At 49.2% G+C, this 62643-nt stretch overlaps 3 protein-coding genes across 4 annotated transcripts in view; 2 read left to right on the top strand and 1 right to left on the bottom strand.

Annotated features, from left to right (window-relative positions):
• Positions 1–6122: 6122 nt before the first annotated feature.
• Positions 6123–11685, bottom strand: LOC120980389 (zinc finger protein 182-like). 2 transcript variants are annotated; one of them, XM_040409474.1, is made up of 3 exons: positions 11590–11685; positions 10261–10882; positions 6123–7849 (listed from the first exon to the last, which is right to left on the bottom strand). In XM_040409474.1, exons 2-3 carry the CDS (start codon positions 10868–10870, stop codon positions 6171–6173), a joined length of 2289 nt encoding a protein of 762 aa, XP_040265408.1. In that variant the 5' UTR covers positions 10871–10882; positions 11590–11685; the 3' UTR covers positions 6123–6170. The 2 variants fall into 2 exon arrangements, with proteins under 2 accessions (XP_040265408.1, XP_040265409.1); XM_040409475.1 differs by having other exon boundaries at positions 11492–11611.
• Positions 11686–13394: 1709 nt separating this feature from the next.
• LDHD (lactate dehydrogenase D) lies at positions 13395–29877 on the top strand. The gene is made up of 11 exons (XM_040409476.1): positions 13395–13654; positions 13861–13955; positions 16949–17090; positions 18215–18356; positions 18989–19148; positions 20234–20433; positions 21493–21621; positions 24232–24359; positions 27053–27143; positions 29107–29218; positions 29580–29877. Exons 1-11 carry the CDS (start codon positions 13568–13570, stop codon positions 29743–29745), a joined length of 1452 nt encoding a protein of 483 aa, XP_040265410.1. The 5' UTR covers positions 13395–13567; the 3' UTR covers positions 29746–29877.
• A 13625-nt stretch (positions 29878–43502) lies between these two features.
• TCF25 (transcription factor 25) overlaps positions 43503–62643 on the top strand; it is a 20789-nt gene continuing 1648 nt past the window's right edge. Inside the window, exons 1-17 of the mRNA XM_040409561.1 lie at positions 43503–43721; positions 45689–45823; positions 46377–46451; positions 46755–46900; positions 48074–48139; positions 48244–48326; positions 48425–48555; positions 49359–49458; positions 49541–49634; positions 51350–51442; positions 52526–52631; positions 54473–54632; positions 55051–55138; positions 56064–56222; positions 57495–57585; positions 60255–60334; positions 60421–60493. Of these exons, the coding sequence (XP_040265495.1) occupies positions 43545–43721; positions 45689–45823; positions 46377–46451; positions 46755–46900; positions 48074–48139; positions 48244–48326; positions 48425–48555; positions 49359–49458; positions 49541–49634; positions 51350–51442; positions 52526–52631; positions 54473–54632; positions 55051–55138; positions 56064–56222; positions 57495–57585; positions 60255–60334; positions 60421–60493 (1857 nt within the window). The 5' untranslated portion in view covers positions 43503–43544. The remainder of the gene's footprint in view (positions 43722–45688; positions 45824–46376; positions 46452–46754; positions 46901–48073; positions 48140–48243; positions 48327–48424; positions 48556–49358; positions 49459–49540; positions 49635–51349; positions 51443–52525; positions 52632–54472; positions 54633–55050; positions 55139–56063; positions 56223–57494; positions 57586–60254; positions 60335–60420; positions 60494–62643) is intronic.

Here is a 62643-nt window from a genome sequence, read left to right as displayed (position 1 = left end):
GTCAACAATTCTTAATCGTAGGTCTTCTGAGAGCTCTTTTGTGCGAGGCATCATTCACATCAGGCAATGCTTCTTGTGAAAAGCAAACCCAGAACTGGTGTGTGTTTTTTATAGGGCAGCTGTAACCAACACCTCCAATCTCATCTTATTGATTGGACTCCAGTTGGCTGACACCTCACTCCAATTAGCTCTTGGAGATGTCATTAGTCTAGGGGTTCACATACTTTTTCCACCTGCACTGTGAATGTTTACATGGTGTGTTCAATAAAAACATGGTAACATTTAATTCTGTTATTAGTTTAAGCAGACTGTGATTGTCTATTGTTGTGACTTAGATGAAGATCAGATCACATTTTATGACCAATTTGTGCAGAAATCCATAAAATTCCAAAGGGTTCACATACTTTTTCTTGCAACTGTGTATATATATATATATATATATATAAAATCAACCTTAATTCTTTAAGTATAAGAAAATCAATAAGACATATGTATTGTGCTATATTGTTACGCCTTTTAAAGGACATTTATATATCTGCTATCGTATATAGATTTTAGAAACACACATATTCCTACAACATGGACTTTGTTAATGAGTATCTGTAAAGATGTGGTATTTTACTAAATCAATTAACCATTGGTGTAGCAGAGGAGGCACGAATACCTCTTTGAGAAAACAAGGCTCATTCATATTATTATTGGTCCCATAATTTAATGTGAGAAACATTCAAATGGCGTCTAAAAGTCTGTCCCTAATTGGTAAGAAGTGTCAAAATTAATCAGTTAGCTTTGATTTAAAAACTTTCAGATGTCAGGTGTGTGTAGTGAAGATGAAGTCAGACTTGCATAATTAACTCTTTAGGGTATGATGCTTGTGACTTATACAACAGTGCCAGCTTGGTATGAATAGGTAACACTGCACCAGTAGCAAAAGTGCATTCTGGGTAGTGTTATGACGTCACATTCATTATCAATGTACACACCTATCCGACAATGATTGGAAAGTTCCAAACTAGGAAGGTGTGTTCATCTGATACGTTTTTGGTAATAAGCCAGATACACGGATGAGGAGGAAACCAAGGAACCAAACAACCAGGAGATCAGAAAACCAAAGGGCTAGACACCTACAGAAGTCAGAAGGCAGGCTTAGACACACAAGGACAAGTTGAGCTCTCTAGAGGGGTCTATCAAGATGAAAGCCATGGTGAGATATGCGATGATGGACCACCCAGCTTTCCTAGAAGTGAGATTCCTACTAGGACTTGGTAAGAGACACAAAGAATGATATTTCATTTTATTAAGACTAATTGGATAATGTGGGTGAAATTATACCATCTAGATTGGCGAATAAATAAAGAATTAATTGATTATCTTCATATTGAGATGTAGTCTTAGGATATTGTGAGGCTTAATTCTACCTGCAGAAGAATCTAGACTCATAATCTATCAAAGCATTAAATGAATAGTAATATTCTTCGCCAAGCTAAGTGATAGATTCCCACAGGAAAGACTTGTTCCAAGTTCTTCCCATTTAAGATATAATAATAGCTTTGATCCTAGATCCCTGTTTGTCTTAATACTCTTACCAAAGTCATATATGTGAAAATAGTCCAGGATGGGACGGAAGGATACATTTATCCCTTCTAAGTTATATCCTTGGATGGATTTGCCCATCTTGAAGTCATGTGATGTGTAGTTGGTTGGGGGGGAGGGGGGGGGGGGCGGAATGTATTTAGCATTCTATAATGATGTCTAGGATTAGACATGCCCATCCTGATATCATGAGGTTTTCTCTGAACAGAAGTTAATTTTTATATATATATATAAATATTATGTTCCTATTTTGATATCCTAACCTAATAATAGCTTTGTTATAATGTGACAAGTTATTTCTACTCACATGTATTGTTAAGCTTGTAATGCTTTATATCAACGCTGAATATATTCTTTTTCATGTATCATTGTGTTTATTTACTTATGTTTATAACCTTGTAACAAATAAATCTGCATATTTTTATAATACCCGTGTATTATTGTATAATGCAAAACTACACCTTTAGCATTAACATCATCTCACGTCAAAATAACTTATTGTCTGAGGAAATAGTCGGACTTGTATCGATTAGGTTGTCTACAACTCACCAGATCATGATTTCAAGAATTTATGACAAATGTTATTTTTTCATGGTTAATTATTTTATGACCATAATTAATAATTCTTAATTGAATTATTACCGCCCAACATTGAATATTTACAACTAAAGCACTTCCACTCATCCATGTGTAAATCCCACACATTGACTTACAACATTTGAGCAGATGTGCATCTCCCCCTCGAAACATATCAACCCTATATAATCTGCTGATACATCAAGGCTCCTCGTGCCCTCCGCCATTCTGTCAGGCCTGGGAACAGGACTTGGGTATTCCTTTCACCCCAGTCCAATGGAATAGAAGTTTTCTTCTATCTCACAAAGCACTGATCTCTACTAAAGCCCAAGAAACGAGTTACAAAATTATATCCAGATGGTACAGGGACCTGTGCTGCTCCATAAATGGTTCCCCGCAGTGTCATATCGCTGCTGGAGAGGTCACACCGAGGAGGGCACAATGATCCACGTCTGGTGGCATTGTACTAGTCTACGTCCCTTTTGGACCCTTGTACCCTGGGTTATCAGAGAAGTAACGGGCATCCCCATCCAGAATTCCCCGGAAGCTCTTCTATAGATTATACTTGACCTGAATATCCCTGCCTACAAAAACTCCCTTTTGTAATATATGGTCCAGGCAGCAAAAACAGTAATACCACGTCATTGGAAATCCATTTCTCCCCCATCACCGGAGGAGTGGTTTGAGGAGATTGCCCTATACCAGAGAGGTATAGGAGGACCTTATTAGTGCAACGCCCTTGGATACCTCACGACTAGTGTTGAGCGAACTTGTGTTTGAAGTCCGGCGTCTAAAGTTCGGGTTATCGAAGAATCGCGTTATGGATTCTAAAACCAGTTATGGTCCGTGGTAGCGGAATCCATAATGCGATTCTTCGATAACCCGAACTTTAGACGCCGAACTTAAAACACAAGTTTTCTCAACACTACTCACGACGCGTTCCGTTCCGGAAAAAATACAACTGTAAATTCCGCATATCTAGACATTGTCATCTTCCTACCCCGTCTTATGTCCTCTCTTATGTGTCTTCTCTTAAACAGTTGTTTCTGTATTGATTTAATGTTTGTTTCCACGCTGTCACGTGGATTACTATGTCGAGCACTAAATGTTTTGCGTGCTCCCTCCTAATGCATGTGTGCTTATTTGTACCAAATGACACAGAAAAGAAAATGCTATGTTAAAAACTTCAATAAAACATTAAATGAGAAATCGTTTAAAATTTTTAATCTGCAAAAAAAAAAAGGTGAAATTTTTACATTTCATTCCCATTTTTATTTAATTCTCGTGGGGCACCTAAAGGCTTAATAAAGTTTGTAAAATCAGGTTTGAATAGCTTGAGGGGTGTACTCTCTAGAATGGGGTGGTTTATAATATGTAAGCCCCTGAAAGTGACTTCATAACTGAACTGGTCCTAAAATAAAAATTAGGGTTTGAAAATGTTCTTAAAAACTTTAAGATTTACTTCTAAACTTCTGAGCCTTTTAACGTCCCCAAAAAATAAAATGTAATTCACAAAATGATCCAAAACATGAAGTAGACATATGGGGAATGTAAAGTAATAACTATTTTTGGAGGTATTACTATGTATTATAAAAGTTGAGAAAATGAAATTTGCTAATTTTTGGTAAATTTGGTATTTTTTTTATAAATAAAAATGAAATTTTTTTACTCTATTTTACCCCGGTCATGAAGTACAATATGTGATGAGAAAACAGTCTCAGAACGGCCTGGATAAGTAAAAGCGTTTTAAAGTTATCAGCACATAAAGCGACACTGGTCAGATTTGCTAAAAATGGCCTGGTCCTTAACGAGGACCTGTCATCAGTTTTGACATAGGCTAATTATGGTATTACCTTGTAGGGCAGCCTCCACTGATTCCATGGGTGTTTTTTTTTTTTTCAAAACCCCCCCCCCCTCCCCCCTCACCGTTCATCCGCTGTGGTCCACCAAAATTTTGGCGGGCTGTAAAAAAAAAAAAAACACCCATGGAATCAGTGGGGGCCGCCCTACAAGGTAATACCATAATTAGTCTATGTCAAAACTGATGACAGGTCCTCTTTTAAGAGAAAAATGGCAGGGTCCTTAAGGGGTTAGACCAGACATAATGGTTAAAGCAGACAGGGATATAATGCGGCCGCTCCGAGACTCAGCAGGCGGGGAGATATGCGGCCGCTCCGAGACTCAGCAGGCGGGGAGATATGCGGCCGCTCAGAGACTCAGCAGGCGGGGAGATATGCGGCCGCTCAGAGACTCAGCAGGCGGGGAGATATGCGGCCGCTCAGAGACTCAGCAGGCGGGGAGATATGCGGCCGCTCAGAGACTCAGCAGGCGGGGAGATATGCGGCCGCTCAGAGACTCAGCAGGCGGGGAGATATGCGGCCGCTCAGAGACTCAGCAGGCGGGGAGATATGCGGCCGCTCAGAGACTCAGCAGGCGGGGAGATATGCGGCCGCTCAGAGACTCAGCAGGCGGGGAGATACACTAATCATAACCTCAAAGAGAAAACCTTATCTGAAGTCCAGCGTGGGGAAGACGCTCCGGCCGGCACATTCAAACGAGAGGAACGCAGAGGCTGGGAAGAGATATCTATCGCTTACTTACAGCAGCCTTTGCAAGTAGGCTTTTAATGGTAATATAAGGAGATACCGACATAATACCGACAGTTCTTGCCTAATTATGGCGTTAACCATTATTACGTATAAAATCTTGCAATAAAGGAAAAGACTTGTGTGTGAACTGGCACCTTATATAGCGATTCAGTGTGCAGCAAACTACAGCGCCTGGCAGATATATGCCAAGTAAGAGGATACAGTGAACTGTTTATCCCAGTTATATGCTATAAGAATAAAGCCGTAAGGGTCGTCATCGCGGATATTACATGCGTGAGCTCCGCATGTTATCTTTAAAAGGGACTGTGACAGTATTATATAATTCTAGCAATTTTGTGTTTTAGGATTGCTATAGTATTGTTGAGATGTATTTATGAAATATATTCCTAAACGGTTATTAAATGTCTTCAGGATACTGTGAGCCAGCCATATATAAAGGTGCTTGAATGAAGGTGGAGGGCCGGCTGCGCTCCAGTTGTAAGGTTGTCTGGTGAGCGTCTCTATAATTATATATTTCCAGAACCCTCTTCAGAGACCTTCTTGGTTAGCAGCTCCCAGGGGCGGACTGGAAACTTAAAGTGGCCCTAGAAAAAAATACTGAAAGTGGCCCCGTTTTGTAGGCATGTCCAAATTGATGGAAGACTAGGCCAGCAATACCATATTGTGGCACGTTACACAGCTCCAACAGAGCCAAATACCACAGCCAGCACAAAATACATGCCCAAAAACTTCCACTGGCCGGCTGTGAGGAGGGCCCAGGTGGTCTATGGCCAATCCGCCTACGCTACGTCCACCTTTCCCTTGCTCTAGTTGTCAAACACAATGGGGCAGATTAATCACACCATAGTGACTGACAACCACACTCCTAGTAAAAGGGGTTTGACTAGTCACTTCCCAGATCACCTACATGAGAACGTACCTGCCCCTGTATTTGGTAACTAGTTGCTTCACCTTTAGTAGGAAAAATGGAGCCCAGCCTAAGTGCAGTTAATCCGTCTCTGCTGCGCTCAGGACTGTGACTATAAAGGGGTTTTCTAATACTTATCTCCTATAATGAGTCTGATTGTGGCTGGTCTGACCACCTCCTACAGTGAGGATAAAAGTGGTGGACATGTGTGAGCAATGCTCCATTGATTTCTATGGCGTGGCTCCATCTCCGCCGGTCCCACAGAAGTGAATGGAGTGGTGCTCAAAAGGAGAGTGATGGCATATATGTGACCATGTGCAGCCACGGGACGCCATACCAAACGTGTGGCTCTCAGATGCGGCTACCATAATGTATTGGGCTGACCTCCCCTGATCCACAGAATATGGACAGACATAAGAAGCCACACGAGACACATTATTTCCATTACATTTATGTCTGACACAAATCGGTTCCTCTCACAGGCTTCATTTTGTCCTCTGGGCCTCTTTCCTTTCTTTCTTTAGATGAACGTTTTCATGGGATTTTAGCTTTGTGGACTCGTTGAAAGCTTTTCCACACTTGCTACAGACATACGGTTTTTGTCCCATGTGCAGGCGCTCATGTCTGCGCAGGTTGCAGCTTTGTGTAAACCTCTGGCCGCACTCCTGACACTTGAAGGGTTTCTCGCCATTGTGGATTCTCTGATGACAAGCCAAGGACGAGCGGTCTCGGAATAGCTTCCCGCACACGCGGCATTCATACGGCTTCTCACCACTGTGGATCCGCTGGTGGGACACCAGGGTCGAGTGCTGACTAAAGCTTTTGCCGCACTCTTGGCAGCTGAATGGTTTCTCTCCTGTGTGGATTCTCTGGTGTATAACAAGTGTGGTGTTGTCTGCAAAACACTTGCCGCAATCAGAGCAACGACATGGCTTTGCTTCTTTATGGGTCCTAAGATGCTCTGTAAATAATGCCTTCCTGAAGAACAGGTTCCCGCACTCCATGCACCGATACGGTTTGTTGACTGTGTGCGTCTTCTGATGTAAGAGCAGCAGCGATTGCTGCACAAAGCGCTTCCCGCAGAGAGCACAGAAGAAGAGTTTCTCTTCGACGTGGCTCTTCTGATGAAGATCGAGCAGCGCGCGCTGCAGAAAGCGCTTTCCACACTCGGTGCAGGAATACGCTTCCTTTCCAGATGAGAGCCTTCTGTCGTGGATCATCTTCTTGCATTCGGTACATGTCTTACTATGGCTGGTACCACATGAACGTACAAGCCATCGTGACACTTCTGCTCCGCGGCGACGTCTGCTTTTGATAACCACTACAGAGAATTTTTTTCTGCATTTTTTGCACTCTTGAAACCTTCTTGAAACCTTTTGAAATAAAGCTCCACCTTTCCGGTTTAAAGATTTTTTGGCCAGCTTGCAGTTACGAGCCCGCTTACTCCCGGACACACGCGAGGTCTTGCATTTATTGCTATTTGCACAATGCTGATCTGTGCCAGGCAGTGACCTGATCATACTGTACACGGCGGGCACCGCGGCTCCTCCGCACACCTCCGAGCCTGGCTTGTCACTGCTTCGACATTTATTACTTCCCCCAAAAGCGCAGACCGTCTCTGGATGCTGATCCGCAGACCTGTCAGAGACACCATTTGCTCCACCAGCCCCACTGCTGACAGAAGCACAGGTACAAGGTCTCTTTCCAGGATAAGTGACCAATGGTTTCTTGTGGTCCCTGGTGGACACTGATCTTTTCCCACCACTTCGAGCTTTGGATTCTGTGCTTTTTCTAGACGGTCTACAAATGTTCTTGACATTCGTATCAGAAGGACTACCTCGCTGCCCCAGTTTCTCCATACTCTTATCACTTGTTCTGGGATTACTATGCTGTTTGCCAATCTCCTTATCAATTTGTGACGGAGCGGTGGTGACATTATTGTGTGTATGGCTTTCTCTTAATATTAAGATACTTTTTATATCACGGTGCGATGACTCTGATCCAGCCAGAGGACTATCCACTGCTTCATGGCTTCTGGGAGTTTTCTTATCACTTTTTGATTTCTCCAGCACGACTCCCACGGACCCTCCAGTACACCCAACTCGACTCTTCTTATAAGACAGAGAAACGCAGCTCGCCGGGGTCCGCTCCAGGCCTCTCGGATCTGCACAGAAGAGAAAAATGCTCTAAATGTTTGTATTGAAAATCATCAATCAAGTGCTGAAAGGGACAACAAGTATAAGACGAATCAGGGCCGTGGTAATAGTGAAATCTGTGTCCGGGCATCTCCAGACAGTTAGGGTTTATTATTATTAATTTATTTATTTATTTCGGGAAAATAGAAAATATACCTGTGCTACACATGTGTTTTACAATACAGAGGGTAAGCTTTTTACATCTGAGTGAAAATACATGAAATACTAGTCTGAAATCTGTGTCAGAGCATCTCCAGACAGCTCAAAGCTTTTTAGTGGTGCCGATACTGCACTATTTCTAAAGTCAACAGCAGTGTCTTCAGTGCGTTTATGAAAAGGGAAAGACATTTTATTGTGCGTCTGTGTCTTTAAAGGGTTCGTGCAAGAATGAGGGGGGGGGGGGGGGGGGGGGGGGAGGCGGACCGGAGAACAGAATGTGAGTAGTAGTAGCACCAGCTATCCGGCCAGAAGTAGTAAGCCACAGTTCTACCTGGCTTAAGAAAGGCACGTTTTCATTCAGGAGAAAGAGGATGACACTGATGGCTGGATGGCTCAGTCCTCCTCAGTCACAGCAGGATGACATTGAGGTGACTTGAGTCCAACACTGTGCCGTGGAGCCGGGGGTCACAGCGTTCCTCCTCCTTGCAGCCCCGGAGAAGACTTTCAGTGCTGTCCTCTCTATCTTCACTGCCCCTTCCTAGTAGGGTGTGCCTTTCTTTCTTTCTCTCAGACGAGGCAAGAAAACCCCACCACACCCTACGGAAGATAGTCAAGAGAGTCTCCCTGCTGACGACATGTGTAAGAGGAGGAGGTTCAGCAGAAGGCTGCAGACTCCATGCACAGCTGTGGTAATACTGGCACCCGTCGCTACGGTATTGGCAGTGGGGGCAGTCGGGGCAAATAAGCCCACCATGATATCTCACGGTCTGATAAAAGTGCCATGGAGGGTGAGAACTCTGATGATTGTGTGTCGGACAGGACCTGCGAGCCGGATTCGAGTGGTGGCAGCAGCAATAAAGATCGGAGGTGACACTCTCCTGTCCCCAACAGTGCACAGGTTTGCTTGCACTACCCCTTTCTACCACGTGTCAATTCAAGCATGCGGTGTTGGAGCTGATCAGCCACACTGGGAAGTGGTGGTTAAAGTACGTCAAGCAGCAAACATCCCGCGGGCTGTCACCCTGCCAACTTCCAACTGGGCAAGGTGGTCAGCGACAATGGCCGCAACATCCTGGCCTGAACCTGGGGGAAATAACACATGGTGTTTGCATGGCGCACGTCATTAACCTAGTTGTGCAACGCTTTTTGAAAATGTACACTGGCTCGCGCAAAGTGCTGGCAATGTCCAGGAGACCGTGCTCGCTTTTCAGCCACTTAGGTGACGAGGAACGCTCTTGCTGGACTTGCAGCAATCGAAACCGCCTGCCGCTACAGCACTTAACCTGCGACGTGCCAACTTGCTAGAATTCAATATTGTGCCTTATGAGCAGCAGAAAGCCATGAACTATTTTGTCATGCACCAAAAAGCCGAAGCTTGGAGCATGTGCCGTTTCCAGGTCAGGTGCAGAAGCTCTTCGAAAAGGCCACAAAGTTTGTCAGCAGAGACAACTGCAGCATGAACTACGTAATCTCCCTCATATTTATCTTAGAACAGCAGGTGGCGACAGAGAAGGAAGAAAAGCTAACCGCATCTCACAAGGAGAAACTCCCATGGAGGAGGATGACGAGGAGCAGGAGGATGACGAGAACACTGGCCAAGACACCCAATCCTTTCAGTGGGGGATGGAGTTGGATAGAACTAGCTTCTCGGGCCAGTGATCTGTAGATTTGCTTGCTTACACAGTGACAGTCTGAGGATTACTGGATAGCCAACCTTTCAGAATGCAAACATTCATTCAAAAATGTATGTAAAGAGATAACATCTTTTCTAGTCACACATATTACGTCAGCCCACCATCTCCAAACCTGTAGAGGTAACCTTTTTTAAGGATGTGATAAAGTCCTATTGTTTTTTCCAGGAAAACCTGCGACCTTATAATTTGCTATTATAGATTTCACCCACCGACGCCTCCAAGATACATTATTTAGCAGACTATCCTGTGGGTGACGCTCGGGAGGCTAGTCACCGCCATTGGCTGCCCTTCCTCCCCCCCTGGATGTTTTCATCGGCACACTAGGAGAAGCGGCGCAGGGAGCCGGGTAAGTATATTTAATGTGAGGGGCCCGGGTGTATGGGGGGCGTTTAATACTCTCGGATAACATAACCCCTTTAAGTGATGTTGTGGTTTGGAAAGATGTATTAACAGAGGGAGGATCAAATCACTGCCGTTACTAACGGGGGTCAGACAGAAAGACCCCCAGCTGTAGATACACCACCTACCTGGCATAGAGTCTGGATGTGTGCGGAGTGGTCTGCAGGGGCGGGACCTGGACCGATGCGATGTCTCCTGCTGCCTCACCAGGCAGGGATCTCCTCTCCTGGAGCCGCTGCTCGAGCTCCTGAAGTAACGCGATGGAGGCTCCTGCCACCTGTAGACGCGCTTGAGCTGGTAGTCTTCTGTATCCTGGAGGAAGGTCTCCCTTACCTTCTTCTCCACTTCCTTTCGGAAATCGGTCAGATCTTTCTCCATCCCCGCTTTCAGAGACTGCCAGTCCTCTGCAGGCAGACGGGCCGATAACTGGCGCTCTATGGTGCAGACCTTCTCCCTCGTCTCCTTGATGGACTTCTGCAGGTAATCGATGGTCAGAACCATTAAGTCGAAGGAACATTTGTTCAGAATATTCTCAAATTGCTTGCAGTAGGACTCATCCTCCCTAAAGAGCGTGGGCCGTAAACGTGAGCGCAGCGCACGCGGGATCCGGTGCGTACGGCAGTACTCGCCCAACGCCGTACAATGAAGTTCCTGGGAAATCAAATTTCTGGATTCCCGTTCAAAGTCATGTGTGCGCAGCTCCACTGCAGGCGGATGAGGAAACCCGGGTGACGTCATCGGAGATCCAGTCTGCAGGTCAGAGGAGACACGGAGTCAGGAGAGCGCTCAGCCCACAGTCCGGTATACACATCGCCTCACTAGACCGACACAGGGGACGTACTGTCATCTCATGTGCCCCTCCATGGCACGTACCTACTGCTCCACCACTATGTACATCCGTGCCCCCCATGTCACATACTCACTGCTCCACCAATCCTATATATACCAGCCATGCCCCCTCCATGCCATGTACCTACTGCTCCACCACTCCTCTATATCACCTGTGGCCCCAATGTCATGTACCCACTGCTCCACCATATGAACATCTGGGCCCCTCCATGTCACGTACCTACTGCTCCACCACTCCTCTATATATCACCTGTGGCCCCAATGTCATGTACCCACTGCTCCACCATATGAACATCTGGGCCCCCCCCCATGTCACGTACCTACTGCTCCACCACTCCTCTATGTACATCCGTAGCCCCCCATGTCACATTCACTGCTCCACCACTTCTCCGTGTGCCAGCTGTGCCCCCCATTTCACATACCCACTGCTCCAACACCTCTCTGTATCAGCCGTGTCACGTACCCACTACTCCACCAGTACTACTGCCCCCATACCTGCTGCTCCAATACCTCACTGTATCAGCAGTGCTCCCCACGTCATGTACCCACTGCTCCATCATCCGTCCCCCCTCCACGTCATGTACCCACTGCCGCCTCCCTGTAAATACCTGGAGAGTTACCGGAGCCGCTGTCGTTATATCGCCCGCTGACAAGCGCTGTCACCATCACTTCCTGTTACGATGCATGCCGGGACAGCCGCCCACGGTCATGTGATACAGCAACTGGAGACGCAGGTCATGTGACATACTATAGGCGACGTCAGTAGTGTCACGTGTTGAGCACGAGCTCGGGGGGTGGTGTGTGGGGTCTTGTGATAAGGGACTGGTCTCAGTAATGCATCTGTTCAGACTGCGCCTAATCGCAGCATATGTCAGCCTGCAGCTCAAGAGGATTAGATACAGAGCTAAGGAGGCAGTGTCACATCATAGGCTTAGATACAGGAGCGCAGCAGACAGTATCACACAGGATAGGATTAGATACACAGCTCAGCAGAGTATCACACAGGAGAGGATTAGATACACAGCTCAGCAGACAGTATCACACAGGATAGGATTAGATACACAGCTCAGCAGACAGTATCACACAGGATAGGATTAGATACAGAGCTAAGGAGGCAGTGTCACATCATAGGCTTAGATACAGGAGCGCAGCAGGCAGTATCAAACAGGATAGGATTAGATACACAGCTCAGCAGACAGTATCACACAGGATAGGATTAGATACACAGCTCAGCAGACAGTATCACACAGGATAGGATTAGATACACGGCCTCAGCCGTCAGTATCACACAGGACAGGATTAGATACACAGCTCAGCAGACAGTATCACACAGGACAGGATTAGATACACGGCTCAACAGACAGTATCACACAGGATAGGATTAGATACACGGCTCAGCAGTCAGTATCACACAGGATAGGATTAGATACACGGCTCAGCAGGCAGTATCACACGGGATAGGATTAGATACACGGCTCAGCAGGCAGTATCACACAGGACAGGATTAGATACACGGCTCAGCAGACGGTATCACACGGGACAGGATTAGATACACGGCTCAGCAGACGGTATCACACGGGACAGGATTAGATACACGGCTCAGCAGACGGTATCACACGGGATAGGATTAGATACACAGCTCAGCAGTCAGTATCACATAGGATAGGATTAGATACACGGCTCAGCAGTCAGTATCACACAGGACACGATTAGATACACGGCTCAGCAGGCAGTATCGCACATGATAGGATTAGATACACAGCTCAGCAGACAGTATCACACATGATAGGATTAGATACACAGCTCAGCAGACAGTATCAGACAGGACAGGATTAGATACACGGCTCAGCAGACGGTATCACACGGGATAGGATTAGATACACAGCTCAGCAGTCAGTATCACATAGGATAGGATTAGATACACGGCTCAGCAGTCAGTATCACACAGGACACGATTAGATACACGGCTCAGCAGATCGTATCACACAGGATAGGATTAGATACACGGCTCAGCAGTCAGTATCACACAGGACAGGATTAGATACACGGCTCAGCAGATCGTATCACACAGGATAGGATTAGATACACGGCTCAGCAGTCAGTATCACACAGGATAGGATTAGATACACGGCTCAGCAGTCAGTATCACACAGGATAGGATTAGATACACAGCTCAGCAGTCAGTATCACACAGGATAGGATTAGATACACGGCTCAGCAGACAGTATCACACAGGATAGGATTAGATACACGGCTCAGCATGTCTGTTTTCTCTGCAGCTTCTGCTTAAGAATCAGTAACCTCCAGTATCCCTGCTGTTACAAACTACAACTCCCAGCATGCACACTTGCTCTGCTGTTCTCAGACCTTCTCTACATAGGAGTGGAGCATGCTGGGATTTTTAGTTTCCCATTGGCTGGAGGAGCCGTGGTTGATGATTCCCAGGGTCTCCAGTGAGGGCTCCTGTCTCTTTAAGTGGGTGTTGCTGGTGTCGGGTTCCTCCGCCCCGTCATGTCCTTGTGTTATATAAGTGCTGTTTAATGTATAGGCCGGAGCCTGGACCTTGGCAGTGAGGACAGCCGGGTCATGCTGCTGCTAGGAGGGGTACAGCGGGCACTCAGCCTGTGCCGCCCTCACAGCTGGGGCTGCAGATCATACAGCGTCACTGCGCAGGTACGATGGCGGCACACACTGCTCTCTAGCCAGGGCACCTGTGCCATCTGATGGGTGGCATAAGGGTGTATAGAATGTGGGAGGCTGAGACCCCCAAATGTCCCCGCAGCAAGATGTCTGCCCTCTGTACCGTGGCAGTGTGGGGGGCCGGGGGGTGCGTCGCTGGCTTCTCACCATTCACTCTCATTGTGTCCTTCTTTTGGCAGCTGGTAGACGATCTGAGGGCACTGGTTGGAGAGAGCAATGTGTCCACAGCGCAGGTGGTCCGCGAGCAGCATGGCAGGGACGAGTCGATGCACAGGTAACTGCCAGGAATGCCAACTTCTCCCAAAATCACTGACCGCCAACATTATTTTACGGACAAATAGGAAAACCTTAATGAATGATAAAGATTATACGTAACAGGCGTCTGTAGCTCCGAACACGGGGAACAGCTCGTCACCGGCAGTTACTGGGGGCCGGAAAATGATGGGAATCGCCACCAAAATAATAGTCAAATATCACCAGCCTCCAAAAAATCACGGACACAGGAAAAAAGTTGCCTATTTTTACGGACTGTCGAGACATTTCTGGACAGTTGGCAACCCTGGTAACTGCTAAAGACCCCCATCCTCTGACCCCTGTATGCTCCATGCACAGGAAGACCCCCGTCCTCTGACCCCTGTATGCTCTATGCACAGGAAGACCCCCGTCCTCTGACCCCAGTATGCTCCATGCACAGGAAGACCCCCCGTCCTCTGACCCCTGTATGCTCCATGCACAGGAAGACCCCCGTCCTCTGACCCCTGTATTCTCTATGCACAGGAAGACCCCCGTCCTCTGACCCCTGTATTCTCTATGCACAGGAAGACCCTCGTCCTCTGACCCCTGTATGCTTCATGCACAGGAAGACCCCCGTCCTCTGACCCCTGTATGCTCCATGCACAGGAAGACCCCCCGTCCTCTGACCCCTGTATGCTCCATGCACAGGAAGACCCCCGTCCTCTGACCCCTGTATGCTTCATGCACAGGAAGACCCCTGTCCTCTGACCCCTGTATGCTCCATGCACAAGAAGACCCCCGTCCTCTAACTCCTGTATGCTTCATGCACAGGAAGACCCCCGTCCTCTGACCCCTGTATGCTTCATGCACAGGAAGACCCCGTCCTCTGACCCCTGTATGCTCTATGCACAGGAAGACCCCTGTCTTCTGACCCCTGTATGCTTCATGCACAGGAAGACCCCCGTCCTCCGACCCCTGTATGCTCTATGCACAGGAAGACCCCCGTCCTCTGACCCCTGTATGCTCCATGCACAGGAAGACCCCCGTCCTCTGACCCCTGTATGCTCCATGCACAGGAAGACCCCCGTCCTCTGACCCTTGTATGCTCCATGCACAGGAAGACCCCCGTCCTCTGACCCTTGTATGCTCCATGCACAGGAAGACCCCCGTCCTCTGACCCCTGTATGCTCCATGCCCGGGAAACCCCCGTCCTCTGACCCCTGTATGCTCCATGCACAGGAAGACCCCCGTCCTCTGACCCCTGTATGCTCCATGCACAGGAAGACCCCCGTCCTCTGACCCTTGTATGCTCCATGCACAGGAAGACCCCCGTCCTCTAACCCTGTATGCTCCATGCACAGGAAGACCCCCGTCCTCTGACCCCTGTATGCTCTATGCACAGGAAGACCCCCATCCTCTGACCCCTGTATGCTCCATGCACAGGAAGACCCCCGTCCTCTAACCCTGTATGCTCCATGCACAGGAAGACCCCCGTCCTCTGACCCCTGTATTCTCTATGCACAGGAAGACCCCTGTCCTCTGACCCCTGTATGCTTCATGCACAGGAAGACCCCCGTCCTCTGACCCCTGTATGCTCCATGCACAGGAAGACCCCCGTCCTCTGACCCCTGTATGCTCCATGCACAGGAAGACCCCCGTCCTCTGACCCCTGTATGCTCTATGCACAGGAAGACCCCCGTCCTCTGACCCTTGTATGCTCCATGCACAGGAAGACCCCCGTCCTCTGACCCTTGTATGCTCCATGCACAGGAAGCCCCCCGTCCTCTGACCCCTGTATGCTCCATGCACAGGAAGACCCCCGTCCTCTGACCCCTGTATGCTCTATGCACAGGAAGACCCCCGTCCTCTGACCCTTGTATGCTCTATGCACAGGAAGACCCCCGTCCTCTGACCCCTGTATGCTCTATGCACAGGAAGACCCCCGTCCTCTGACCCTTGTATGCTCCATGCACAGGAAGACCCCCGTCCTCTGACCCTTGTATGCTCCATGCACAGGAAGACCCCCGTCCTCTGACCCCTGTATGCTCCATGCACAGGAAGACCCCCGTCCTCTGACCCCTGTATGCTCTATGCACAGGAAGACCCCCGTCCTCTGACCCTTGTATGCTCTATGCACAGGAAGACCCCCGTCCTCTGACCCCTGTATGCTCCATGCACAGGAAGACCCCGGTCCTCTGACACCCTTCTGTCCTGAGGCCTATCAGGTTGTCAGCCAGTGCACTCTGCCGGTGGACTCTCATCAGTGCCACATATCACAATGGAAACATTGAAGTCTTAGATGATGGGATTCCTGAGACGGAGCCGCACACATCCCTACCCTGCTGCAGAATCAGCCCTGTTCACATGAGACCATTTTCAGCTGCAGAAATATGTGAACATATTATCTTCATCTCGGCACGCGGCCGCCATTATTTGGTCACATCCTTCACCAATCTATTACGTAGAAGAAGACGCCAAATCTGCACAGTACTCATTTTGAGCTAAAAATCATATTTTCAATGGATCTTGAAATTTTTGAGCCCCTTTCTCGGTGCACCCTTGAGATTCTCTAGTAGCAGGCTCTGTGTTTCCACGTTCCGTCAGGCAGCTCAGCTGACGGCTCCTTATCTCTGAGTTCATTAACTCTCATTATCTCCCTGATAAGAATGTGAATAAGTGTTTAGGACTTTTTAGTAATTTAGAGATGAGGTTTATTAGATGACCGCCACAACGTGAAACGGAAAGAAGTAGGATTCTCACAGCTTAGGCAGTTAACCCTTCTTGACAGAATGGCTTAATATTTTTTAATAAAGACCCATTGAAAAAATGATTTTTAGCTCAAAATGAGTAAAATGCAATTATAAAAAATTGCCCCCAAAGGTGTGCTACATGTCCCATCTTGAGGTGTTCATGCAGTTGCTGTGTCCATCCTTATGCTTTACACTGCAGCTATGCTTTATTAGGACCCAGCTTCGATTAGTGAATCCAATTCAGCAATCTCCCTGATGATGGTTTCCTCTCTTCTCTGTACAGCTGTCAGCCCCCTGATGTTGTCATTTGGCCGCAGAATGTGGAGCAAGTCAGCAAGGTGGCTGAGCTTTGTTATGCACGCAGTGTCCCCATGATTCCTTTTGGCACAGGGACAGGGCTGGAAGCAGGAGTGGCCGCAATCATGGTATGTGGACCTGCAATTCTCCGCTGATGGTTATACACTACTGGAAAAGCAGAGAAGAGCACCCGGAGAACGTCATGCGAGTGAGCAGAGACTGACACAGTATAAACTGCTAGTGGTGCTTGGTCACTGATCACACAAGGTGGTTCCCTTGTATTTTATGTTCTGCAGCAGAGTGTATGTGGAGGTCACATTAATACCTCCCCTTGATGCCATACAGGCGGCCCTCTTGCATGGTGGCGGTCATACAGATGCTGGATATCTTCCTGTGGTGGCGGTCATACAGATGCTGGATATCCTCCTGTGGTGGCGGTCATACTGAGGCTGGATATCCTCCTGTGGTGGCGGTCATACTGAGGCTGGATATCCTCCTGTGGTGGCGGTCATACAGATGCTGGATATCCTCCTGTGATGGCGGTCATACAGATGCTGGATATCCTCCTGTGGTGGCGGTCATACAGATGCTGGATATCCTCCTGTGGTGGCGGTCATACAGATGCTGGATATCCTCCTGTGGTGGCGGTCATACAGATGCTGGATATCCTCCTGTGGTGGCGGTCATACAGATGCTGGATATCCTCCTGTGGTGGCGGTCATACAGATGCTGGATATCCTCCTGTGGTGGCGGTCATACAGATGCTGGATATCCTCCTGTGGTGGCGGTCATACAGATGCTGGATATCCTCTTGTGGTGGTGGTCATACAGACGCTGGATATCCTCCTGTGGTGGTGAACTACGGCTCAAATATGCAAAAGCTTGGAATGACGACAGGAGGATTCCAGCATCTGTATGACCGCCACCACAGGAGGATATCCAGCGGCTGTATGACCTCCACCATGCCAGAAGGGCAGCCTGTATGGCAGCAGCAGGAGATGCCACCCATTATTAATGTGACCTCCACATACACTCTGCTGCAGAACCCAACATAAAGGGGGCCCCACCTTGTGCTGCCTTTCGGGGGACTGTGCTGTATATCTGAGGAGCTGTACGTTGTTTCTGGTGGCTATGCTGTCTTTTGGGGTGGCTATGCGGTCTTTTGGGGTGGCTATGCGGTCTTTTGGGGTGGCTATGCGGTCTTTTGGGGGGGGGCTATGCGGTCTTTCAGGAGGGCTGTTCTATCTTTCAGGGGGGGCTGTGCCTCAATCTCACACGCATGGACAGGATTCTGAACCTCAGAACTGATGACTTCTATGTAACTGTGGAGCCCGGGGTCACCCGCAAGGCCCTGAATTCATATCTCCGGGGCAGCGGCCTGTGGTTTCCTGTAGGTACGTAGATGTCGCTCTACCTGCCCACCATTATTCCAGACTGAGGAGGCACAGTGCAAATGCAGTAGCACCAGCCAAGTGCTCTTCACGTCCGATCACCTCATGTACCTGAATGCTGGGCTTGGCCAAGCATGCATGTGTGCTCCATGTCTACATAACACGGGAAGGTTCCCTCTCCACCATCACTAGGGCAGGACTCACGGCCTCAGCAAGAAAGTCTGACTTGAGGCCTCTGGTAATGGACTTGGAGGCCCTGCCTGGCCAGCCACAACCGTCTCATCTCTTCCTCTCCCCCCACCCCAGCCTCTGTATTACAGGCTTCAGAGTCCCCCGTAGAGACTAACCCCTTACATACAGTAGATATAGGTGTCCATCCCTGAAAGCCATGGTGCATCCTCAGGGCCCACTCCCTATCCTGTAGCAACGTGGCACCTCAGGGTGCTTGTCCTGCTGCCATGTTATACCTGAAGGGAGGCCAAACAACCACCACTGAAGGTCAAAGTACCACCTGCCCTATAGAAACCCAAGGAGTGGGGTTAGCGCCAGCGTCCGGTGGTATCCCTGGTGCTCCGGGACAGAGGACAGGACAGAAGTGCAAGCTTTACAGCTAATTATCTCTTGGGATTTTCTAGATCCGGGAGCCGATGCTTCTCTCTGTGGCATGGTGGCCACCAGTGCGTCGGGCACCAATGCAGTACGGTACGGCACAATGCGTGAAAACGTCATCAATCTGGAAGTCGTTCTGCCTGATGGTCGCATACTGGACACCGCAGGAAAAGACAGAAGCTTCAGGTGTGAACAAGGGTATGGGCAAACCCTGGGGCCGACGGTGGTATTGGAATAACATCAACCCCCCCCCCCCTCCCCGCACATATATGGACGATCGCTAGCCTTGGGGAGCCAACCGCTCCATCTTAGTGTCCATAATCCTGACCACCTCTGCTGGTGGCTTCATCCAGACGAGAGGTGTCCAGATGCACTAGAGGTAGGTGTGGGGCCCACATCTGGCTCCTTTGTATATGCCATAGATGTCTGAGATGAGAATATCCCTTTAATTGAGGTGGTCCAGGATAGGAGTAGTGCTCCTATCCCCCGTCTTGCCTTCACACGGGAGCCTGACAGCAGTCCTGACCATGTACTTCCACTGATGGTACTCGGAAGGGGCTGGGGAGAGCAGGTCAAACCTTTTATCATCAGAAGTGGTGGGAATATGATGTTTACTGTGCTAGACGCCGCTCCTTCAACTGCCCTCAGTATGAGGTCCTTCCCCTCTGCTGTGAGTGACAGCTGTAGCATCCAACCAGTAGACCATTACAGCCCAAGTGGGAGGGGACACCCTTAGGTCAGAGTGAAGCTCCACCTCCAGGATCAGTGCATGGCAGAATAAATATTCACGCCGCTCCTGATAATAAAAGCTTTGTCTGTCCTGCCCTCCAGGTAGTGCTGTCAGCAGTTTACATGGTCACAATTGCTAACAGACTTTGATAACCCTAGTCCTGAGGAAAATGAATGGGTCTCTCCGTTAATGGCTACTCGGGCACAGCACCCCACATACGGTTGTGGCTGATGCTGGTACTGCAGCTTAGTCCCAATAATATGAAGATGTACCGCAAAAGCCACTGCACCCCCCTTCACCCCCCACCAGTCAAATATGGATGACATATCCCATAGACAGACTTTCCTGAAAAAAAAAACGCTGACGTAAATTCTCTGGAAGTGTCACCACAATGAAGGCTGCGATCACAAGGTTTGATGGGAGCAGACTGTGTGTAAGGGGGCACTTACTTTTTACATGGTGGGGCACATACTCACGTTTTGGGCAACCATGAATGGGGGGGTTAATACTTTCTCACAGCACTGTATAACTCGTTCTACAGGAAGACGTCGGCTGGATACAACCTGACCAGCCTGTTTGTGGGCTCCGAGGGGACATTGGGAATTATAACCAAAGCCACGCTGCGTTTGTATGGAGTGCCAGAGGCCACCATAGCTGCGGTGTGCGCCTTCCCCAGCGTGCAGGCGGCGGTAGACAGCACGGTCCAGATTCTGCAGTCTGGCATCCCCATTGCCAGGATCGGTGAGTTCCCCAATCATAGGTGGTGTGGTGTCACATGATGCCCAATCACATGATCCAGGTGGTATGGTGTCACATGATCCAGGTGGTATGGTGTCACATGATCCAGGTGGTATGGTGTCACATGATGCCCAATCACATGAGCCAGGTGGTATGGTGTCACATGGTGCCCAATCACATGATCCAGGTGGTATGGTGTCACATGGTGCCCAATCACATGATCCAGGTGGTATGGTGTCACATGGTGCCCAATCACATGATCCAGGTGGTATGGTGTCACATAATGCGCAATCACATGTGGTGTCACGATGGTTGGTCAGATGATCCTTGTGATGAGGCGTTACGTGATGCTTACATCACATGATCCATGTAGTACCGTGTCACATGATGTACAGAAAGGGATGCAAATGAGCTCTTAACAAGCTCCGCCTCTGATGCCACCAGATGTAAGGCAGATATCCTACAAGTCAATGTTCGACCCTTTAAATAGGCCTTGAGACATGACTCGGATATTAAATAAGCCAGCACCTCATCTGCAGACAGCTGTTTGGGGGCGATGGCCCCTCATCAGTGCAGAGCAGAGAGTTCAGGATTTGGGGGGTACTGTATGGCCTATAAGTCTCCTCACGCCGATAGTACCCCCCAAATCCTGACTTGGCCTCTCGCCCAGTTCAGCCAGAACTCTCTGCTCTGCACTGATGATGGGCAATCACCTCGAAACAGCCGTCTGCAGATGAGATGCTGGCTTATTTAATATACGAGTCATGTCTCAAGGCCTGTTTAAAGGGTCGAGCATTGACTTATAGGACAGCTGCCTTACATCTGGTGGCATCAGAGGTGGATCTTGTTAAGAGCTCATTTGCACCCCTTCCCTCCCAGAATTCCCAGGAGCATGTACAGCCTGTAAGTCTCCTCATGCCGATGAATGCGCTCTCTCCCCACGGAGATGTACAGACACATGATTCGCTCCCACTTCTGGGGCCGGGCTGACATTGACAGTTCAGATGGACATTGGTCAGACGTGGATAGAGGTGGCTGATTGTCGTCCTGTGTTATTCGTAGAGTTCTTAGACGATGTCATGATCGACGCGTGCAACAAATTCAGTAACCTCCATTACCCCACGCAGCCCACGCTGTTTCTGGAGTTTCACGGTACAGAGACCGGAGTCAAGGAGCAGGTGCAGCAGACAGGTAGGACCCCAATGTCTACACAGCGATATACTGACCTCACCTGTACTGTATGTACAGCACTGTACTGACCTCACCTGTACTGTATATACAGCACTGTACTGACCTCACCTGTACTGTATATACAGCACTATACTGACCTCGCCTGTATATACAGCACTGTACTGACCTCACCTGTACTGTGTATACAGCACTGTACTGACCTCGCCTGTACTGTATATACAGCACTGTACTGACCTCGCCTGTACTGTGTATACAGCACTGTGCTGACCTAGCCTGTACTGTATATACAGCACTGTACTGACCTCGCCTGCACTGTATATACAGCACTGTACTGACCTCGCCTGTACTGTATATACAGCACTGTACTGACCTCGCCTGTACTGTATATACAGCACTGTACTGACCTCACCTGCACTGTATATACAGCACTGTACTGACCTCGCCTGCACTGTATATACAGCACTGTACTGACCTCGCCTGCACTGTATATACAGCACTGTACTGACCTCACCTGTACTGTATATACAGCACTGTACTGACCTCGCCTGCACTGTATATACAGCACTATACTGACCTCGCCTGTATATACAGCACTGTACTGACCTCACCTGCACTGTATATACAGCACTGTACTGACCTCACCTGTACTGTATATACAGCACTGTACTGACCTCGCCTGCACTGTATATACAGCACTATACTGACCTCGCCTGTATATACAGCACTGTACTGACCTCACCTGCACTGTATATACAGCACTGTACTGACCTCACCTGTACTGTATATACAGCACTGTACTGACCTCGCCTGTATATACAGCACTGTACTGACCTCACCTGTACTGTGTATACAGCACTGTACTGACCTCGCCTGTACTGTATATACAGCACTGTACTGACCTCGCCTGCACTGTATATACAGCACTGTACTGACCTCGCCTGTACTGTGTATACAGCACTGTACTGACCTCGCCTGTACTGTGTATACAGCACTGTACTGACCTCGCCTGTACTGTATATACAGCACTGTACTGACCTCGCCTGTACTGTATATACAGCACTGTGCTGACCTCGCCTGTACTGTATATACAGCACTGTACTGACCTCGCCTGTACTGTATATACAGCACTGTACTGACCTCGCCTGCACTGTATATACAGCACTGTACTGACCTCACCTGTACTGTATATACAGCACTGTACTGACCTCGCCTGTACTGTATATACAGCACTGTACTGACCTCACCTGCACTGTATATACAGCACTGTACTGACCTCGCCTGCACTGTATATACAGCACTGTACTGACCTCGCCTGCACTGTATATACAGCACTGTACTGACCTCACCTGTACTGTATATACAGCACTGTACTGACCTCGCCTGCACTGTATATACAGCACTATACTGACCTCGCCTGTATATACAGCACTGTACTGACCTCACCTGCACTGTATATACAGCACTGTACTGACCTCACCTGTACTGTATATACAGCACTGTACTGACCTCGCCTGTATATACAGCACTGTACTGACCTCACCTGTACTGTGTATACAGCACTGTACTGACCTCGCCTGTACTGTATATACAGCACTGTACTGACCTCGCCTGCACTGTATATACAGCACTGTACTGACCTCGCCTGTACTGTATATACAGCACTGTACTGACCTCGCCTGCACTGTATATACAGCACTGTACTGACCTCGCCTGCACTGTATATACAGCACTGTACTGACCTCGCCTGTACTGTATATACAGCACTGTACTGACCTCGCCTGTACTGTGTATACAGCACTGTACTTACCTTACCTGTACCATATACAGAGTGGTGTACTGACCTCGCCTGCACTGTATGTACAGCACTGTACTGACCTCACCTGCACTGTATATACAGCACTGTACTGACCTCACCTGTACTGTATATACAGCACTGTACTGACCTCGCCTGTATATACAGCACTGTACTGACCTCACCTGTACTGTGTATACAGCACTGTACTGACCTCGCCTGTATATACAGCACTGTACTGTGTATACAGCACTGTACTGACCTCGCCTGTACTGTATATACAGCACTGTACTGACCTCGCCTGCACTGTATATACAGCACTGTACTGACCTCGCCTGTACTGTATATACAGCACTGTACTGACCTCGCCTGTACTGTGTATACAGCACTGTACTTACCTTACCTGTACCATATACAGAGTGGTGTACTGACCTCGCCTGCACTGTATGTACAGCACTGTACTGACCTCATCTGCACTGTATATACAGCACTGTACCGACCTCACCTGTACTGTGTATACAGCACTGTACTGACCTCGCCTGTACTGTATATACAGCACTGTACTGACCTCGCCTGCACTGTATATACAGCACTGTACTGACCTCGCCTGCACTGTATATACAGCACTGTACTGACCTCGCCTGTACTGTGTATACAGCACTGTACTTACCTTACCTGTACCATATACAGAGTGGTGTACTGACCTCGCCTGCACTGTATGTACAGCACTGTACTGACCTCACCAGTAATGTATGCCCAGTGCTGTACCAACCTCACATTTACCAGAAACATGACTCTGTACTCTCATCATTTCTCAGAGCTGATAACACAGCTGAATGGAGGATCGGACTTTACTTGGGCACAAGGTCAGGAGGAGAGGAACAAGCTCTGGACCGCCAGACACAATGCATGGTATGCTGCCCTCGCTCTGCGTCCTGGGTGCCAGGTGAGTTATTACACACTGGTGGTTAATACTGCCATGTCTCTCCAGTGCATGAACCCCTTCCTGCACCAAGGTGAAAACGTACAGCATGGCATCTAGTATGTTCATGCACCGTGTTGTACACTTATGGCATAAGGATAGCGCTCCTCAGGAGCTGAGCTGGCACCATTAGCGGCACGTATCAGCTGTAATATAGTGCAGCATTCACGACTGGAGGTAAGACTGATCTCGGGTATTTAACCCCTTAGATCAGGGATACTCAACCTGCGGCCCTCCAGCTGTTGCAAAACTACAACTCTAACGCAGGTTGAGTATCCCTGCCTTAGATGTTGTGGTCAATAGTGACCGCGGAATCTAATTAATTTACAGAAAGAGGGGGCTTCCTTAGTACAAGCCCCCTGCAAGGTGATCACAGGGTCTCGGCTGGTGACCATGGGAACCGGGGGCCTAACAATGGTCTCTATGGTTGCCATGTATAGAAGCCGATTAGACAGGCGACCCGTCTGTATAATCCAGAAGTATTGTAATGTATTCTACCAGGGATCAGAAGATTGCAAGTTCAAGTCCCCTAGTGGGACTAAAAACGAAAATAGCTCTTATTATTTATTTTATGCACTTATATAGCGCTACTATATTCCGCAGCACTTTACAGAAATTAGTATCCAACTGTCTCAAATGGGGCTCACAATCTAACAAGAACATTGGGTCCACTTCAAATATAATCCAAGTTCGGTTATTAGATAGAGGGGGCGACGGGGGGAATCACTACTATAGGAAGCCACCCCATCATCTAAAGAGAAATATAGTATATTGACTGGGAAGAGGATATCCACGGATGCCAACCCCCCCGTAAAAACATCCACTCTATCATCACTAATAGCGGCCATCTTTTCAAAGATAGCCGCTTTATCTATCTTAGTTTTAACTGCTGCAATGGAGAGGGTGGAGAAACTGGGGGCAAATCTCACCCCAATGGGTCTTGCGCCTGGGAGGCCGACTGTAGGGAATGTAGAGCCCAAAAGACCGGGCAAGACAGAGCAGATGGAAGTCCAGAAAGCACACCCAACGGGGCAGGCCCACCAAGTGTGGTACATGGGGCCCACCACCGCACAGAGGTGAAGACTGATGGACAGACACGGGGCAACCTTTCTGGAGGCCCTGAGACATGACTTGGACAGTAATTAAAGGGGTTATCCCATCTTAGACAATGGGGGCATATCGCTAGGATATGCCCCCATTGTCTGATAGGTGCAGGTCCCACCTTTCCGTCGGCCCCATGGAAATAAATGGGAGCGGTGGCCGCGCATGCGGGGAGCTGCGCCTGGTGGTGGATGGACCCCCGGGAAACCCGGTGTCCTCCAGCCACAACTCTCACCGCCTCCGTTCTCCTTGTAGGTGCGGGTCGCAGAGGTGGGACCCGCACCTATCAGACAATGGGGGAATATCCTGGCGATATGCCCCCATTGTCTAAGATGGGATAACCCCTTTAAGCCAGCATCTCGTAGAAACAAACAGATGACTTCCTTGAGGGGTGTCAGGTTTCAAAATCGGTCTTTTGGGGGGTGTTTCTATGTTTCTGCACAGCTGAAATTGTGCGTGAAGAACATGCTAAAAAATGGAAGCCCCAAAATCCACAAGGTGCGGTGTTTGAGTCAAGGGCCACATGCGAGATATTTCTAAAAACTGCAGAATCAGGGCGATAAATGTTACATTTTATTCCTTTTACTGTGTTCCAAAAAACTGGACTGAAATTGAAAATTTTCAATAAAAAAATAAAAGGGGGGCGTTTATCAGTTGTGGTTGTTTTTGTGTCATTTTTAAGTCTGTCTTTGCTTTGTGCGTCTGCGCCAAATGTATTCCGCACCTTAATAAATTATTTGGTGTGACTGCAACATGGTTTACATGGTTTATATGTGTCAAAGGACAGCGGGGGGCCCACAGAGGCCGCAAATGGTAAACGTAAACCCATTCACTATGAAAAGTGGCGTAAAGAGGCAAATGTCGCAAAAATTACAGGAAAAAAATTTGCGTTTATTCTTCTTAAATCGGGCGGATTAATGGGAGGTTTCTAATGTAAAACCACTTCAGAACCTGCGGCTAAACGGATTAGGCTGAGAACATCCGAAAAATACAATGACGTTTACAACATGAAACCAACATACAGTGGGAAATAATGATTATACACTAATTAGTGAAATGAAGAGCGTAGAATTTTTTTACAATTTTTATTATTTATTTTTAGAAATAAACACAAAACACAGCACCCAAAATTTGCCACTAACATAGGGTAAAATATGTCATAAAAAACTGTTTCAGGATCGCTTGGATGAGAAAAAGCGATCACCACAAGAGGGGACATGTCAGATTTGAAAAACAGGCTTGTGTCCTGAAAGGGTTAATTCAGAGATGAAGAGGCCCTCCATATGGGTGCAGAGGCCAGGGCATCCAGGTGGGCTCTCTGAGGGCATATCCGCCTGCTGCCATCTTCTTCTCAGGCCTCCGATCATGGCCCCAGGTCTGACCTCCGGCCTGGAAATAGTTGTGACCGTGCATTTAAAACTAGAGGATACGGTCAGGATAGAGGAGGACGGACGGACTGCTAGAAGAGGAGTCTGGAAAGTGCCATGGAAGCTCCTCGTGATATCGTCTCCCGGGGAATGAAATGAGATTTTCCAGATGTTCCCTTTTTGTTTCAGGGTTACAGCACGGATGTGTGTGTTCCTGTCTCCAAACTTCCCCAAATCATAGTGGACACCAAGGAAGACCTCCTGACGTCACGCCTTACAGGTATGTAGCAGGCCGTAATCCGGTAAACACCAGGGTCAGGCGGGAGAACATGGTCCACAGTCCTGTAATGAGGGGTGACTGCGGGGTGAAGAGCTCTACTCGCCACTCGTTCTATGCATTTGTAAGGGATCTTCATGCTCTCCTCCATAACTGCTCAATTCTTAACAGAAGAATATTGAATTCTTTGACTCTTCCTTCTACATGATCTGGGCCCCGTAGGAATCGTCCTTCCCCTCCTGGCATCCTGTTTCTGAGCGAGTGCCCAAAACTAGATGAGGCCTCAGGAATGGCTTGTAAGACGGGCGCAGCCTCTTATTACATTTACATCAGGGCAAAGGTCAGCACAATGCCAATGTCTGAACCATTTCCCGAACTCGGGTTCGGTTCCGAGGTACCACTTGGAACCGAACCCGAGTTCGGGAAATGTTTTTTTTACAGTAGAAATAAATTTATGAAGTTATTGCGTGAAGTCTCGCGAGACTTCGCGAAGCAATAACTTCGGCTCATCGTAGCCAATACATTCTAATACTGTACGGAGCTCCTGCTCCGTACAGTATTGGAACGAAGCTTAATGCGAATCGACTTCGGATGTTTCATCTGAAGTCGATTCGCTCATCCCTACTCAGAACATAAGTCTTCGGCCCCTTGACTCGGGTATTAGAATTTATTGTCTACGATGAGCCGAAGTTATTGCTTTGCGAAGTCTCGCGAGACTTCACGCAATAACTTCATAAATTTATTTCTACTGTAAAAAAACATTTCCCGAACTCGGGTTCGGTTCCAAGTCTTCGGCCCCTTGACTCGGGACATAGGTCTTCGGCCCCTTGACTCGGGACATAGGTCTTCGGCCCCTTGACTCGGGACATAGATCTTCGGCCCCTTGACTCGGGACATAGGTCTTCGGCCCCTTGACTCGGGACATAGGTCTTCGGCCCCTTGACTCGGGACATAGATCTTCGGCCCCTTGACTCGGGACATAGGTCTTCGGCCCCTTGACTCGGGACATAGGTCTTCGGCCCCTTGACTCGGGACATAGGTCTTCGGCCCCTTGACTCGGGACATAGGTCTTCGGCCCCTTGACTCGGGACATAGGTCTTCGGCCCCTTGACTCGGGACATAGGTCTTCGGCCCCTTGACTAGGGCTGACACCATCTTTTGTGACTGAGGGCATCAAAACAGCACCAAAAACTGTATGTGTGATTGGAGCCTTACTCAGTTGGCACTGCTTTAAAATAATAACATTTATTAAGCTGTCTAAGCGCCACCAATCCAGCGCCGCGCCAATCCCTGTCAGTCTGTTTACTTAAAGGGGTCCTCTCACTTCAGCAAATGGAATTTATCACGTAGAGAAAGTTACTACAAGGAGCTTACTAATGTATTGTGATTCTCCATGTTGCCTCCTTTGCTGGCTTTATACATTTTTCCACGGCTTGTTTCCATGGTTACGACAACCCAGCAATCCGGCAGCACTGGTCGTGCTTGCACGCCATAGAAAAAGAGCTGGCCTATGCGTACCCCTGCAGTCCTAGCCTCAAGGGAGATCGGCACCTTTTCCTACAGTGTGCAAGCACGACCACCGCTGCTGGATTGCAGGGTGGTCGTAACCATGGAAATAAGCAGTGTATAATGTGCTGGAAAAATGAATCAAACCTGCGAAGGAGGCAATATGGAGAATCACAATACATCAGTAAGGGCCTTGTATTAACTTCACCTACATGATACATGCCGTTTGCTGAAGTGAGAGGACCCCTTTAATGGCGGCGGTCTAAGCACGTGACGCTGTGACGAATGATCGGGCTGGAGTGGTGGTGGAGTTCAGCTATGTGAGTGCACAACCTCCTGAGAATGGAGGTCCGCTGCCTGACTGAAGCGTGATAATGGCGGTGTCCTAATGACTACAGATGGGGTGAAGCTCCGACACCGCCGTATAGAAATGACGCTTCTTCTACTGTTTACATGGCAGGTCCTATAGCCGGACACGTTGGCGATGGGAATTTCCACTGCATAATGGTGTTGGACCTCAATGACCAGCACGAAGTGAGGAAAGTGAAGGAATTCACGGATCGGTTGGCCAGGTAAATGCCCCTCCAACACCCTGTCCGTCAGCAAGGGCTGCGTCACCATCTCTGCTTTATGTCAGTGAATAGGAACATTCACTGTTCTGGTCCTGATCTGCTGGCACAGGGAGGGCTTCATACATAGCATAGGTGTAGGCCTACAACTGAGGCCATGGACTCCCCTCCTCCTGGACTCTGACAACCCTTTCACCTTCTGCAATTCCAACCGTGAAATCCACAGCAAATTTCTGGGACAGGACAGCGCCAACATCTGGGTTAGAAAGCCCACTGTGCCAATTACTGTGTGGAGGTAGCCTCTGTGGTCAGTGGCAGCGTGTCCAGCACCACGTCTCCAATCTCTCTTTCCTCTGTCTTTTAGGAGAGCTATGGCCATGAATGGCACCTGCACTGGTGAACACGGCATTGGCATAGGGAAGCGGAGATTACTGCAGGAGGAGGTCGGCCACGTCGGCATCACAGCAATGAGGCAGATTAAAGCCACATTTGATCCAAAGAATCTGATGAACCCAGGAAAAGTGGTTTAAATGGACGGGGAAGGGAATCCTGACGCCCCAAACTGGGAACTGACTCCGGGTGACAAAACTGTACTGGGACAGAAACACTGTCCTCTCATCTTACTGTGTATTCTACCGGCAGCAATAAATGAATGTAATCCATCACAGATACATAACATAGGGGAGGCGGGCACAGATAGCAATCTGTATACCAGATGATACCCAGGTTATACCAGATCTGCATATATAATTATATACAGGAGATACCCAGGTTGTACCAGCTGTACATATATAATTATATACAGGAGATGCCCAGGTTATACCAGCTGTACATATATAATTATATACAGGAAATGCCCAGGTTATACCAGCTGTACATATAATTATATACAGGAGATGCCCAGGTTATACCAGCTGTACATATATAATTATATACAGGAGATACCCGGGTTATACCAGCTGTACATATATAATTATATACAGGAAATGCCCAGGTTATACCAGCTGTACATATAATTATATACAGGAGATGCCCAGGTTATACCAGCTGTACATATATAATTATATACAGGAGATACCCGGGTTATACCAGCTGTACATATATAATTATATACAGGGGATGCCCAGGTTATACCAGCTGTACATATATAATTATATACAGGGGATGCCCAGGTTATACCAGCTGTACATATATAATTATATACAGGAGATGCCCAGGTTATACCAGCTGTACATATATAATAATATACAGGAGATACCCAGGTTATACCAGCTGTACATATATAATTATATACAGGAGATGCCCAGGTTATACCAGCTGTACATATATAATTATATACAGGAGATGCCCAGGTTATACCAGCTGTGCATATATAATTATATACAGGAGATGCCCAGGTTGTACCAGAATGGTCCATATCACTATATACAAGAAGATGCCCAGGTTATACCAGCATTGTTTTATACATATCCATTAATCCTTGATTCTGTTATTGGGGTGAAACTGCAACTTGATACTACAGATTTTGAGGTGTTCACGTTCTTTTATATATAATTCAATCAGTTAATCCTTGATTGTGTAAGTGGTGTGAAATTGAGGCCTGATACTACAAGTTTTGGGGTGTTTATTATATATATATTGTAGGAAGGCGCAGGGGGCCGCCATTGACGGAAGATATGTGTCACTGAGATTCCTGGCCTCGGTGAGGTAAGAGCCGGTAGTTTTAAGTGTCAGCGGCAGCTAGTGCTGACTGACACCATTGGTTATTCAGTATGGCTGTAAAGCCGATCTGTGCCTGTCACGGGTGTATGTGAGCAACAAGAGCATACACAGTACAGAGCTACTGACTGGACCCAGAACTAGGGAGGATAAAGGGTGACCCCTGTCCGACCCTCAACGCTCTCCCTATTCTACTAAAGCACATGCCCGGATCCAAATGGCGGAAAGAGGCATGCCCACGTGCCTAAGACTAATGACCCCTGTAACCCCTACAATAGTGGAAGGGGCACGGCCACCAGTGCCCTACTCAGTATATGGAGGGAACCGTGGCCACCTCAGATCCAGTCAGAAAACAAACAGGAACACAACAATGTCTGCACACTTAGCTGGAGGTGTTGCAGCCGCAGAGAAGACGGATCCAAGGACAGGCTGGCAATATCCGGAGTGCTAGCTGCAGCAGAACACAGGTCCAGTGAACTGATAGCTACAAGTGAAGAAACCAAAGCAAGAGCTACAACTGAAGTGAGAACTATAATCCACATCCTATCATAGGAGGAGGGGTGATATAAAGAGAGGGAAATCAAACACATGAAAAACAGCTGTGGTGAAAGAAACCAGAAGTAAACAGAGTAGTGAGAACTCCTCCCAGCTCTAGTAGTGACATCATCACAGGGGTGGAGAAACAGAGCTGTGAGAACGTCCCAAAGCTCTGGTAGTGACAGTACCCCCCCCTCTACGGGTGGACTCCGGACACCCAGGACCCACCTTCTCAGGATGAGCCCTATGAAATGCCCTGATGAGGCGAGTGGCTTTAATGTCCGACACCGGAACCCACATCCTCTCCTCAGGACCATAACCCTTCCAATGAACGAGGTACTGAAGAGAACCGCGGACCATGCGAGAGTCCACAATTCTGGAAACCTCAAACTCCAGATTGCCATCAACCAAAATCGGAGGAGGAGGCAAAGAGGAGGGTACCGTGGGCTGGACATATGGTTTTAAGAGAGATCTGTGAAATACATTATGTATCTTCCAAACCCGTGGAAGATCAAGACGGAAGGCAACAGGATTGATGACTGACAAGATTTTATAAGGCCCAATAAACTTGGGACCCAATTTCCAGGAGGGAACCTTCAACTTAATGTTTCTAGTAGACAACCACACCAGATCACCCACATTCAGGTCCGGACCAGGCACACGTCTCTTATCAGCCACACGCCTATACCTCTCACTCATCTTTTTAAGATTACTCTGAATCTTTTGCCAAATGGTAGACAAAGACGAGGAAAATCTCTCCTCCTCAGGTAAACCAGAAAGAGCCCCTCCCGAGAATGTCCCAAACTGCGGATGGAACCCATATGCACCAAAGAATGGTGACTTATCAGAAGATTCCTGACGACGGTTGTTCAGAGCAAACTCAGCAAGAGGGAGAAATGAACACCAATCCTCCTGGTTCTCTGCCACAAAACAGCGCAAATATGTCTCCAGATTCTGATTGAGGCGCTCAGTCTGACCATTCGACTGCGGATGAAAAGCAGAAGAGAAGGACAGCCGAACCCCCAGGCGAGAACAGAAAGCCTTCCAGAACCTGGACACAAACTGCGTGCCTCTATCGGAAACAATATCAGAGGGAATGCCGTGCAATTTAACAATATGGTCGACAAAAGCTTGCGCCAACGTTTTAGCATTGGGTAAACCGGGGAAAGGTACGAAATGAGCCATCTTGCTAAAACGGTCCACCACCACCAGGATCACCGACTTCCCCGAGGAACGAGGAAGATCCGTGATAAAGTCCATGGACAAGTGTGTCCAAGGACGGGAAGGTATGGGTAACGGGAGAAGGGAACCTGAAGGCCGTGAACGAGGGACCTTAGCGCGAGCGCACGTCTCACAAGCAGCCACAAAACCCTCCACCGACTTACGAAGAGCCGGCCACCAAAATCTCCGAGCAATGAGATCTACCGTGGCTCTACTCCCGGGTGACCAGCAAGAACCGTATCATGATGCTCCTTAAAGAGTTTGTGACGTAGCTCAGGAGGCACGAACAACTTCCCAGAAGGACAACGGGTAGGTGTCTCAGTCTGGGCAGCCTGGACCTCGGCCTCCAAATCGGAATATAGAGCAGAAACAACTACCCCCTCCGCCAAAATGGGACCCGGGTCCTCTGAGTTTCCTCCTCCCGGAAAACAGCGAGAGAGAGCATCAGCCTTCACATTTTTTATCCCAGGTCGGAATGTAACAACAAAATTGAATCTGGAGAAGAACAGAGACCATCTGGCCTGTCTCGGATTCATACGCCTGGCCGACTCCAAGTATGCCAGATTCTTATGGTCGGTAAAAACGGTGATAGGGTGCCTGGCCCCCTCCAACCAATGGCGCCATTCCTCGAAAGCCAACTTGATGGCCAACAACTCCCTATCTCCCACATCATAGTTTCTCTCTGCCGGGGAGAGTTTTTTAGAGAAAAAGGCACAGGGTCGCCACTTGGCAGGGGAAGGGCCCTGGGACAAAACCGCACCCACACCCACCTCGGAAGCATCCACCTCAACAATAAAAGGTAAGGAAACATCGGGATGCACCAAGACGGGAGCAGACGCAAAATTCTCTTTAATCTTAGAAAAAGCTGCAAGCGCCTCCTCCGACCAAGAGGAAAAATCCGCCCCCTTTTTTGTCATGTCAGTGAGGGGTTTGACAACAGAGGAATAATTCAAAATGAACTTTCTGTAATAGTTCGCAAAACCCAGAAAGCGCATCAATGCCTTCTGATTCTCAGGAAGCTCCCACTCAAGTACAGCACGGACCTTCTCCGGATCCATGGGAAAACCAGAAGCAGAGAGGAGAAAACCCAGAAATTGAATCTCCGATACCATAAAAAGACATTTCTCCAGCTTGGCGTACAATTTATTTTCCCGCAGAATCTGCAGAACCTGAAAAAGATGATCCTGATGGGTCTGAACATCAGGGGAAAAAATCAAAATATCATCAAGATACACCAATACAAATTTCCCCATTAAATGATAGAAAATACTATTAACAAAATGCTGAAAGACGGCCGGAGCATTCATCAGGCCGAAAGGCATAACGAGATTCTCGAAATGCCCGTCAGGGGTATTAAAGGCCGTTTTCCATTCATCCCCCTCTCTGACCCTGACCAGGTTGTACGCGCCTCTCAAATCCAATTTGGAAAACACCTTGGCCCCAACAATTTGATTGAAGAGGTCCGGGATCAGAGGAAGGGGATAGGGATCGCGAATCGTGATACGGTTCAGCTCCCTGAAATCTAGGCAAGGTCTCAGAGAGCCATCTTTCTTTTTAACAAAAAAAAAACCCCGCGGCCACAGGTGACTTTGAGGGACGAATATGCCCCTTCTCGAGACTCTCGGAGATATAAGTTCGCATTGCCATTCTTTCCGGTTGTGAGAGATTGTAGAGGCGTGCTTTTGGCAGCTTGGCGCCGGGAATGAGGTTAATGGGACAGTCAAACTCCCGGTGAGGAGGTAGCTCCTGAACACCGCTCTCGGAAAACACGTCCGAGAAATCAGAGAGAAATGATGGCACAGTTTTAGTAGACACCTCTGCAAAAGTCGCTGTGAGACAATTCTCTCTACAAAAGTCACTCCACTCATTTATTTGCCTTCCTTGCCAATCAATAGTGGGGTTATGTCTAGTGAGCCAGGGTAACCCCAAAACTAGAGGAGACGGCAATCCGTTAAGGACAAAACAAGATATATCCTCCACATGAGTGTCACCTACAGCTAGCCAGATATTGTGAACAATGCCCTTCAGAGATCTCTGTGAGAGTGGAGCAGAGTCAATAGCAAAAACAGGTATATCCTTTTCTAATGTGCAAACCTGAAAACCATGCATGGCTACAAATTGAGTGTCAATAAGATTGACGGCCGCTCCACTATCGACAAAAATCTCACAAGAAATGACTTTGCTCTCTAGCGCCACCCTGGCAGACAGGAGAAAACGGGAACTGCAGGTCAGAGGAAAAGCATCAAATCCTACATCAACTTTGCCCAAAGTAGCAGAACTTGATGATTTACCTTTTGAGATTTTTCTCTTATTATCGCTCTTAGTACGGTTCAAGAATCTCCTAGACGGACAAACATTTGCCAAATGACCTATGCCCCCACAACAAAAACAGACCATACTCTGAGGACTAAATCCTCTTTTATCAGGGGCAAGTCGACCTAGCTGCATGGGCTCCTCCTCAGAGGGGAGCGAGACAGGATGAGGCCCCTGCACACTGAATGAGTCCGCACCACTGCCCCTAGACTGACAATGGCTGGACATAGAGGTCTCGTTTCTTTCTCTTAGACGCCTGTCAAGGCGTACCGCCAATGACATGGCAGACTCTAAGGACGTTGGTCTCTCATGGAAAGCAAACGCATCTTTCAATCTCTCTGAGAGACCATGACAGAACTGACTCCGGAGTGCAGCATCATTCCAACCTGAATCAGCTGCCCATCTCCGAAATTCAGAACAATAAAGCTCCGCAGACAGTTTTGTTCTGGCATAAAAAACGTAAGTTAGATTCGGCCAGAGCAACACGATCCGGGTCATCATATATCTGCCCCAGGGCCACAAAAAAATCTTTCCACGGATCGAAGGGAGGGATCCCCTGATGGCAGCGAAAAAGCCCAAGTCTGAGCATTACCCCTGAGCAGGGAGATGACAATCCTCACCCTCTGCTCCTCATTACCAGAAGAGTGAGGACACAAGCAAAAATGGAGTTTGCATGCCTCTCTGAAACGAACAAAATTCTCACTGCCCCTGGAGAACGTCTCCGGAAGTGAGACCTTTGGCTCGCAACAGACTCCATGAGCCGGAGCAGAGCCCAATGCTTGAAGCTGGGTCATAGATTGACGGAGATCCGCTACTTCCAAAGAAAGACCCTGCATGCGGTCAAACAGGTCAGAAAGCGGATCCATGTCAAAAAAGGACGGTTTTGGTGGATTATAATGTCACGGATGTATGTGCGCAACAAGAGCATACACAGTACAGAGCAACTGACTGGACCCAGAACTAGGGAGGATAAAGGGTGACCCCTGTCCGACCCTCAACGCTCTCCCTATTCTACTAAAGCACATGCCCGGATCCAAATGGCGGAACGAGGCATGCCCACGTGCCTAAGACTAATGACCCCTGTAACCCCTACAATAGTGGAAGGGGCACGGCCACCAGTGCCCTACTCAGTATATGGAGGGAACCGTGGCCACCTCAGATCCAGTCAGAAAACAAACAGGAACACAACAATGTCTGCACACTTAGCTGGAGGTGTTGCAGCCGCAGAGAAGACGGATCCAAGGACAGGCTGGCAAAATCCGGAGTGCTAGCTGCAGCAGAACACAGGTCCAGTGAACTGATAGCTACAAGTGAAGAAACCAAAGCAAGAGCTACAACTGAAGTGAGAACTATAATCCACATCCTATCATAGGAGGAGGGGGTAAATAAAGAGAGGGAAATCAAACACATGAAAAACAGCTGTGGTGAAAGAAACCAAAAGTAAACAGAGTAGTGAGAACTCCTCCCAGCTCTAGTAGTGACATCATCACAGGGGTGGAGAAACAGAGCTGTGAGAACGTCCCAAAGCTCTGGTAGTGACAGTGCCGGCTATTACTGGGAGCAGCCAAAGTGCTGGGTGGGTGGCTGCTCCCCACGCTCCAGGCCGGGTCTTTTTTGGCCTATATAAAACCCAGCCAGCAGTCTCAGCCGTGTGTGGTTTATCCTCCATCTGACAGAGAAGCTGGGAGTCTCTGTGTTTTGGGACCTGTGAATTTGTGCCGTGCTAAAGGGCTGAGAGCCGCATGGCGGGAAACAGACCCTAAAGCTGTATGGACTGCGGGTGGAAAACTGCTGACCAGGTGAAGGTTTTGTTCTATGGACATTGCATGGTGTGAACCAAGACTGTGAACGGTCATTTTGTTTTTCCTTATGTGAATAAACACCGAACTGTTTAAGTTAAAGACTTTGTGGTTGCCTCTGTACTGCGTCCGCAGCCTGCCTATCAGAGCAAAACCCCACAATATATATATATATATACATCCGTTCGTACTTGATTCTGGGGTGAAATTGCGGCCTGATACTACACATTTAGGGTGCTCGCGTTCATCCATTCATCCTTGTTTCGGGGGTGAAATGTGCAGTATGTCTGACAGACAGGTGACGGGCCCTTCTAAGGGAACGGGCAGTGGCCAAAATGTTTCTGGAGCTGGCAGAAGGGTGGGGGGGTGAAGTATTGTATGCCGTTGGTTCACCTCGGCCCTGCGTCAACACATGCAGCGTCACCATAAAGTGGCCTGGGGAAACCGTGACACTATCGTATTGGTACAGCCTGACGCAGCAACCGCTACATCACCCAGTGGCGCACACCCCTTCTCCTGCAGTCAAGGCTCCACCACCTCAGCAGAAGGGAGCTGTTTCCTTCCCATCATCTACTGGTCCTGATTCTCCTTCTCCTCCTCCTCAGTCATTTCTTCAGCAATCGATCACCAAGGCAATTGCAAAAAGACAGCAGTCGGCGTGCACTCACCCAACGGCGCAGAAGCTGAACATGCACCTGTCCAAGTTGCTGGCACTACAGTCCCTCCCTTTCCATGTGGTGGACTCTGCACCTTTCAGAGAACTGATGGCTTCTGCCGAGCCGAGGTGGAGAGTCCCAAGCCGTCATTACTTCTGGTAAGGGATCGCTCTCTCAAACAGGGCGGCGATGACAGATTCCTCCTCAGACAACGGGGTTCAAGGACAAATGGTGCTTTATTTTGGCACTTCAGCACCAGCTCAAACATAAACACCTGCCCGTCTGGGCTCTACCTAATACATAGGTCTTCCAAGTCCTCTCCCTCAGTCATACACAGAGGGTTGGTTTATCCCCCATTGATTACACAGCAGGCCTCACCTGTGATCTCCTCAGGTTAAGGCTACATGCACACGACCGCGCTGTTTTTTGCGGTCCGCAAACCGCGCATCCGCAAAAAATAAAAGCCGCCCGTGTGCCTTCCGCAATTTGTGGAACGGAACGGGCGGCCATTGATATAACTGCCTATTCTTGTCCGTTTTGCGGACAAGAATAGGACATGTTATATTTTTTTTTGCGGGCCCGCGGAACAGAGCAACGGATGCGGACAGCACACGGAGTGCTGTCCGCATCTTTTGCGGCCCCATTGAAGTGAATGGGTCCGCGCCCAAGCCGCACAATGTGCGGATCGGACGCGGACCAAAACAACGGCGGTGTGCATGAGGCCTTAAGGTATTGGTGGACTGAGAGACTCCCACTGCCAGCCTGTCTCCCAGTCCAAAGAAATCCATCCTATACAACTTTAAAGGGGTTCTGCACTTTGTCTTAACTGATGATCTATCCTCTGGATAGATCATCAGCATCTGATCGGCGAGGGTCTGACACCCGGGCCCCCCGCCGATCAGCTGTTTGAGAAGGCAGCAGCGCTCCAGTAGCGCAGCGGCCTTCTCACTGCTTACCGCCGGCCCACTGACGTCACGACTAGCATCACTAGCGTGGACGGGGCTAAGCTCTGTTCACTTGTCACCTAAAGCCAGTCTCCTGCCCCCCTTAATCATACCCTGTCACCTTTACCCAGTCCCCTGCCCCCTCAATTAGACCCTGCCATCCTTAAATTAAGGGTGACAGACACTGGGTATGATTAAAGGGGCAGGAAACTGGCTATGGGTGACACTGGGTATGATTAAGGGGGGCAAGGGACTGGATAAGGGTGACACTGGGTATGATTAAGGGTGGCAGGAGACTGGATAAGGGTGACACTGGGTATGATTAAGGGTGGCAGGAGACTGGATAAGGGTGACACTGGGTATGATTAAGGGGGGCAGGAGACTGGCTATGGGTGACACTGGGTATGATTAAGGGGGGCAGGGGACTGGCTATGGGTGACACTGGGTATGATTAAGGGGGGCAGGAGACTGGCTATGGGTGACACTGGGTATGATTAAGGGCCTTATAATGTGCCAGTAAAAAGGGACCCCCATAATGCCCCCCCAATAATGTACCAGTAAGTGTCCCCATAGATGCCCCCCCAACATGTGCCAGTATCAGGTGCCTCTCTCCTCCCCCCCACATGTCCCGGTATCATAGCCATCTCGCCCCCCCCCCCCCAAGTGCCAGTATCATCGTGCCAAACCCCCCCCCCCCCCATGTGCCAGTATCAAGTGCCTCCCCCCCATGTCCCAGTATCATAGTGCCATCTCGCCCCCCCCCATGTGCCAGTATCAAGTGCCAAACCCCCCCAAGTGCCAGTATCATAGTGCCATCTCCCCCCCCCAATGTGCCAGTATCAAGTGCCTCTCTCCTTCCCCCCATGTGCCAGTATCATAGTGCCATCTCCACCCCCCCATGTGCCAGTATCAAGTGCCAAACCCCCCCATGTGCCAGTATCATAGTGCCATCTCCACCCCCCCATGTGCCAGTATCAAGTGCCAAACCCCCCCATGTGCCAGTATCATAGTGCCATCTCCCCCCCCCCAATGTGCCAGTATCAAGTGCCTCTCTCCTTCTCCCCCCCCCATGTGCCAGTATCATAGTGCCAACCCCCCCATATGCCAGTATCAGGTGCCTCCCGCTCCCCCCATGTGGCAGTAACAGTCGGGTATTTAAAAAAAAAAAAAACACTTCTACTTACCTCCATGTCACAAAACCTAGAAAAAATGCCAGGCCGCTTATAATGAATTAATGCTTTATTACAAAATCACATCAATTTTACAAACATGATTAAAAGGAAATATGATAAATGAGAGAGACGACATCGCTGGAGGAAACATACAGCGGATACATGTCCATACATCAGTCCATTAATGCAATACATGGGAAGGTAAAGTGCAAATGCAAACAAATCATCTGTAATCAGAAGGACATCGGACAATTAACCATACTGCGCCTCCTCCAGGATGGCGCCAACCCCAACGCGCGTTTCGGCGTACCTTCGTCTGGGGGTCAGCCATGTCAGCAATGCGATGCAGCCGCCTCCTGTGTCCCGCGCTGTATGTCCATATATTGAGTCCGTGCTTCTGTATTCTAATTTAGCCTGTGCGCCGCACAGACCTGTGACGAGTTACAAGAAGAAGAAGGAGCGCCCGGCGGGCACAGGGATATATAACCCTTACTCTCCCTAATACCCAAACTACACAAGATACATATCCCTACCCAGGGCTTTTTTTCTCAGAGAAAAGGTGGTGGAACTCACCCCCCCTCCCCTGGCCACGCCCCTACCCAACCCTAGGACCGCCCCCACCTGCCCCCTAAGACCGCCCCCTACCCACCCCTAGGACCGCCCCCTCTACCCAACCCTAGGACCGCAAGTAAAATTTGGGGGGGGAGGGGGGGCTATAAAAGTCCAGCCCAGCAAAGAAACCCCCCAGATCGGGATGGCACTGGATCTGGGGATGGCACTGTTATGGGGTGGAGGATCTGGGGATGGCATCCACAGATCCCCCATCCTATAACAGTGCCATCCACAGACCCCCCCCCCCCCCATCCTATAACAGTGCCATCCACAGACCCCCCCACCCCATAACAGTGCCATCCACAGACCCCCCACCCCATAACAGTGCCATCCACAGACCCCCCCCCCCCCACCCCATAACAGTGCCATCCACACACCCCCCCACACCCCATAACAGTGCCATCCACACACCCCCCCACACCCCATAACAGTGCCATCCACACACCCCCCCACACCCCATAACAGTGCCATCCACAGACCCCCCCACCCCATAACATTGCCATCCACAGACCCCCCCACCCCATAACAGTGCCATCCACAACCCCCCCCCACCCCATAACAGTGCCATCCACAGACCCCCCCCCCATCCTATAACAGTGCCATCCACAGACCCCCCCCCACCCCATAACAGTGCCATCCACAGACCCCCCACCCCATAACAGTGCCATCCACAGACCCCCCCACCCCATAACAGTGCCATCCACACACCCCCCCACACCCCATAACAGTGCCATCCACACCCCCCCCCACACCCCATAACAGTGCCATCCACACCCCCCCCACCCCATAACAGTGCCATCCACAGACCCCCCCACCCCATAACAGTGCCATCCACAAACCCCCCCACCCCATAACAGTGCCATCCAGAGACCCCCCCCACCCCATAACAGTGCCATCCAGAGACCCCCCCCACCCCATAACAGTGCCATCCACAAACCCCCCCACCCCATAACAGTGCCATCCACAGACACCCCCACCCCATAACAGTGCCATCCACAGACCCCCCCACCCCATAACAGTGCCATCCACAAACCCCCCCACCCCATAACAGTGCCATCCACAGACACCCCCACCCCATAACAGTGCCATCCACAAACCCCCCCACCCCATAACAGTGCCATCCACAGACACCCCCACCCCATAACAGTGCCATCCACAGACCCCCCCACCCCATAACAGTGCCATCCACAAACCCCCCCACCCCATAACAGTGCCATCCACAGACACCCCCACCCCATAACAGTGCCATCCACAGACCCCCCCACCCCATAACAGTGCCATCCACAGACCCCCCCACCCCATAACAGTGCCATCCACAGACCCCCCCACCCCATAACAGTGCCATCCACAGACACCCCCACCCCATAACAGTGCCATCCACAGACCCCCCCACCCCATAACAGTGCCATCCACAGACCCCCCCACCCCATAACAGTGCCATCCAGAGACCCCCCCCCACCCCATAACAGTGCCATCCACAAACCCCCCCACCCCATAACAGTGCCATCCACAGACCCCCCCACCCCATAACAGTGCCATCCAGAGACCCCCCCACCCCATAACAGTGCCATCCACAAACCCCCCCACCCCATAACAGTGCCATCCACAGACACCCCCACCCCATAACAGTGCCATCCATAGACCCCCCCACCCCATAACAGTGCCATCCATAGACCCCCCCCACCCCATAACAGTGCCATCCACAGACCCCCCCCCCACCCCATAACAGTGCCATCCACAGACCCCCCCCCCACCCCATAACAGTGCCATTCACAGACCCCCCCACCCCATAACAGTGCAATCCATATACCCCCCCCCACCCCATAACAGTGCCATCCAGAGACCCCCCCACCCCATAACAGTGCCATTCACAGACCCCCCCACCCCATAACAGTGCAATCCATATACCCCCCCCCCACCCCATAACAGTGTCATCCACAGACCCCCCCATTGCCGCTCCAGTACAGTTATACAATGTGTAATGAAATGAATAATGATTCCTGCTGCCCCTCAGTAGTATAACATTCAATGTATTGTACTCACAGCCGGCTACTGACATCGTAATCCAGGCCGGCCGGGCAGACGAGCGGCAGCGTCACTGACTGACGTCACGTGAGTGCGCCGCCTACTTTATGAATGAAGCAGGCGGCCCAGGCAGGTGACGTCAGTCAGTGACGCTGCCGCTCGTCTACCCGGCCGGCCTGGATTACGATGTCAGTAGCCGGCTGTGAGTACAAATACATTGAATGTTATACTACTGAGGGGCAGCAGGAATCATTATTCATTTAATTAAACATTTTATAAGTCTCTACTGGAGCTGCGGGGCCGGAGCACAGTGAACGCACCGGCCCCCAGCTCCTCCTCCCAGTCCCTCCCCGCTGATACATCGCAGCTTGCGATGTCAAAAGGTGGCGGAACTCCGTTCCGGTGCGTTCCGCCAGAAAAAAAGCCCTGTCCCTACCTTCTGTCTAATACACATACACACCCCACGATATGTACTTTCCCCTTCTGGTGTTACAGACCCCTGTACAATTTAACAATCTTCTTTAATACACAGACATTTAGATTCATACATTTCCTACACTGACACAAATGCGTTGCCAGTGACCAACTGTCTGTGCTCAGTCCAACGCGTAACCGTCAGTGCATGAGGAGCTGCGGATGTGGCGGCGAGGTCCGAGAGGTATGTGGGGGTGGGAGATCCTAGAGGGGGGGGACCCATACATTTTTTGCTATGGGGCCCAGTCATTTCTAGCTACACCCCTGGTATTAACCACTTCATACCAAGAACACTGCAGAAGACCTGCCATGTTAGATATGTCCTGACCTAGGTGCCAGAATCTGTCTCTTCAGTATTCTGCTATAGCATGGGACTGGAGTGTTTTTTGATAATTAGCAGCAAAACATCATTGTGATGTGTGTAGATAAAACTTTAATTATATTGAAAGCTTGCTCGCCATGTAGTAAACTGGTCCAGTCTCTGCATGCCAGCCACATTCATTTTATATGGTTAAAAAGCTGTTATTTTCAGAGACTATACTGCCTGAAAGCAAAAGCATTTGTATTCATCAGGTGAACAAGCCTTGTAGCAGCAGCATCAGTCCAGGTGCATGGGGATTCCTTTATGATCATTCACTTTACACATGATTGAAAAATGTATCTATGGATTTGTAACTCTGCCGCTAGGTGGCAGCATCCTATAATGAACGCACGTATCACTATCCCCACCTGCTGGCCGCAGCGGGTAGGACACACCAAGAGGCTGGAATTATACCTGCGCATGCGCACGGCCAACTCTCTCTTCCGTGCTCGTTCTTTATTTACGTGCTCGCCGCCCGCTGGGGTGAGCCGCAGCCATGTCTCGCAGGGCCTTGAGAAGGCTGCGAGGGGAACAGAAGGGACAAGAGGAACCTGGTGGCCCCGAGGAGATAGTGGAGGAGGAGGAACCACTACAGCCCGAGACGCGGAACCGGAAAAACAAGGGGAACCGCAAACTACTGGAAAACCGGGGCCTGAGCAACCCATTCCAGCTGGTGTGTACTGCCATCTGGTGGCGAGCAGAGGAACGGCGCGTGTCAGGAGAGAACCTGTGATGTGTCCCTCCTAGTGACCTCATTCACATTAGGTGCCTGCCCTGCGTTATTAGCCCTGACACCCCCAATAATATCTATTAATTTACATGTACTGCTTGACTGAAGCCGCATATCAGTGGAGGGAGGCTAGAGAGGCTTACTGAGCCGTCTGGCTCCACTGATCTCCCAGGGAAGGCTTACGGAGCAATCTGGCTCCTCTGATCTCCCAGAGAAGGTGCATGGAGCCACATGGTGCCGCTGATTTCCCAGGGAATGTGTACAGAGCCATCTGGCGCCGCTGATCTTCCAGGGAAGGTTTACGGAGCCTTCTGTGGCCGCTGATCTCCCAAGGAAAGCGTACATAGCCATCTGGCACCGCTGATTGCCCAGAGAAGGCTTACAGAGCCATCTGTGGCCGCTGATCTTCCAGGGAAGGTTTACGGAGCCTTCTGTAGACGCTGATCTCCCAAGGAAAGCGTACATAGCCACCTGGCACCGCTGATCTCCCAGAGAAGGCTTACGGAGCAATCTGGCTCCGCTGATCTACCAGGGAAGGCTTACGGAGCAGTCTGGCTCCGCTGATCTCCCAGGGAAGGCTTACGGAGCAATCTGGCTGCGCTCATCTCCCAGGGAATGTGTACAGAGCCATCTGGCGCCGCTGATCTTCCAGGGAAGGTTTACGGAGCCTTCTGTGGCCGCTGATCTCCCAAGCAAAGCGTACATAGCCATCTGGCACCGCTGATCTCCCAGAGAAGGCTTACAGAAATATCTGGTGCCACTGATGTCTTAGGGAACAATATGCAACAAGACCAGCTCATGATCTCCCTCAGAGGCAGATGTCAGGGGGGGGGGGGGGGGGCAGAACGGAAGCCCCCATATGTATGATCTGAAGTAGTGCGGCTGTCCTGCCGCCATCTGTTTCCTTCCATTTCTTTCTGCCTGGTCGGATGTGTATGACATGAAGAGTCCTAATCCCATGAAGGGTTGTCCCACCTGGGACTTTTATGGCTCTGATACGTCATTAATCTCAGATGGGTGCAAGTTCCATGTTTGGGACTCTCGTAGTGGTGAATGACAGGCGGCTGCGCAGGAGCAGCTTGTTCCAGGAGATAGGAGCAGGACCTGGGGGCGCTATCCGCATTATCACTGAGCGAATCGACGTTAACAAAGTGGAATTCAGTCCGAATTTCAAGAAGAATTCAGTTCAACACAAATCCGAATTTATTGGCGCTTCGTGGTAATGAATCAATTTTTCCTGAAATGGCGGTAAAAAAAAAATTGATTGTGGAGAGGCCGTGGCGGCCATCTTGATTGAAGAAAATGCGCCATATCTCTCGCACGCTGATGTGTGACGTCAACATGTCGGCGCGCTGGCCTGGTGCGGTGACGACATAAGTGATGACATCACTGCGCCCATCCAGCGTGATGACATTAGTGACATCATCACGCCAGCGCACACGGGAATTAGCACTTTTTCTTCCGTCAAGATGGCCGCGACGGCCTCTCCGTGATCAAATGAGGCGAGTATGTACTTTTTTTGTTTTAACTCCCTTATAGGCTGAATGTGACTCTCAGATGCCGCGATCAGTGTTGAAAGCGGCATCTAAAGGGGGGTTAAATGACGTCGCGATTGCTGCTGTAAACCTGGCAAAGACCGGACCACAGTTACAGCTATTACCGCCCAGTACCGTATACAGAATAAGTATCCGCGGGGCGTACCCGGATGACATCCTCTTCATTTGATTGACACTGATGACGCCGCACACGTGCCACTCCAGCAGACAACCTGCGCATGAGCATCACATATGCCCTGTTCTGGGCAGAGGAATGCACTTTTTCCTGCGCATGTGCCGGGCACGATGTCGCTTCACGTGCCTTGTAGGAGTAAATCTTCAGGTCACACAGAACGTGTTTCTTGCTTCCCACAGATCACTGAACCAGATGAAGACCCCCAGAGCGATCCAGACACCGGTCAGACCGCCGCGTCCAGACTTACGGATGAAGAGGAGTCCGGCGGGCAAGAGAAGCCTGAAAACGAGCCCAGTGAGGCGACTGCCGCTCAGGTAGGGACGACGACAGGCCTGTTTCATACTGACGCTTATAGTGCAGCCTGCCGTATCCGTAACTACCGCGTGCAGCTGTGCGCTGCCGGATGTCCGTCCGGACCCATTCACTATAATTGGGGTGTGCGCAGATCCAGCCGCAGAGAGGCGGCCGGACAAACGCACTGTAGTTACGGATCCGGAACCATTAACACCAGTGTGAAACAGGATGGTCAGTGGTTCCGTGTTTGGTCCGTGTGTCCGTCTTTGGCCCTCCGTGTCTCATCCGTAATCCACAGACACCGCCAGGCTGAAAATGAATTTCCAGATCATCTCCGACCAATGGTCCACGAAAACCACGGACCAAATACGCACGGCATCTGTGTTGTGTTGTGTGTGTGTGGTTTTCACTACTTCTCTAGACTGTAATGTGTGTGAGGGATCCATAATCGTGGACAAAAATAGGGCGTGCCTCCGTGATGTCGCCACAGTCTGCGGAAAACCAGACATTAAAGGCAATGCATACGCGAGCGGTGCGTGAGTAATTGACGTGTGTCCGGTTTTTTCGTTCTAGACTGCTTCCAGTAATAAAACCAAGAAGAAGAAAAAGAAAAGAAAATCGAAGAAGCCTGCGGCCGTGGACGGTCAGGTAAGATAACGGTGGGGGTTGTACTTCATGTGTTAGGGGCTGCCCTGTGAAGAGAACCTGCCCGGAGACCGGCTGTTATCCCTGGGGGAGATTTCCCCACAAACCGTCAGCAAAATCGGTACGTGGTACGGAAATGTGATCAAGGCCCGATTCATGTCCCTCCTGAGGGTGCGAGCCCAGTCCCGGATGTGTTGGGTTCACTCCTCCTTTAGTTTCTGATGCTATAATGCTTTTGGCGTCGTGTACGTTGTTATCGTGTCTCGTATCACCTGTCGCCATCTTGTGTCTTTCAACCACGTGCAGCCGGATGGCGCTGTAGAGGGCGGCGATGAGCTCGGAGACATTGACAGTATTCTGGAGAGGATAGAAAACACCAATGGAGTTGTGCCCCAGTTCCAGAACAACGGCGGCAACGCGAGCGCCCGGCCTCTGCTGTACGTGGAGCACAGGTACGGCGAGACAGGTCTACTATTAACCCCTTGGCGCCCCAAACCATATTGAGTTCTCGCTTTACTCTCCTGCCTTCCAAGAGCCGGGACTTTTTTTTTTACTTTTCTGTTCATCCGGATGAGGGTTTGTTGTTTTAATGACGACGTGTAATTCATCATTAGGTACAAGGTTCGGGTTCTCTAAGAATTCCGTTATGGATTCCGCCGTCACGGACCATACGTTATTCTTAGATAACCCGGACCTTGTACGCAGAGGATCGCTCAACAATACTCATGTTACATAGTGAAAAAAACGGGGGGGGGGGGGGGGGGAATTGAGTTTTGGTTACTGCGCGTCAAAAATGACAGATTCCGTTTATTGTGCAGGTCCGTGCGATTCCAGTGATGACCAATGTATTTATATATCTTGTTATGATTTACCAATCTTTGGGGGAAAAAAATTGTCGCCATATTCTGGCACCTGTAACTTATTCTGTAGTTTGTTTTTTTTTGACCATTTTGGGGTAACATATGACTTTTTGATCTTTTTCTGGGGGAGAAAGTGACCAAAAAAAAAACCTTTTTCACTATGAGGGATGAATATGTTTTTATACTTTGATAGTTCAGGTATTTTCGGATGCGGCGATACCAATTATATTGATGTTTTATTGTTTCTTTTTTTTGAGTTGCATTTATTTTCGATACCGTAAAAAAAAAGTATTGCGATACTCGATACCACGCAAAAAATAAAACGCCAAAAAAGCTGCGTACATTCTGCATTTTATGAAACATCCGGCCCATAATAGAACAGTCCGATCCTATTTTTTTGGGGGGGACGAGGTGACTAAGAAATGGTGAATCGTATGTATTTTTATTTATTTATGTTTTTTGTCACAGCGCTCACCACATAGGAGAGTTGTTTTTAAAATATATTTTATTAGTTTGGACTTTTTCTGACGTGTTTATTTTTTTATTTTATTGTTGATATATTTTTATAAGTAAAATTGGAAAAAAGGGGATGATTGGAACTTTTAATATTTTCGTGTTCTTTTGCCGGGTCATGTTGAAATGATGAGACGCGCCCCTCTATGCCTTCGTGGTTTTTTTGCCGGGTCATGTTGAAATGATGAGACGTGCCCCTCTATGCCTTCGTGAAATGCACGTTATGTCACCATCGGTGATTTCTGTTTGTAGGAACCTGAACCCGGAGACCGAGCTGAAGAAAATCTTTGGATCTCGAGCAGTCATGGGAGATCAGAGGTGGGTGACGGGTATATGCCAGAGACAAGATGGCAGCACGGGGTTTTATAGACCGGCCGTCAGATTGGAGAATGGAGGAGATTGTATTGGTTTTCACTTTGCAGACCACGACAGCGACAACGGCTGCATCACCGAAGCACGTGGCTGACGTCCCCGAAAAACACATGGCCGAGATTCAGCAAGACGGGTGAGTGCCCCGCCGGATGAAATGCCAAATAGACTGGCGACGCCGCCATGCTGATTGGGCTCCGTATTCATCCTAGATACTCCATCTTGTGTCATCAGGTATCTCGATGAGTCTCCTGGAGACCAAGCGAGGGGTCCAGTATTTCACCTTCGAGCACCATAGAGATTACCAGCAGGTTCAGTTCAAGTTCCTGGACGCTGTAGAGTCGATGGATCCGAACAACATTGTGGTAAGCGGCGGACTACTTTATGGGCGTGACACTCTCTGGGCAAGCCTTGTACATATTCTTGTTGGGCCTCTTTTAGTCTGTTTCCGTTCCGTTTTTTTTTGGCGGACCGTATACTGAACCAATAATTTCAATAAAACGAAGGTACTCCGTGTGCATCCCGTTTCCGTTCCTCAAAAAGATAGAACATGTCCTATTATTGACCGCATTACAGACAAGGATAGGACTGTTCTGTTAGGGGCCGGAATGCACACAGACGTCGTCCGTGTTTTTTGCGGACCGCGGTCATGTGAAAGAGGCCTTAGGGTGATTTGTACCTCACTTGTGACCTCCCTGTATGATCTGGGGCAAAGACCTCTCCCTCTCTGGTGGACTCAACAAAGCCATTTGTGACACCCGCTGTGCCCCCCGTTGTGGTTTCCCGCCTGGTATGTAAATCCATACCATCGGTACGGGGAGGAGGAGACAGCCATGTTTCTCAAGGGGCGTCACCTTCTCCCTGGCTGTGAGCTGCCCAATCACAGCGGAGAGCGGCACAGCCAGGGAGAAGGTGACGCCCCTTGAGAAACACGGCCGTCTCCTCCTCCCCGTACCCATGGTATGGATTTACAAACCACAGCGGGGGGACGGAGCAGCGCACAGGATAAATAGTAAGCGATATAACAGGCCTTCAGTATGCCCTAGTGCTAGTCAACCCGCTCGTTATATGATAATGTCAGACCGGGGAAAGGTCCTCTTTAATGGTAGCGGCTTCAGTCCAGATGGGATTTGTAGCGGACTGTGCATTTCTTTCGTTCTCTCCTCAGCTGCTCCTCCAGATGAACCCGTATCACGTAGACTCCTTGCTGCAGCTCAGTGACGTCTGCCGTCTTCAGGAGGACCAAGAAATGGCCAGAGATCTAATTGGTAAATGTCCGGTTCTGCAGATCTGCGCTGTTAATGTTGTGATTTATATGACGGTGGTCACGTTGCCTTGTTCTTCCTGCAGAGAGGGCCCTCTACAGTCTGGAGTGCGCATTCCATCCGGTTTTTAGTCTCACCAGCGGGACCTGCAGACTTGATTACTGCCGGGCAGAGAACAGGTCTGAGGCCACTGCTCTTATTATAGGGCTTTACCCATTACACATGTTTATGTTAAATCCATAGTGTCTGTCAGCAGGATCAAACCTAATATGCCATATATAATGCCAGTTAGGGTTGACCCTGCTGAGCTGTGGCGTTTGAGAGAAAATTAACATCTCACCTGGACCTGTAATCTTGTGGCTGCGCCAATAGTGCGGTGCAGGCGCGAGGTTAGGGGAGGGCGGAGGTCGTCTACTTGGGGCTCCAAAGGCATAATTAACAAAGTAATAAAACCTTCATTGTCTTCGGACAAGTATTGCTTTACTCAGCAGGGTCAACCCTATTAGCAGGCATGATGCCTGTTCTAATAAGGTTGACACTGCTGACAGATGCTCCTTAGGAGTCAGTGGTCAAAGGCGGCTGATATTATATGTTTACAGCAGGTTCAGAATCCTCATGTGTTACGTGCGGATTTTGCTACACATTTTCCACCTCTAGGTCAAAAGTCCTGAAAATGTGCGCTAGAAATCAGCGTAAAATATCTGGAACATAACGGACATATAAAAGTCTGGTCAGATCCTCGCGGCTGCGTCGATCCTCGGGGTTACTGCTGCGTTTGCATTTACTTTCATTTGCAGATGAGCAGAGAGTATCTGAAAAATGTTCTTAAAGGGGTTCTCCGGGAATTAAGAAAATTAAAATACTTAGAGGTTATCCAATCCCTGAAATGCTCCCCCCATGTCCCCGGGCCCCTCACACACAATGTACTTGCCTCGCTCCTGAAGCCCGCACGGCCGCCGCTGCATCTCCCCGTCACGCAGATGATAGGGAGGCTCGTTCCCGTCACTGCCTGCTATTGGATGTTTTCATCCGCGCGACGGGGAGATGCAGCGGCGGCCGTGCGGGCTTCAGGAGCGAGGTAAGTACATTGTGTGTGAGGGGCCCGGCATACGGGAGAGCATTTCAGGGATTGGATAACCCCTTTAAATATTACTTCATTAGAAATATATTCCCATATACTTTTTATTAGTTATAATGGCTCTTTTGTCTGGGGAGCAATCATTAGGAGAAAATAAAATGGCCGCCGTCCTATTAGTACACACACCTGTCCTAATCGCACAGCAGGACAACACTGAGCTAAAGAGCCGCCTCATCCTCCTCTCTGCTCGTGATCCTGAATACAGCTGATAAGATCTTCAGCTGAATCTCTGTAGGAATGTACAGAGAGGACGGACAGGACAGACTGTATACAAGAGCTGCTGCTCATCACCCCCACCCTCCGCTCTGGACTCCATCACTACAGAGATTCAGCTGAAGATCTGATCATCTGTATTCAGGACCATTATCCCCGACAAGCAGAGCAGAGAGGAGGATGAGGCGGCTCTTTACCTCACTGCTCTGAAGTAACTTGTGTGCTTTAATAGGTCGGCGGCCATTTTATTTCCCCTGATGATTGCTCCCCAGACAAAACGAGCCATTATAACTAATAAAAAGTATTTGGGAATATATTTATAACAAAGTAATATTTAAGTATTTTTAGTAATTTTATTTTCTTAATTTTCCGGAGAACCCCCTTTAAGGAAGTTTATGCAGCAGAAACAGGAAGTCTAGAGCTACGGACCCCCTCCTGACGGCCAGTACATGTGCTGCAAGGTTCCTGGGGGCCGTGGTGCATGTCTGTACAGATCCTTAACACGGCGACAACCTGATGACCTTGTTCTCCCTGTGTCCATAGAGGGTTTTTCTTGGCTTTGTTCAAGCACATGGTGTCCTTGGAGAAGAGAGGCTGCCTGAGGACTGCACTAGAGTTCTGTAAACTACTCCTCAGGTGAGTGAGCGCAGATCTGACCTCCTCCTATCTGAGCTTCTGGTTGGCTGATGGCAGTGACACCTAAATATAATTAGTCTTTACCCCTTACGTTTTTGTGTTTTTTGTTTTTTTTCAAATCCTCGCCTTCCCCGAGCCATAACTTTTTTACTTTTCCATTCACATAGCCTTATGAGGGCTTATTTTTGCAGGACAAGTTGCACTTTCTAAAGGCACCATTTCATATTGCATATGATGTAGCTGGAAAAAATTCCAAATGGAGTGGAATTGAAAAAACAAAATGCAATTCTGCCACAGTTTTTAGAGTTTTTTTTTTTTTTTTTACGGCGTTCACTATGTGCTAAAATTGACCTGTTACCTTCTTCGGTTCAGTGCGATTACGATACCACACTTACAAAAAAAACAAAAAAACTTTAAAAAATGTCTTCTTTCTTTTCATCGCCATATTCTACCAGCCTGCTTGAGGCTCTGAGCCATCCCTGGGATATTACAGCTTCCCCGATCTCACGTCGGGGAACGCGGTTATGGGCGCGGGAGCTTGCGTCTCCTGCGTCTGCACTGCTCGGATGGCGCGCTCACATTTGACCACGGCATCTGAGAGGTTCTATAGGCGGATCGCATACATTCGCCCCGGGTCTCCACTGTTTAAAACAGCAGAAACCCGGCGGCTATGGCACCCACTGCACGCATGAGTGCCGACTTACGCCATATATGTACAGCAGAGGTCGCCATGGGGTTTTCTGGTACTTGGATATTGATGGTCTATCCTGGTGATGGGTTATCCGTGTCAGATTAATGGGGGTCGACTCCCACTGATCAGATGTTTTGGGCAGCCGCCAGACACTATATAGTAGACAGAAGCATAAGGATTCGTCCACTGTGTAGTGTTTTCGCCGGAGACCATACATTGGACGGAGTCTTCCTTCCCGCGCTGGTGACTGTCTGTCTAAAACAGCTGATCCTTGATATTTCTGACCTATCTTGAGAATAGGTGCTCAATATGTAAGTACCGGAAAATCCCTTTAAATCTGACACTAGTATTTTTTGTTACCGGACTGATCAGCCTGACGTTATATTTTGCAGTTTTGATCCAGAGAACGACCCTCTTTGTATGCAGCTGCTGATTGACTACCTGGCTCTGCGTGCACGGGATTACCTGTTTCTTATCCGGATGTTCGAGGAGTGGGAGGTGAGTAGATTAGAGGGAATGGGAGAATTGCGGATTAAATCTGGCGATTATTTCCGTACATCATTCACCTGACCGTGGCAGGATCACCTGTGGATTGCCGACACGCTGCAGATGCCGCTGTAGCTGGTCCTTTGTGTAGCTCTATGCAGCTTCCCATGAGCAGCCCACCTACGCTCACCAGCTCCAGCTCGCATCCCTGCACGCAAAATAAATAAAAGTACAAGTTGCCGGAGGAAGCAAGGGATAAGAACGGATGACAGGAGGGATGGGGCTCTGCGGTGGAAACATCCGCACTGCTGCCATCATCTCTATCGCCTGATCATTTCCCCCCCTACTACAGAGCTCCCGAGAGGTTCCCGTCGCCCATTGATTCCCCCATATAAAAAAAAAAATATATAAGTAAACGTACAAAGTGCAGTATCCGTGTTTTACTGGACTTCATGGGATGGAGTATTGTGTTCTTTTTGCAATATATTGATGTATACCAGTCAGGGACCACTCCATCTGACTAATGGAACCCACTGGCAGCAAGGGAAATCTCTGAAAGTCGGGTTCCTTAGGAGACCGCGCTCTCATTTTGTGACCGGTAAAGTGACATTACCCCAACTTGTCTGTGTGCAGTCGGAGGCCTGAGTAAGGCTGAGTTCACACGGGCGAGATTTCCGCGCGGGTGCAACACGTGAGGTGAACTGATTGCACCCGCACTGAATCCGGACCCATTCATTTCTATGGGGCTGTGCACATGGGCGGTGATTTTCACGCATCACTTGTGCGTTGCGTGAAAATCGCAGCATGCTCTATATTGTGCGTTTATCACGCAACGCAGGCTCCATATAGGTGAATGGGGCTGAGGGAAAATCGCAAGCAAGTGCGGATGCGGTGCGATTTTTCACGCACGGTTGCTAGGAGACGATCGGGATGGGGATCCGATCTTTATTATTTTCCCTTATAACATGGTTATAAGGGAAAATGATAGCATTCTGAATACAGAATGCATAGTAAAATAGGGCTGGAGGGGTTAAAAATAAAATTATTTAACTCGCCTTAATCCACTTGATCGCGCAGCCGGCATCTCTTCTGTCTTCTTCTTTGCTGTGTGCAGGAAAAGGACCTGTGGTGACGTCACTCCGGTCATCACATGATCCATCACCATGGTAAAAGATCATGTGATGGACCATGTGATGACCGGAGTGACGTCACCACAGGTCCTTTTCCTGCACACAGCAAAGAAGAAGACAGAAGAGATGCCGGCTGCGCGATCAAGTGGATTAAGGTGAGTTAAATTATTTTATTTTTAACCCCTCCAGCGCTATTGTACTATGCATTCTGTATTCAGAATGCTATTATTTTCCCTTATAACCATGTTAGAAGGGAAAATAATACAATCTACACAACCCCGATCCCAAACCCGGTACCAAACATGCCGATTCTTCTCACGCACGTGCAAAGCGCATTACAATGTTTTGCACTCGCGCGGAAAAATCGTGCATGTTCCCGCAATGCCTGTGTAAACCCAGCCTAAGGCTTGTTTCGGTCAGGCTGTTCTGGTCAGGAACAGCCTGTCGGATCCGTCCTTGCCGGGCGCTGCCGGCATTCTGTCCAGCGGCGGAGATCCAGCCGCAATTCTGCAAATATGCCGAGGAGCAAATACCGCGGCACGCAGAACCTGCCGGATCTGTGAGACAAGCCTAAGAAGACTAGTCGACCGCTTCCATCTATCCCAGGCTGATTACGGTGCAGTTAGCAGTAGATGTAGCACAGCAGCCAATTCTCTGTGTTTATCTTTTTGCCACCTCTTTATCTATGTTTTAATCACTTTTGTGTCTTTTTTTTTTTTTTAGGCTCATCGAAATTTATCATTACTCCCCAATTTTGCGTTTTCTGTGCCGTTGGCTCTATTACAGTACAGTCAGCAGGAAGAGGTGCCGGAGCCAGAGCGGGTGACGACCTATGACAGGGCTTCACAGCTCATTCAGCAGGCTCTTATAATGTTCCCCGGAGGTAGGTGACCCGTCCATTAGGAATATTCTTTCTAATGTACCGGTATCTTCATCCTTTATTTTGCTGTTTTTATTTTTCATTTATTTTCCTCTGTGCAGTGTATAAAAACCATCTGGAAACCATCAGCAAGCTGTTATTGGTGGTGTGTTTCAGGTTCCTAATGGGGCTTTGCTTGGATCCAATTGGCTTTGTTTTACCACTATATGTTACATCGTAACGCTCGGCACCTCATTCTAGGGGTCTCGCCCCAGTCCACAGAACAAAGAGGCCACAGGCCTTCCTCACAGTGCCAGTCCATGTGCCAGGGGATCGCCACCTGTGGAATATCTTCTGCCAGGAATAGTCGGCCTCTTCTTACTCCTGCATTTGTCCTTGCTGTTGATCACTGTGGTTTATGTTCCCTTTTATTTTTCTGTAGTTCTCATTCCCCTCCTCGATGCCTGTGGCGTTCAGCCTGACTCTGCTGTAGCTTCTCATCCGTTTTTCGGAGCCGTCTCCCAAATCAGGTAAATAATGTTCATGCCACTATTCCGGCCGGGTGCAGGGTGTCGTAGGGACCCTATGTGAATTCAGGTCTACCTCAGTGTTCACTCCTTTGCACATGCTGACACTGTTTAAAGGGGTATTCCAGGACTTTAATATTGATGGTCTATGCCCAGCACTCCAGTTCCAGAGTAGCTCCGTCCACTATGTATGGAGCTGGTAACTGCAACACTGCCACCATTGAAGTCAATGAGAACAGAGCTGCAGTAACCAGCTCCGTGCACTACACAGCTGATCGGCGGGCGGGCGGGGGGGTTGGGTCGGACCCCTCTGATCAGATATTGATTGCCAGCAATATTAAAAATCTGGACTGGCCCTTTACGGTTTAGAAACTTGAGACATATTATTTTGATAAGTCAGAAGTTTCGATCAGCGGGGTCCAAGGGTTGGGACCCCCACTGATGGTTAAATTGAGGAGCCCTGTGCCCCTTTGGTCAGCTCTCCAAGCAATGTCTGTGCACAGACCTATGATTCTGTACGCAGCTCACGCCGCTCTCTGAGGGCAGCCGGACAGAAACCAAGGGGCACAGGGCTCTTCTTTAACTGGCCGTCCCATACAGGATGCTTGGCTGACGGACGGGACCTCCATGCTCAGTATCTGTGAAGGTCCCAGTGGTCGGACTGCCACCCATCAGTTTATTTTCTCCTATCCTGTGGGTAACGTTCAGACCCGGCAAAAAAAAACCTTTAAGGCAGGCCCGTCATTAAGGTAGTTAATAGATAACAAATGAATAGTGCTAAGCTGCAATACCTGATACAACCCACGGACTAGAGGGGCATGGTTCTGTTTTTCCAGTCTCGGACAGTTCTATAGCTAATTTTAGACTTTGCTATGAAAATAAGTGTATTTTACTTTTGGAATGCATTTTTTATTATTTTTTTTTGCAGCCAACCCATTGCCCTGTCCCAGTTGATCTCTCTGTATATTGGAAGATGTCACAACCTCTGGAAGGATCCTTCAGTCATGTCCTGGCTGGAGCAGAATGTACAAGAAGTTTTGCGCGGGGTGGACAGTAACGATCCTGCAGTGAAGGACTGTGAGCTCAGGTGAGGACCCCTCTGTGTGTGACGGTGGTCTGGTGGCAATGCACAAAGTGTACCCCAATCTGCCTGGGAGAGGGGCCTCATCCACTGCCCTGCCATCTACTACACAGACTATCCCGAGCTCAAAAATGATGCCACCCTGGGAGTGAAAACATGGGGAGTGGGATGGTTGAAGGTTCAATAGGCGCTGATATGAAGGGCACTAGTACTTCCTGCAGATGACGCTGTATGTCCTGAGCCCTCCGTACACATGCACGCATGGCTTGGCTGTGCATGCATGTGCGCTGAACGTGGAGTGGAAGCTGCTGCCAGACGCCTCTGGTGGCTGATTATCCCTGAGTGAACAGAAGGATGAGAGAGTTGAAATCCAACATGCCCCATCCTAATCTCCCCCAACATCTGCTATTGGGTGAGCTTCAGAATGCCCCCCCCCCATACACATTAGATGGTTAGCCAGTCCTAATGAAATCTACGGGTTTGGCCAGGTTAAAGGGGTTGTCTGATACTTTGTAAAATAACGATCTGGAGGGGAGTAGCCAGAAAGAAGCTGAACTCTCCTGCTAAACGTCCCTCGGGTCCAGCAAGGCGGCCTGGTCACCTTCGGATTGGAAGTAATGATGATGAGACATCCGTCGTTTTCTTGACTGCTCAGCCAGTCACTGGCCTCAGCTGTCACGTGCCCTTAACGCACTAGTGACTGCTGAGGCCAGTGATTGACTTAGTGGTCACGTGAACAATGGAGGTGAGACTGTATCCACAGCACTGGACCAGGGACCTTCAGCAGGTGAGTTCATCTTCCTTCTTTGTTTTATAGACTTTGCTGCTCCCCTTCCGATTTTTGCAAAGTGTCAGACAACCCCTTTAAGTTTGCCCAGCTGCACGTTCACTGCTCGTAGATGAAACTGCAGAGCTGGAGTCCGGCCACCATCTTCCCGGATTGTGCATTATCATTTGGCACTAAGTGTAGGCTATGAAGTGAAATTCTATTCCGCAGAGGAGACCACAGAGGCGCCCGGTGCCACTGCCGCCTATGAAATCTATGATAAAACGTATTTAGATCAGTAGGTTTATTACTTACGGCAGGCCGTAGGCACCTAGATGCTGTCAGGAGGTTAGGGAGCCGCTGTGAGAAGTGTGAAGCTCGGAGAACAAAGGCCCAGTGATAACATGAAAGCGTCCTCTGTGGCTAGAAATAGCCGGACCGCCCTGTACTCGCAGGGGCCTGAAAGACTTGTGATTGTTGCACTGATCTATGTCAACTTTTTCCATCGCCAGGAGAAAGACTGTGTATCAGAGCGCCCCCAGGAACATCCATCGTCACATCATCCTATCGGAGGTCAAGGGAGCGAGCGCTGCGCTGCCTCTGGTAAGTATTCCGCCTCCCTGTGTGCTTGATCCGGGGAGGAGGAGGCGGCACATTTAGCGATTTCTTGCTCATATCATTGGGGGACACAGAAGACCATGGGTATAGCTGCTGCCACTAGGAGGCGACACTAAGCCAAAAAGTATTAGCGCCTCCTGTCAGCTACACCCCTCCTGCAGACACTGGGCTAATCCGTTCTTAGGTCCGCCAAAGATCTAATCTGAGGTTGGGGCTTCAGTCGGTCTTAAACCACTGGTTTTCCCACACATGATGGGGGGGGGGGGGGGGGGCCGTGCTGCTCGCTCTCCACCTCTAGGCCAGGATCTCAAATCCGCTGTTACCTGCCAGCAATCGGGTCATTGTAACCTCCCCTCGGGGAAGTCCTCCCTGTTACCAGTGTAGCTGCCCTCTCCAGGGGGCAGCACACCGGTGAAGGTGGCACGGCTGTAGCCAGGGTGGGCAGAAACCGTCAGATATGCAAGTATATTACCTTCTCCTCGTTTCCTGGCTCGGGTTCTACGGGGTTAATCTGTGCCCGAGGCGTTGTTTTTTCTTCTCTAGTATTTACTGTGTTTTTGTCCTGGAGGTGGTCACATGATCACCGGGATTCCAGTGCCAGGAGGCTGCTGCTGGGTGTAAAGGTGAACCCAGAACTTACAGTAGAGAATGATTAATGCAAAAAGGTCTATTGCAGGGTCATGTCATGTTCACAGCGCCAGCATATTCTATATAGCACCTTACTATAAATTGCTGGATGTAAAAATCGTATAAATTGAAAAAAAAATAAGTCAAAAAAAAAAAATGCATAAAGTATGTAAACCTGCGGAGAAAATCACGTCGCTCGCCCAACAAGTAAGCAAGTTCTAGGCATTACGCGGACGGTCCTGAAACGGTTAAGCTGCTCCTCTCAGTGAAGGAAGCGCCAATAATCGCTCCGTTAATTTCCCCATTGATGTCTCATTAGTGACTAACTCCGCCCACAAAGCGTCATCTCCTGTTGCTTTAATCTTCTCCGGCTTAGTCCTAGGGTTGTGACACATGTAAAGGGGCGATCCCACGATTAATGTAAAAAAATTTAAATCGCACATCATATAACATATGACAACGTCTAACAAAGCCAGAACCAGCCCTGGACCTCACATGGATCCAGAGATCTCCAAAGTCATTGCTTTGGGGGGGGTCCTATAGCTGTCATGACATCAAACAGAAGATATGGCCGTCAAAGGATGGAACTGAGCGTGTGCAACCACCTTTGCGAGGTGGACAGAGAGATGAGGAAAAGAACAAACAGCAGGTGGCGCTATACAGAGGTTTTATTGAATAACATTTTTAATTACATGCAATTACAAAAGTATTCAGATCCAGGTGTTGGCTTAAAAATGCTGAATATTTAGTAAGACCTTCGCCGTACGTCCTGGTTAGACTTCTCCAGTGGACGGAAGACGGCATGCGCCGGGCATACCACAGCATTCACTTGGCTTCTGAGCTGGAGTACCCCCGCACAGTGGATGGAGATGACGCTTTACGGCTCCGTTCATCATGTACAGTAGTTACCAGCTACTGATCGGTGGGGTCCCTGGGTTTCGGGCCTCCAATGATCTGGTATTGATGACCTATGGACAGCTCTTTAAAGGAATCTTCCACTTTCATATAAATAAAGTGTAATAAATGTATGTTGAAAAGTTCTGCAGCTTCCTAGTATACCTTTTGGGTTTAATTTCCTCACCCTTTTCAAGATCTTTGCTTGCTGTCAGACAGTGGCACACGACCTAGACCTGTAAAAGTTGGGCACTTCCAAGGCGTATTTTCTGGATAAAGGTTACATAACCCTTTACAGTAGCCATAGATTTTGCACGCTACCCCCACCAGAGAGCTGCGGCAGCTCAGGATGTGACTGCGTTCACTCTTATGTCCTGGGTTAAGTGTCTGACCGGTGGGGGGGGTCCCATCAGTGAGACCCTCACAAGAATGGAGGACTTGCCGCCCCATGGAGTGGCGGTCGAGCGCGTGCGCTGTTGCATAATTCAGTCTGTGTGGGACTGTCGGAGATTAGGAACTCCTATGGGGATGAAGGCAGCCATTGCGTGCATGCTCGACCACCACTGCATTCATCCAAGGAGGACCACAGTCCCGTAATCTGTGGGGATCCCATCAAACATTAGGACACCCATAAAGGGGTTGGCCACTGTCTTTTACTGCGGCTAGTAACAGATGTGCTCACCTGCTCCCAAAATGATAGAGAGTCCCGTCCATCAGCGGCCTCCATTCACTTATACTGGGAACAGATGGGGGAACCAGTCCCCTGTGTCAGTGAATGGAGGCCGCTGATGGATGGGCGCGCGGACCTGCAAGTAAACCTTTGGATATCGGTGCGGATTGATAATGTGCAGATAGCGGCCGATACATTAGATATAATTCTGTTGTAGTCGAGCCCAGTCACATTGCAGACAGTATCCAGCACTGACTGGTGATGGAGGGGCATTACCAGTCTGAATGGGCTTGTGGCCCACTAAAGCAGGCCAGATCTTGTGTGTAGTACTGAGCGCACACAATCCGCGTGTGTCTCGCCAAGCCCCATCCTGCATGGTGTCTCGTGTCTCTTCAGCCTCCTCTCATTGCTGTATTGTGTTTGATTATCCGGGGATTTACTCTTGTGTTTGTTCCGTCTACAGGATGTGACGTCGCAGCCGGTGCTCGGCTTTGACCCGTTGCCTCCCCTGGACTCTGTGGTGTCGTACACAAGGCCCGAGAGGTAAGTCCTTGTGTCATTTCCCACCATGATGTCTCTGCCCGGTTTGGTTGTTGATGTGTTTTTTGTTTTTTATGCTCCTCTTCCAGAACGCACCGGCCGTCGAATGGAGGGACCTTATCTCTGTTCTTTAGATCGCTTTTACCAAATTTTAACTTGCAGGTGGGTGAGAACATAAAACGAAGCTCTTTTTTTGCTTTTGTCATTTTGTCAAGGCCTTATGCACACGGCCGATACCCGGATTGCGGGGCGGTGCAGAACGGGGACACGGAAGGACTATGGACTGCTTCCGTGGGGTTTCTCTCTGTGCTTCCGCACCGCAAAAAAATAGAACATGCTCTATTTTTTTGTGGTGCGGACGGATCAAGTTGAATGGGTCTGGATCCATCTGCGGCAGCCGCACAGATGTTGTGGTCCCCAATGCACAGAACGGCCGAGCAACAGCCGTGTGAACTGCCCATAGAACTGCCTATTCTGGTCTGCGAACAAGAATAGGACATGTTCTATTTTTTTGCAGAGCTCTCCGCATCTCTCCCGGCCCCATAGAGAATGAATGGGTCTGCTCCTGTTCCCGATATTGCGGAATGGATGCGGAACCATTTGCGGACGTGTGATGTGAATGGACCCTTACACTCCAAAGTCCTATATGACTGCTGCAGCTTTTATGGTTACGTCAGTTTTGTTTTTTGTTTTTAAAACCCTGACAACCCCGTTAAACTTATACGGAAAGGTGAAATCAGTGTTGTATTCTCCTGACGAAGAGGGGAAACGCCTCGAGGACCATAGTGTTTATGAGTAGGTCTTGTCTGTGACCCATTAGCCCCCCGGGGAGACACGGGCGGCCACAAGGCATCTGATGGGTGTAGTAGATAATTTCGGTGGTAGAGGCCTCTATGACCTGTGTATTCCTGTCCTCTCTGACTCTGCTGTATTTCGCCCGGTCACACCCCATGGTACTATAGTAACCAGCCAAAAATACACACAATGCCTTGTTTTCATCATTTGTTTCCCCGGGGGGCGAGCCGCCTCTTCTTGTCATTTTATTGGGTTTATCAGCGGTACGGATCGTTTCTGGAGAGGGACGACTGGTACACTCATGTGATGGTGTGAGGGGAGGGCTGTGTGTAATGGGGGAGAGGTCATTGATGTGAGAGGGAGAATAGCGATTAGGGAAGGGGGTCACACGCACTAAAAGCAGAAGGAGCAGGCCCCACAGCACTGCAGAGTATTTCAGTAGAAGGATGATTTTAGAATTGAGTGAGGCAGGGGCCCTCTGCTGTTGGGTGACCGCTCACACGGATCCAGAGATCCCACCATTCATTGCTCCTATTGCTCTGCTGCCGCTCAGGGGGCGTGTCCATTCTGCTGCCGCTCAGGGGGCGTGTCCATTCTGCTGCCGCTCAGGGGGCGTGTCCATTCTGCTGCCGCTCAGGGGGCGTGTCCATTCTGCTGCCGCTCTCTCCCTATCACAGCTCAGGAAGCATTTGAAGGATGAAACTGAGCATGTGCGGCCACCTCAGTGAGCAGGACAAAGCAATAAGAAAAAGCACAAACAGCAGGTGGAGCTATACAGATTGTACTGAATAACTCAGCGGCTATGCAATTTTTTTTTTATTACAAGCAAATACAAAAGTATTCAGATCCAGGCGCTGGTTTGAAAACTGTAGAATATTTTCTGCGGGACAACCCCTTTAATGGAATTTTATCCGTTGCCCTCTACATAGATCGCTATATTACACTTCAGTGCTGCCACCTGCTGGTCTGAATTTTAATATACAAGTAATGAGCCCAGAAGCCTAGTACAGGCTTTGGCTCATTGCTTTCATGGAACGCCTTCCCCAATCTCCGCCCGGTCGACGCGTTCCTGCTCTGCAAGTGCGCGCTTCTGGGTTTTAGGCCTCTCCGGATGTCACATTTTGACCACCAATGGGTGCGATTTGATGTTCTTGTCAATCGCATACATTAGCCCTGGGTGTCTGCTGTGTGAAAGCGGTTGTTGGCTCCGCTCCGGATCGGGCGCCATCTTTAAAGACCTGATATCCTGATATTAGTTTTGTCTGTTGCTGGGAACAGCCTCCATTGCTTTCAGAGGGAACGGTCCCCAAATGCCCCCGCTTCTAGGAACAGCATCCGAAGGAAATCACATGGCGTAAAACTTCAAAGACGTCCCAGAAGGATAAACTAATTTGGGCATTAGAAATATTTGTCTTTGAAGTAATTCAGGCTGCGTGCTGGAAAAATGACACCGGTGACCGGTTATCTCACTTATCCCATTATCTCAGACGTCCAACGATATAATCACATTGGGGCAG

Source organism: Bufo bufo, chromosome 10 (assembly GCF_905171765.1).
Source record: "Bufo bufo chromosome 10, aBufBuf1.1, whole genome shotgun sequence".
Taxonomy (NCBI): domain Eukaryota; kingdom Metazoa; phylum Chordata; class Amphibia; order Anura; family Bufonidae; genus Bufo; species Bufo bufo.
Note: the sequence above shows the minus strand (reverse complement) of the source record. Positions and strands in the feature narration are given on the sequence as shown.

Coding starts and splice junctions, on each gene's coding strand:
- LDHD (XM_040409476.1), top strand. CDS start 13,568: ATGCTGCTGCTAGGAGGGGTACAGCGGGCACTCAGCCTGTGCCGCCCT. Junction 17,091..18,214: donor CAGGAGTGGCCGCAATCATG/GTATGTGGACCT, acceptor TCTATCTTTCAG/GGGGGGCTGTGCCTCAATCT. Junction 27,144..29,106: donor CCTGACGTCACGCCTTACAG/GTATGTAGCAGG, acceptor TTTACATGGCAG/GTCCTATAGCCGGACACGTT.
- LOC120980389 (XM_040409474.1), bottom strand. CDS start 10,870: ATGACGTCACCCGGGTTTCCTCATCCGCCTGCAGTGGAGCTGCGCACA. Junction 7,850..10,260: donor ACATCCAGACTCTATGCCAG/GTAGGTGGTGTA, acceptor TCTTCTGTGCAG/ATCCGAGAGGCCTGGAGCGG.